The 71493-nt window shown below is 42.5% G+C and overlaps 3 protein-coding genes and 4 pseudogenes across 5 annotated transcripts in view; 4 read left to right on the top strand and 3 right to left on the bottom strand.

The window, feature by feature from the left end:
* LOC147003674 (aurora kinase C-like) overlaps positions 1 to 6849 on the bottom strand; it is a 12163-nt gene extending 5314 nt beyond the window's left edge. Inside the window, exons 1-4 of one of the 2 annotated variants that reach the window (XM_085841064.1) lie at positions 6687 to 6849; positions 1534 to 1567; positions 1125 to 1316; positions 33 to 171 (exon numbers count right to left, since the gene is read on the bottom strand). In XM_085841064.1, the coding sequence (XP_085697190.1) occupies positions 33 to 171; positions 1125 to 1316; positions 1534 to 1556 (354 nt within the window). In that variant the 5' untranslated portion in view covers positions 1557 to 1567; positions 6687 to 6849. Of the gene's footprint in view, positions 1 to 32; positions 172 to 1124; positions 1317 to 1533; positions 1577 to 6686 lie in introns of those variants that run through there. The other variant, XM_085841063.1, reaches the window with a different exon arrangement.
* Positions 6850 to 7040: 191 nt separating this feature from the next.
* Positions 7041 to 11262, bottom strand: LOC147003673 (uncharacterized; annotated as a pseudogene).
* A 3999-nt stretch (positions 11263 to 15261) lies between these two features.
* LOC147003672 (zinc finger and SCAN domain containing protein 4C-like) lies at positions 15262 to 18695 on the top strand. Its single transcript, XM_085841062.1, has 3 exons — positions 15262 to 15636; positions 17469 to 17628; positions 17713 to 18695. The coding sequence occupies exons 1-3, from the start codon at positions 15262 to 15264 to the stop codon at positions 18693 to 18695; spliced, it is 1518 nt and encodes a 505-aa protein (XP_085697188.1).
* A 12210-nt stretch (positions 18696 to 30905) lies between these two features.
* Positions 30906 to 32144, top strand: LOC147003671 (RNA-binding protein EWS pseudogene; annotated as a pseudogene).
* A 3699-nt stretch (positions 32145 to 35843) lies between these two features.
* On the top strand, positions 35844 to 45419 carry LOC147003670 (uncharacterized; annotated as a pseudogene).
* Positions 45420 to 56958: 11539 nt separating this feature from the next.
* Positions 56959 to 62667, bottom strand: LOC147003669 (aurora kinase C-like). The gene is made up of 4 exons (XM_085842483.1): positions 62600 to 62667; positions 59858 to 60049; positions 57327 to 57501; positions 56959 to 57130 (listed from the first exon to the last, which is right to left on the bottom strand). The coding sequence occupies exons 1-4, from the start codon at positions 62665 to 62667 to the stop codon at positions 56960 to 56962; spliced, it is 606 nt and encodes a 201-aa protein (XP_085698609.1). The 3' UTR covers position 56959.
* A 1674-nt stretch (positions 62668 to 64341) lies between these two features.
* Positions 64342 to 65700, top strand: LOC147003668 (vasculin pseudogene; annotated as a pseudogene). The gene is made up of 2 exons (XR_015048023.1): positions 64342 to 64427; positions 64488 to 65700. The product of XR_015048023.1 is annotated as a vasculin pseudogene (transcript).
* The last annotated feature ends 5793 nt before the right edge of the window (positions 65701 to 71493 follow it).

Raw genomic sequence — 71493 nt, 5'->3', positions numbered from 1 at the left:
GCGTGCATCCTTGGTCCCAGAACTCCCCTCACCGTGGCTGTACGCTGCTGGTCCAACTTCTGATTTCTCTGAAGCTCCTTATAGAGCTCACCTCCTGGAGCATACTCCAGAATTAAGTATATCCGAGTGTCATCGTAGAAGTAGTTGTACAGGCGAAGGATGTTCGGGTGTCTGAAGGAGGAAGGAAGGAAGAGTCAAGGCAGGCAAGATGCATAGCAAACAGAGACATTGTTGCCAAGTGTGCTAACCCGAGTACCACTCCCAGAATCTGTATGTGGAAGAGAGGAACTAATTCCTGCAAGTTGTCCTCCACATGTGTCCTGTGACTCACATGTAGCCCATGTGCCACCACTCCCCATAAAACAAAACAAAATAAAATAAAATTGCTGAGTAGTGCAAGACTTAATCTCAGCACTCCAAAGGCAGGTGCAGGCAAATCTCGAGTTCAAGAGCAGCCTACTAGATCTACAGAGCAAATACCAGGACAGCTATGGCTACACAGAGAAACCCTGTCTCCAAGTAACCAAAACCAAAACTAAAATAAACAAACAAATAAGTAGGTATAAGACAAAACCGATTGCTGTGGACAGAGTTTCACTGTGTAACTCTGGTTGACCTGGAACTCACTGGGAACCATCAGGCTGGCCTCACACCCAGTGATCCACATGCCTCTGCTTCTCAGGGGCTCCGGACAAAGGAATACATTTTTTAAAAAGATGTGCATCACCGGGCGTGGTGGTGCACGCCTTTAATCCCAGCCCTCGGGAGGCAAAGGCAGGCGGATTTCTGAGTTCGAGGCCAGCCTGGTCTACAAAGTGAGTTCCAGGACAGTCAAGGCTACACAGAGAAACCCTGTCTCGAAAAACCAAAAAAAAAAAAAAAAAAAAAAAGATGTGTATCACCTGAGGAGTAACACTGGGGGTAGACCTCTGATCTGCACATGTGTGTACACTTGAAACTGGTGTGTCCAATACCAGGAGAGAATTGTCCTAACCGGAATGAGTTACAGAGAAAAGTCTTCAGGTAGAAAACAAAATGCTTATTTGGGAGTCATGAAGACGGAGTTCAGAGGTCGAGGGCAGCAAGAGGGAACCAGCTCTGAGTTCCACATAGATCAGGCTTACTGTAGGTGTGCCTGGATCTCCACTTCCCTGCAAAGTTGGTGCTCCAATCCCTCCTTCTCTATCTCAGACTTGAAGAGGACCTTCAGGGCCACGATGAAATGATTTTCCTTGAGCCGAGCCAAGTACACACGCCCAAATTTCCCCCTGCCCAGAGGACGCCCGATTTCAAAGTCACTGATGGTGAAATGATTCCTGAATAGATGGAAGAGATGACCTCATATCAGAGACTAGGAAGAGTCAGGGGTCCCCAACCGCTCCCCTTCCTCATTCACTGAGCTCACAACCTCAGCAGTGGTCTTCCATAGGGAAAATAGCATTTTAGATCCATGAGCCAATGCTCCTCTTGCCCTGCTTACTAGTCACCTGAGTCCCACTTTCTTTCTTCTAGAAACTTTGGCAAAGCACTCACCTGGTTGAGGTGCTGGGCTCCATCTGGCCAGTAGCTAAGGAAAGAGAGGAAAAATGGGCCTGGTGATGCTCAATAGCAACCCTAGTCTGTGGGAGGTAGACAAGGAGGCAGGAGTTCAAAGTCACCCTCCACTCCATAGCAACTTTGAGGCCCACTTAGTACACAGGAGAATCACCCTATCAGAGACTGGGGGAGGGTGGGAGGGGAAAGGGTATAGGAGAGGGGAAGGGGCATCAAGAAAGTTGTAGGGGAGGGCATGGAAGGGAAAGGAAAAAGGGAGAAGGAGAAAAAGAAGGACTGCAGGAAAAGGAGAGATGGAGAGTGAACCCAGGAAAGGAGGGGGGGGGAGGAAAGAGAGGGAGGAGAGGGAGTGAGGGAGAGGGAGTGAGGGAGAGGAAGGATGACGCAGAGAGAGAAGGCTGAAGCCTTCACTGCCAATGCACACACACACACATAATGCACCCCTGGCTGCGGACCCCAGTGACTTCTAACTGTCCCCATCCTGCTGCCTCGTCCTCCTGCTTGCAGGGATCTTTCACATACGTGCCACCACTTTGGAGTCGGTCCGGGTTCTCCTACCTCTTACTTGTGTGTGAAGCCCAGCCTGAAGGAGGTGACTCTTCCCTGAACTCTAAAGAGGTGAGGGCAAGTTGAAGTCCTGCTAGTTGCTTAGATCCTGGAAAAAGGTAGGCAGGTAACGCTCTGACTCCAGCCTCCCCAACCGCCCGGAATGTCTCACCCACTCTGGGACACACACACTGGTAATCCACTAGCACAGCCGCACTCAAGAGGTTTCCAGATCGCGCTTTGATAGAGTCTAGTAGATCCCAGCTGATAACCATTGGTTATCTTTCTGAAGTCATAAGCATGCCCAATAGGCGCACCTGAGAAGCCAGGCTGCTTGCCCTATAGGATGATGGGGGCGGGTCCAGAATGTGCCTAAAATCACTAGCAAGGAAAGTACCATTTGCGGAGGTCAGCAGGAGGGGCACTAGGTGTTTGTGTAGGTACAGAGGACCTGCAATCAACCTAGAGGACCCCGTAGTAAGAAACAGCAAATATGTGTCTCCTCTGTCAAATGCGATGAAATTTATGTTTATTAGAATAGGGAATTAAAATCTTTACAAATCCTGCACACACCTTTAATCCCAGCACTCAGGAGGCACGGGGCATCTCTGAGTTTGAGAACAGCCTGATCTAAAAGAGCAAGTTCCAGGACAGCCAAAGCTACACAGAGAAATCCTGTCTTGAAAAACAAAGTATTGGGGGCTGAAAATCCAAAACAACCCAAGCAAAGCAAGATACAAAGCAAGATACTGAATTAGGCAGCGAAAACTGACCAGTAGGAGATAGCAACACAGACTTGGGAGCTGACTGCTTCTTGGGACGTTCATCCACAAGTAGATGACAAAAGTCTATTATTGTACTCAGGCTGCTACTGATCAGGCCACAGAACTTGGGAGCTGAAAAGCGACTCCAAGCCAGAATATCACAGAAAAATTTTAAGCCTGAAACCATCAACATCAGCTCCAAGTTACAGTTACATATTCCCACCCATTAGGATTTGCCAGATCCGGCATGACATGCATTGTTCCTGCCTCTGAGACAGGACTAGCAGGCATGGGCCTCCACAAGTGTCAGTAATGCTTGTTTGTTTAACACTGTACTTATTTTTACATTCCTATTTCGAGGAATGTCCTCCTCTTAACGTTAATGACTCCATGATAATCGGAGAGAGCATGAGTCCGGAAGGGGAGGAGAAGGTATAGCTAATGTCTCAGCAAAACGGCAAACTCGTCTGAAGGTGGGGGCAACTGTCTGTCCTGCAGAATGTGTCCCCACCTGCAGGTCTGTTCCCAACCTGTGGTCTGAGAAAAATTAGCCTCTCCCTTCCAAGAGGAGCAAGTGTTCCAAGACCTTCCCAAAGTTCCTGACCTTCTCAGTACCCAGGGAGGTCTTTAGGAATTAAACTTTATTTGACCCCTATTCAAAATGGAAGTTCTACTCAAAAGGCTTCAGTTTGGTTCCTTCTTACAAAACAAATTTTTAAAAAGCCCACCTAATTTGTAAGACTTTTTTGTAAGTATCCTTGTTTGTTTGTCATCCCCTGCCCTCTGCCACCTCCCCACCCCACGGGGTTCCTTTTTTTAGCGCTGGGTATTTTGATAATCCTTATGTAGACCAGGCTGGCCTAGAATTCAAAGGGATCTGTCTGCTTCTGGCTCCAGACAGCTGGGATCAAAGGCCTGTGTTTCCACAACACAAGGCCAATCCAAGTATTATAACCCTCACTATTCAGTAAAGTTTTTGTTTCCACAAAGGCTCACTACTTTCTTTTTTTTTGTTGTTTGTTTGTTTTTGTTTGTTTGTTTTTGGGTGTTTTGTTTTGTTTTTCAGGACAGGGTTTCTCTGTGTATCCCTGTGTAGTTCTGGAACTCACTCTGTTCAAGCCCAGTCTGGCCTTGAACTCAGAAATCTGCCTGCCTCTGCCTCTCAAATGCTTGGATTAAAGGTGTGTGCCACCAGTGCCCAGCTGGCTCACTGCTTTTAAAAGAAATTGACTGCCTGGAGCAATAATGCTTTCCTGTTCTTTTCAGACTAGGCAATGTGAGAAAAATTGTAAAGACCAACTCCAGCTAAGGGGAAAAACAAAACACCACCTAAAAAACAAGCAAACACACTTGTTTCCCATTGTATTCCCTTTGCATAGGCTTGAACTCACAGAGACACACTCCTCCCCTCCCCCCTGCACTCCCAATATGAACACACCTCTGCCTCCCAGGTGCTGGGATTAAAGGCATGCCCTACAGCCAGCCAGCTAAGAGATATATTTTAAGAGTAGTCACTGTGCTAAAGACAAAAATCTGTAGCCTTCCAGTTTTAGATTTTATTGCTTTTGATTTTTCTTTTGTTGTTGTTGCTTGTTTGTTTTTGAGATTGTGTCTCACTGTAGCCCAGGTTGGTCTGGAATTCACTATGAAGCTCATGTCTTGTCATGTACCCAATGGACACCCTGGGCTGTGCAAAGTAGACTGGCCTCAAGCAGTACATCTTTGTGGGATAGTTTTACATAATGTGCATTCAAATGCTGATTTTTGTGCAACAACACCTAATTGCTATTGGATGTTGGCATTGTCATAATTGTTGAAGCATCTCCTGTCTCAATGTTGTGTAAAAATTGTTCTCCATCACCTCTGATTGGCTAACTGTGGAGAGCTTTTGAAGTTGCTTCTAGGAAGGTCAACCTGATAAATCCCTAGACACAGTGATAATGGGACTTTGTTTATTTCCTGTTTGATTACTTTGATTATTGTCTGGTTTGTTCATTATTTAAGCTTTGTTTTTTTCCTTAACTATTTTGTTTATGCCTTAGGACTGACCATATACTTTGTGTGTACCTAGAATGGTATAAAAGCAGACTGGAAAAAAATAAACAGGCCTTCAGCTTCAGAACTGGCTGGGGTTACTTTACAGTGTTGTCTAATTGTGTTTTTCTTATCAATCCTTTCTCCCTTCCTGAAGAACCCATTGACTGACTGAGCTGGCTTGGTCAGTTAATAAAGATCTAAATAGCCAATAGCTGGGCAGGAGAGATAAAATAGGATTTTTCCTTCCCAGTGAGGGGGTCCAAGGTGGAGATAGAGATCAAGAAGGGTGTCATGGAGGGAGTCTCCATGAGATGATGGAGCAGGAGGAGCCAGGGAAAGACTAAGATGGCAGGTAACAAGATATGGGGCTGGAAAATAGGCCAGACATTCATAGTCAGGTCAGAATAGATGAATTTCTGTACAGCTGTAATTCTTTAAGCTTCTGTATAAATATAATCTCTGTCATTATGTGGGAGTACACACAAGAAAGACCATAGTTAAACTTTTACATGACACAGTCCTCCTGCCTGAGCCACTTGTAGGCACACCCCACTACACTTGGTTTCCTTTTCTTCTTTTTCTCTGGAGAAAGGATCTCACTATGTAGGCCTAGCTGAAATCATAGACACACCTGTTTCTGTTCCCTGAGTGTTAGTAAAGGCTTGTACCACCATGCCCAGTCTTACACTTGGTTTCTTTTAGTAAATATTGTGTGTACGTGCATGTGTGTGAATGTTTTGCCTGCATGTTTGTATGTACACTCCCTGCACACCAAGAGCCCAAAGAAGTCAGTTGCAAATGGAGTTATGGATGGCTGTAGGCCACCATGTAGATGCTGGCAACCAGACCCAGTGCTCTGCAAGAGAAACCACTGCTCTTACTACTGTGCTACCTCAGCTAAATGGTTATATAGACAACTCTAGCATTGTCTCAGAAAGGAGAAAAAAAAAAAAAAAGAAAGAAAATGATTTGTAGTAGAACCATATAGCTACACCTGGCAGAGCCATTATTCTCTACTTTAATAGGCTTGGAAAATATTAATTTATTTTTTTAATTGTATCTCTGTGTGTCTGTGCATACAGAAAAATGCCTGTGGCAGTTGGTGGTTAGAAGAGGGTATAGGATCCCATGAAGCTAGAATTACAGGCAATTGTTAACTGCTCGGCATGGGTGCAGGTAACTGAATTCAGGTCTTCTAGAAGGAGTTATACTCTGGACCACTGAGTTATCCCATCCGAGTTTACCACCCCCACTGACTCTGCATTCTAATCTGAGGTGCCTCCTAAAGAAGGAGTCCACCACCCAGCTCCACTACATTTTTTTTAATCTGAGAAAAATTTGAAACAGCTGAAAACACAAGGTTTATCATTTTCACCCTACAAAGACAGGCAAAATTTTCAGCTGTGTAGTATGAAGAAGGGTGTATATTTATATGATTAAAGAGGTGGAGCAATGGCTCAGCAGTGAAGAGAGCTTACACATGCAGAGAGAGAGAGAAAAAAGAGAGAGAGAGACTGCTAAAGGAAAACAGAAAAAGGCTGTTGGAATTTGCAAGAATACAGATACTTAGGAAAAATGTGGATCCTTATTGCCTTACATATGAAGTATTTCATGGCTCAAGTGTCCCTCGTTCATCACAAAGGTTACTGGTCTCAAGAATAGTATCTTAGGAAACAAAGATATGCAATACATGTTTACAGGCTTGGTCTCAGCTAACTCCCCAACACCATGTGAATACACAAGGCACAAGAAAGGGCCAAAGGCTTTGACTAGTAAAACACCCACCTCACTCCAAATAAGCTGAGGGGTCGATATCACAGTGCCATAGGTTTTTCTGGGAGGTCTGAAGAGATCTGTGATTTTATTTTTGTTGGCATCTGCTTTGTAAACAATCCCTGAGATAATACTACGATGTAAATTTGTAGGGAGATGTGGCTGAAGTTTTCCTGGGTGAACTTTAAACAAGATCCCACCCCTACCACAACCCACCCCAAACCCTGGAGTTCTTCCTGGGTGAATTTTCAGAGGGAAATAAGGCTGGGTCTGTGGCTGCTGTTGCTCTTCAGATGACAGCGTGTGCTGTAATAGGAAGGGGTTTGCTTGCTTGCTTGCTTGCTTGCTTGCTTGCTTGTTTTATGGTCAAGACACTTGTGCAGCTTCCCTTTGGTGTAGATGATCAGATCCTGAAGAAGATGTTTCTTGTGACAAAAGTTTCCCCTCACTGGCTCCACTCAAGAAATCTTTCCTCAGAAGAAGTTCACCGAAGATAACTGAGAGCTGTGTGGCTGTGAATGGTCTTCCCTTCTCTGCCACAGTGGTAGGGCTTCTGTCACTGCAGTTTTTGAAGCTGATTGAGGGATGAACTGAGACTGGTGACCTTCCCACGTTCACTGCACTTACATGGCTTCTCCCCACTGTAGATGATGGCATGGTCTTCCCACACCCAATACTTCAATTATGTTCCCCACTATGAACTCGCTGGTGCCTCGTAAGACCTGATAGGTCCGGAAAGGCCTTCCCACATGCCACACACTCATAGGGCTTCTCTCCAGTGTGGATGCTGAAGTGCTGGATGAGATCTTTCCGACTGGTGAAGGTTTTCCCATACTTTATGCACTCAAAGGACTTCTCTCTGGTGTGGACCTTTTTTACACAAGATAAATGTAGAGCAGTGGGTGAAGGCTTTGCCACACTGGAGGTACTCAAAGGGCTTCTCCCCAGTGTGAATGCTCTGGTACCCCTTGAGGTACGACCAGTAGTTGAAGGCTTTGCCACACTGGAGGCACTCAAAGGGCTTCTCCCCAGTGTGGATCACATTCTGGTGGATCAGGGCAGCACTCTCAAGGAAGACCTTCCCAGACTCACTGCACTCATAGGGCTTCTTTCCTGTGTGTGTCTGCTGGTGCCACAGGAGGTATGACCTGTGTTTGAAGATCTGTCCACACTCAAAGCACTTGTATGGGTTCTGCCTGCTGTGGATGATGTAGTGTCTGATGAAACCTGGCCTATCTCAAAAGCTTTCCCACATCCTTTACCAACAAAAAGTTTTTCAAGAGTGTGACTCCTGTTATGTAAGATGAACATAGAGCAGTGGGTGAAAGCTCTGCAGTACTCCTCACATTTATAAGGCTTCTCTCAACTGTGGATCCCCAGGTGCTGGGTAAGGTGGTGTTTGCGGTTGAAGGCCTGCTCATACTCCATGTACTTGTATGGCTTCTCCCCAGTATTGACCATATGGTGTTGAAGAAGGTATGTGATCTTGCTGGAGACCTTCCCTCACTAGGTACACTCATATGGCTTCACTCCAGAATGATTCCTCCTGTGTCAAGCAAAAAGGAACTTCTTGCTGAGCACATTTCCACAACAATCATGGCCAAGGCTGACTTTCCCAGGAAGCACTATTTGAAAGCATCCTTGCTCTGTTCCTGAGGAAGCAATGGGACCAGGAGTTGGCACTGACTGGGAGTCCTCAGAGGCTTCCTTTGTTGACTCAGCCTGGTGTGATATGTTTAGATATGTAGTACATTTTAAATTTGATTAATTGGTTTGTTGGTTATCTAGTTTCCTGAGTTCTTTATATATTTTAGATATCATCCCTCTGTCAGTTGTGTGGTTAGTGAAGATCATTTTTCACTCTGATGGCTGACATTTTGTCCTTTTAATGCAGTTCTATGCCTTACTTAAGATTTTCAGTGTCATACTACAAATGCAGGTAATGCTATGGAACAAAGGAATCATCAGGCTATAATGGTAAATAGTAAAGTACTTCATTCATATTACAAACAAATACAAGAGTAACTCATTAAAATAAAAAAATAGGATTACACTAAAACAGAGATATATGATTTCTGGACATATACCCTGAGAGTGAAACTACCATAGAGAAACTGAACCTGCACATTAAGTTCTCCATAATTTACAACAGCAAAGAAATTATGTTAATTACCAGTTAATAAAAGTATGCTATCAATACACAGCAGACTTTTGTCAATCTGTGAAAGAAAATAAAATAATCAAATTTTCAGGAACCAGATGGACTTTAAAATGATTTGTGTTTGTGTGTGTGTATCAAAATTTTCATTTTGCTCTAATTTTAATTATTTATTTTTTTTACTCATCACTTTTCATCCAGCTCACTGCTCCCTCCCAGTCACCCTCTTCCAAAATCCTTCTCCTATCCCCTGTCCCCTTCCCTTCTGAGAAAGACTCCCTGAAAGTATGCTCCACCCTGGTTATTCACATCTTTGTAAGGCTAGGTGCTTCATGTCCCACTGAGGCCAGACAAAGCAGCCAAGTAAGAAGAAAATTTCCTCAATGTAGGCAACTATTTTGGGGGATAGCCCCTGTTACAGTTGTTTGAGACCCAAATGAAGAACAAGATACACATTTGCTACATAATTGGAAGGCAGCCTAGGTCCAGCCTGTGTATGTTCCTTGATAGGTGTTCAGATTCTGAGAGCCCAGGCATAGTCTTGAAGAACATTCTGTCTCATAAAAGGATGTAAATCACAATGTTCATACATATTTAAACGCAAGAAAAAGTGGGTATGATATATGAAACCAGAGAAGAGGTCAAAAAAGGTAGAATAAAGGTTGTTGAGGAATCAGTGAGAGCTCACTAGGACAAATGTGCCATTAAAGAGAAAGGATAATGAAGCACCTATACACTTGGGAGAGTGTGTCAGGGGAATGGAGACAAAATGTAAGACAAGAGGAAAAAAATAAATTTGTTTGAAAACATCATACGGAACCCTAATACTGTGGGACCATGAAAGGCAGCCTGGTTTCTGGTTGAGCTAGGTTTGAAATCGTGGTGACCCCAAAGGTGACCCCAGCAAGGAATGGTAGACTTTTTGCCATGCTCCTGGACACCAGGCCCCGGACCTGAGTCCTAGGCTCTCCATAGGTTTATGGCCATAAGTCAAGTAAGGGCAGTGCCTCAAGACCCTCCACAAGTAGAAAATGTGACCTCAGATCAAGTACTCTCAAGACTGATCTCCATTTTAATGAGGTACCTGAAGGTCTCAATGGCTTAGCCAATGAACTTCCCTTCCCAGATGTTCCTCCTTGCAAAAGGTGTTTAACTTCAGGCACGCCCTGAAAAAGGGGACTACAGTTTCACTCATCAACACTCTCGTCCATGGCAATAAATGCTTTAAAATTATGGACTGTCTCTTTTCATCTGCATCCAATGTGGGAGGCAAGGAACTTTGTAGGGCTTCATCTAAAGAGTTGAGTCTAGTCTCCAGCAGAAGGCTTCTCAGCATTCTCAGCCATGGCCTCCACCAAGTCTAGCTGCCCATTGGACAAGCCAAGGTTGCTCATTCCAGTGGGACCCATCCTGAGCTCCTGGCCCTTTCCTCTCATCCCAAGGCTAAATCCAGGCCACTGGGGAGGGGCGTTGGTGGGCACTCAGTTCTCAGCTCTTCTGCAGTATTAAGTGGTGTCTCAGGGGCCCAAGAGTCTGAAAATCTGGTATCTCTGGTCTCCATGCAGTTCCAGGGTAGCCTGAGCCAACTTGTGAAATTCCAGGGGAACTCAGACTGCACTTTTCCACACCTGGGACAGGTTCCAAGTGACTTCTCCTAGCCTGATGCCCACCCAAAGCAGGAGCCCTTGAGGGGAAAGCAAAGTCAAGACTATCCAGTGTTCCCAGGGATTTACTCACCAATCAAAGAGTACAGATACAGGGACCAATGGCTCCAGCTTCATAAGTAGCATAGGGTGGCCTTGTTGGGCATCAATGTGAGGGGATGCCCTTGGTCCTGTGAAGGATTAATGAGCTACTGTAGGCAATGCCAAGACCAGAAAGAAGGAGTGAGTGGCATGGTGAACAGGGAGAGTGGGGAGGGGATAAGGGGCTTTTGAGGGGAAACCACGAAAGGTGATAATATTTGAAATAGAAATAAATAATCAAGAAAACCAGAACAACAACAACAACAACAAAACTCCAGCATCCTACCTCACTGAGTAGCCCCAGCCCTGAGAGGACTCGGGATCCCACCATTTAACCTACATAATAATATGTATACTAATTTAAAATTTAAAATACAAACAAAAAATTTTTTAAAGACTATGGTTTTATAGTGAATTTTACTGTATATTCACTGTAGTTCTAATAGTCAGTAAAGCTCACTCTAAATACTTGACATTGTCATCGTTATTCTTCTCTTATCAGTCCTGGAGTTTGAAATCAGAATGTCATACATGAAAAATGAGTACTCTGCCTCTGAACTACATTATTTTATTTTTTTATGAATTACATATCATTTTGACAAATTGGAGGAGAATGATATGTGTAGTGCATATTACCTTGTAACATACATACTGTCCTGCTATTCTGTGCATTGAAACACGTCATGTCTGTGTCATTGATGTTTTACTTGAAGAATATGGCATGTAAGTTCCTTCTTCTTTGCTTTATAGAATATATTTGAAATTGTAATAATTTTCTCTCTAAAAGTAATGTATTTGTTAAGACCTATTATTTTGAAATTAATTTTGTTGGGATTACAAATACTTTCTGAGAGAAGTTCTCATGTTGTACAAACTCTATTCATATAAAATACCTTTTCATACAAAAGAAGAATTGCTGTTTTATCCCCAATTCTAACTCTTGTTGTTTTCTTTGTTTGTTTTGTTTTAGAGTTGTTTATTTGTTTGTTTTTAGACAGGGTTTCTCTGAATAGCCATGGCTGTCCTGGAACTCACTCTGTAGCCCAGGCTGGCCTCGAACTCAGAAATCTGCCTGCCTCTGCCTCCCCAGTGCTAGGATTAAAGGTGTGTGCCACCACACCCGGCCCCAATTCTAACTCTTAGTATAAGTAAAATAATGCAGTGGGTTGCTCTGATTCTGCTTATATTATCATGCTAAATATTGGCTTCTTTTTTTTTTTTTTTTTATTTATTTTTTTTTTTTTTGGTTTTTCGAGACAGGGTTTCTCTGTATAGCCCTGGCTGTCCTGGAACTCACTTTGTAGACCAGGCTGGCCTCGAACTCAGAAATCCACCTGCCTCTGCCTCCCGAGTGCTGGGATTAAAGGCGTGCACCACCACGCCCGGCAATATTGGCTTCTTAATCTGTAGTTGTCCACAAAGTACAGAGCCACACATCCACCAAATGTTGCTATTTGAATATTGTCCAGAAATACAATTGGTCAAAAAAAAAAAAAAAAAAAAAAAAGAAAAGCAACTTGCTATGATTGTCCATTGGAGGGAGAAAGGTGGGATTTGAGGATTGAGTGAAGAGATTGCTGGTAGAGGGGGAGAAAGAAGAAAGAAGACTTAAGTGGAGGACGTTGCCATGGGAAGAAATGAAATATAAACTCTTGGAACAGAGAAACAGCAAGTATAAGGGACTTGATTATTGGGGAATAAGTTAGAATAGCTGTAAATCTGCCCTATTTAGGCTTGAGTTTGTAAATAAAATAGCTAGATTGTGTTTCCTTTATATGGACAAGCTATCATTATGGATCCCTTCCAACAGCAACAACAAAAAATGACTTAAAAGCATGTCTTCTACCTTCCTAGTAGTCGTGGTTCCAGGGCAACCTTACTACTTCTATCTTCTCCTTCTCCTTCTCCTTCTCCTTCTCCTTCTCCTTCTCCTTCTCCTTCTCCTTCTCCTTCTCCTTCTCCTTCTCCTTCTCCTTCTCCTTCTCCTTCTCCTTCTCCTTCTCCTTCTTCTTCTTCTTCTTCTTTTTCTTCTTCTTCTTCATGCTTTTATACTTTCTTTTTATATATACATTCTGTTCATGCAAACCTGGCTATGTTTGAGCTCTATTTGAAATCGAGACTTGCCTCAAACTGATAGAGATGCTCCTGCATCCGTTTTCTGATCTAGGATTAAGTGTGTAGCAGGTATTAAAGCCACTAACCTCCTTCAAGTAGTCTAATTGCTATATTTAATTGTGCCTTTTGAAATTCACATGCAGGAAGAACAGTAAAAAGTTTACTGTTTTCATGAAAAAACACTTTCATCTGAATGTTTCTTCTGGTTGGTATTGCATTAATTCATTAATATACTGAACATCATCAGAAGCAATTAAAACTAATTATACATTTTTACATGGTGAGTCAATCATTGTTGTAACAAATGGCTAATTTATTTGAAGAATTTGTAGTGCTTTTTTTGTCATGTGGCATTTTTTTTTTCCATAAAGGGAAGGGCAGCTTTAGGTTTAAGCATTCAAAATTTTTGATTTTGTGAATGTAAAAGACTTCAGATTTTAGAAGTTGTAAATCACTGATTTTCCAGCCTATTTGGGGGTAAGGGAAAGTAAGTTTCTATGTTTGGACTGAAGTTCAGCACAATCTCAGTGTTTGAAGATAAAACATCAACACGTGAATTTAGGGGTCACAATTGAATCTATCAATTAGCATGATTGGACAAATTAATTCACAAAGGCAACCACCTTTAAATCCACCACTCTGGAATTAATAGCAAGGATGTGTAAATTTCAGGTCAACCTGATACACACAGTAGGGCTATTATATCTAGGCATACATGGGAATAAATTGTCTCAAGATTAAATAAAAGAAAACAGAGACAGAAAAACAAAAAGGATGTGTGAAGTAGTGAGGTCACTCTGAGATGTCAGCACTAAGGAGTTAAAAGTTATATGATTGTATTGCAAAATCATTCTGAAAATCTTAGTGAGATTGTGAGCAGACTAGGATACCATATAGACATTTGTAAAAAACAAACAAAACAACAAACAAACAAACAAACCAAACATGAGAGATGGAAAGATAGAGAAAACAAGACAGAACAAAAAAGACCACCACATTTTGCCACAAATTTTAATCTCTCCCTAGTATACAATCCTCAAATGATGTCCATGTTTTCCCAATAGGCTTTCCTCTCTATCAAGACATAAGTTCCCTTCAGCCTCGATCTCTACTATATTGTGCTACAGACACATTCTGGGTTCTTCCTGCCCTATCTGATTCCACTATCAAGGATTCTACAGAGTTCACTGAAGCACTTAGGATCCAATCTCTCTGGAAACCAGGAAATTTTAACAAGTTTCCATTGACTACTCTGTGAGAACCCAGGCTCAGAGGTCATAGAAGGTAAATGCTAATCTTGGAATTCCTCTTCAGTGTGGTACTATTTCCATTCACTACAGTGACTTACAACACTTGATTAGGAGATGATCTTCTTCCAAAGAAGAGTCAATCATTGCATTGGAGATGCAAAACTAGGGCTGAGTTAGGATTCCTTACGTGATTCAATCAGCAGGAAAAGATGTCTTTCCCTATTTTGTTTGCTTGCTTGTATTTGATGCCCTCTTTTGGCATTATCTGTTCCCCTAGGTCAGACTGACCTTGGAACTCTGGGATTAATAGGCAGTGCTGGGACTAGGAACTCTCCCGATTCAACTTCTATTACTTTGAGTACTATGGATAAAATGGTAATCTGCCCCGCCCAGGGACAGGAGGTATGATAGAATCACCGTGTGAATTTAATCAACATCAGTAACTGACTAACGGAAGCCAGGCGCTATAAAAGGGACACAATCCTAATAGAACCTCAGATGAAGCAGAGCCAAGGCAGGGACACACAGTGACTCTCTGGGCTTCTTGGCATCACTCTTGAAGTCACTGGAGAAAGAGGTGAGTTGGAGGAATAGGTAAACTTCCCTACCTAGTGGTCTTGAATGTGTGAGTATATGTGTATTTATGTGTGTGTGTGTTTATTTGTGGACTTGGGAGAATCTTCATCACAATTATGGGTAGATCTCAGTAGTTCAATATTGCCTTTTGGAAGCTTTAATGATCAAGAGGTTGGTTTTTCTAAACTCTAAAGAAAACTCTGAGTTGGTAACCATCCAGGTATGTGTGTGGATATTTGTTTGCTTCTCTGTGAATTTAATATTCCTGGTTATTCATTTTAAATATTTTCTTATGAAAGTATTATTCTCTGGTACTTTAGAATGAGACAGAAGTGTGAAACTTAAAATTTGAGGAACAGCAAAATAACTCCCATCCTTTCCAAGGGGGGAACAGATGACATTGCTGTGTTCTTAAGATCTTATGTCAGATCTATTCACCCTAATACAGGACTCTCTGGTTATGGAGTCAATCTTTTTTCTACTTCTTTTCAGGTGTTTTGCCCATTTCCAATTCCATGCAAGCAGATTTAAAGGATTATAGTGAAACATTTCCTGTCAGGAACCCATAAAACCATCTGTGACACAAATCTCATTTTGTTTTGTTTGTTAACATTATTATTTGTTTCTTCCTTTTTAAAATTGACAGCTTTTAGAGTACATCCATCAACTGTTAGCATTTTCCTAAAGTCACAAAACAGATACTAAACTGCTATAGTTGAGTCTTTCCGACCATTGTCACCAAAATGGCTTCACAGCAGGCACCAGCAAAATACCTTCAGACCAACAATTTAGAGTTTGCTCCAAATGGTAGTTCTGGTGTGCAGTGGGCAGAAGACATCTCTAACTCACCAAGTGCTCAGCTAAACTTTTCCCCAAGTAACAATGGCTGCTGGGCAAATCAGGAGCTGCAAAGTCTCTGGAAGATGTTCAACTCATGGTTGCAGCCAGAAAAGCAGACTAAAAAGCAGATGATTTCTCAACTAGTCTTGGCGCAGTTTCTTCTCACTGGGCACTGCAAGGACAAGTTTGCTTTGACAGAGAAGTGGAAATCCAGTGGCAAAAACATGGAGAGATTCATGGAGAGTCTGACTGATGAGTGCTTGAAGCCTCCTGTCATGGTGAGTTCCTCGGGGCTTAGGTGGAAGGAAAGGCAGAATCATTTGGGTTTGGGGGAAAGTAGGGTTTTTTTTTTTCATTTTGTTTTGTTTTTCTTTGATTGCTTGTCTATGTTGTATTTTACAAATGAGATTATATTCTGTAAAAAAATATTTATACTGAAGAAATATTATTGCCTCAAATTACCATGAATATAGCAGAAAGGAGCCTATCAATTAGGTTTGATATGCACAACTAAGTCTAGTTTATTTACATATTAGTAGAGAGGATGAAGAATTGTCCTGGGGAGGACTTTAAGGATGTAGAGGAGATAACTTGTGTGAGAGACCCAGCTTGTTCATGGAGATGCTTACTGAGTATTCATGAGGACTATGTTAGATCCTGCCATGAACACTTATAAACAAGGTTCACACTGCTAGCCTGTGATCTGTGGAAGTGTGTGGCAAATTTTGGGATTAAATCCACTAGATGGATTCTCAAACTGGCTATTACATATCATTGATTCTCTGTCTAGAAAACTGAGGTGTCAGAATGTTAAAGTTCTGATATTGAAATGCGGTTGGTGCTGTATACAAAACAGCACCATACCCATAAGAATTTCTGTGATGCATAATGGTGCTTCAGTCTAAACATTCAAATTTGGATAGACCTAATATAGATTTAATTATGTTGGATGTTTCTCAAAGCCGTGATTTGCAAAATTCTCAGTTATTTACAGAAATTGTGAAGCAGTTGAAAATATTCAACCACACCATGCATACATCCCTACATACCAATTAAAAATGCTTCCTATTTCACATATTTTGTTTACATTTTTATTGGTTTAGTTGTATGGTTCATTTCCTGGTTGCTTCTTGCTTGTATTTGTGATTTGCAACAAGGTTTCTTTGTATTTGTTTATTTGTTTGTTTTTTGATACAGTGTTTCTCTGTATAGCCCTGGTTGTCCTGAAACTCACTTTGTAGACCAGGCTGTCCTCGAACTCAGAAATCAGCCTGCCTCTGCCTCCTAAGTGCTAGGATTAATGGCGTGTGCCACCACCGCCCTGCTGCAGCATGGTGTCTTTATGTAGTCCTCCTTGGCCTTGGAATCAGAGGAATTACCCTCCCTCTGCTGCTCACGTGTTAGGTTAAATGGTTTTGGGGTTTTGGGTTTTTTTTTTAGGTATTGTTTTTGTTTGTTTTCTTTTTTTGAGACAGGATTTCTCTCTGTAGCCCTGGCTGTCCTGAAATTCACTCTGTAGATAAATCTGGCCTCAAACTCAGAAATCCTGTTTCTTCATCCTCCCAAAATCTGGGATTAAAGGCACGAGCCACCACTGCCCAGCTAAATTAAATCTGTTGACCACACCTTGCAAGTTAAGAATTATACTGCATATACTCTTTGAGTTTTATTTTAAGTTTAAAATTTCATACTAAGTACACTGCTTCCCTAATATCCAGTCATGTTCTTAAGAGCAGGCCTTGTGCTTCTTTGAGACACTGCATTAAAAAAAAAAATCAGGTAAAGTTAAGACAATCTGAAAACATGGGCTAGCCAGTTTAAGGAAGGCTTATTCTCCTTCAATGTGTTGACCAGTTAAAGAAACTATGATTGGCAGAGCACACAGGAACACATCTTTGTGTGTCTGTGGGGACAATGACTTGACATTTGAAAACACATTATCTATAGTGACTTTAGAAGTCAGAATTTGTGAGTGCCAGGAAAGATCATTAGACTTAAGGCCTAGACAAATGAGCTAATCAATATTCCAGTCTCCCTGTGCTAGCAGGTTGAGGTTAGGTGTCTGCAATCCACATGCTCATGCATAAGAAGAACATGTCTTTCTTTACAGGTCCACGTGTCAATGCAAGGACAAGAAGCCCTCTTTTCTGAAAACATGCCATTAAAAGAAGTCATCAAGCTTTTGAAACAACAGCAATCTGCAACAAGGTCAACACCAGATAATGCTCAGATGCCAGTAGACACCACGCAAGATAGATTCTTGGCCACAGGTTAGTTGGTAACCTGGATTAAAGAGTCATGTTTTGAGGGGGTCCATTTTGGGTACATTTTCATAGATTGTCTTCTTTCCAAAGGACAAGAAAACAGTGAAAATGAAGGCAACACCTCTTGTAATGCTACTGAAGTAAATGTTGGTGAAAGCTGTAGTGGAAATGAAATGGATTCCCTTCTTATTATCCAGAAAGAACAGTACCCTGAGCATGAAGAGGGGAATGTTGTTTGTCAATTCCCTCATGGTGCCAGAAGAGCAAGTCAAGGCAACTCCAGTCATCATGTAGACTTCTCGAGTGCTCCGACTACTACAGATGTCCCCATGGAGGAACAACCAATGGATTTATCTAGAAAAAACATCTCTGAGGACAAGAACAATTGCTATAACACTTCCAGGAATGCTGCTACTCAAGTATATAGCAGTGATAATATTCCCAGGAACAAGACAGACTCCCTTTTCATTAACAAGAGAATATATCATCCTGAGCCTGAGATGAGAGATATTCCTTATGGAGTTCCTCAGGATTCTACAAGAGCAAGTCAAGGAATATCTACATGCCTGCAAGAGTCACTTGGGGAACGTTTTTCTGAAAAAGACCCTAGGGAGGTACCAGGGTTGCAGTCTAGGCAAGAGCAGCCTCTCTCTGAACCTGTCCTTCTTGGTAAGAATCAGGAGTCCAACTTACCATGTGAAAGTTATCCAAAGAGAGTCCATAGAGATGCCAAATTATACAAGTGTGAAGAATGTTCTAGGATGTTCAAACATGCCAGGAGCCTTTCATCCCACCAGAGAACTCACCTGAATAAGAGTGAATTGCTTTGCGTCACCTGTCAGAAAATGTTCAAACGAGTCTCTGACCGCCGAACCCATGAGATCATACACATGCCAGAAAAGCCTTTCAAGTGCAGCACATGTGAAAAGTCCTTCAGCCACAAGACCAACCTGAAGTCTCATGAGATGATTCACACAGGAGAAATGCCTTATGTCTGTTCCCTATGTAGCCGTCGCTTTCGCCAATCATCCACTTACCACCGTCACCTGAGGAATTACCACAGATCTGACTGAACTATCTAACATGCTCAGCAGAGACTGGTAGGGCTTCAGCCTCAGTATGTCATCTTCAAACCGAGAAGAATATTGCTACTAAATTGCACTTACCCAATGAAGATATAACATCCTTGTAGATTGCCACTTTTATATTTTGTTTTGTTTTGGTTTTTATTTTGTGTGTGTGTGTATGTGTGTGTAATTTTTTGTTTGTATTTCCATACTTCCACAGCATAACTTATTAGAATACTTTGCTGTTAATTCTTGAGTTGCTTCTTGCTTTTAGACAGTGTTCTTCTGGTTGGCAGCTTTATACACCTGTCTTTCTGGCACTAGAGTTTCCAAACATTTTCTGATCTCCACTTTTATTCTCTATAGTGGTCCTGACAGAGGCCTGACATTCCCTCTGATATTTTTCTACATTTTGGAGTTTTAATCCCAAGTCTTGGAGTTGCAAGTTAAATGAATTGCATTTTCAGATATCTCCCATCTCATGTCTACTGCTTACAGTTAAAGAATATATCTCTACATTACTAGAACAACCATCAAAGTAGAATAAAAAATAAATAAATAAACAACAATTGCTCAGAGTAGTTCAGAGGATCCTCCCCTACCTGTTCAATTATCATTCTCCCGACATTCTGCATAGCTCTGGTTTCAGAACACCTGTGCACTTGGTTCACGGAGCAGGATTTAAGGATACTTGCCTCACATGATCAAGATTAGCTAACAAAAGCAAGTCTTTTTCCATGAATAATTTTCAAAAAACTAATGTCAAGAATGTGAAGTGGCATAAGAGTCATGTTGAGAAACAGGATTCTGTGCAGATTTGAAGACAACAGGCACAGGCTAATTGAGTTGTTTGGGTCTGTGTGTGTGCGCTTGTGATTCCCATGAGTTAGGTAAGTTCCCATATCAGGTAGAAACATTTGAGGATGCATTATGACTTTGTCCCGATGTTCCTGGCGATACCTTTCAGCAGGCAATCAGAAGACTTCAGTTTTAAAAGTACACAATGGCTTTAGCTGACATGAATACCAACACAAGTTATACATTTCCCCAACTAGGATTTTATTGCTGGCATTGCTTGTTCTGGACCGAGTCACCAGCATTTGGTTCTCTAACCCTTTTGATTTGGCTTGTTCTTTGGCCTTTATTTTTCTAGTGAAGTTGGATAATTTTGTTCCTCATTGTTTCAACATTAACATTTAATGGATTTGAGTTTTTGGTATAGTTTAGCTTTCTATATTTTGAGATTATAGACTTTGCAGGATTTCAGAGTTTTAGATTAGCTTCAGTGCCATATTCAAATAAGGTTGCATCCTAAGGTTAGGAATTAACCCTTGTACAGGTAAGCATCATAGGTAGAATTCAGATGATAATACTGTGCTATCCAGATCTGGAGAATCCCTGCAATCCTTGTACTTGGCATCTGTCAGCAGGAACACTAGAATCCAATCATTCTCTCAAAGACTCAACAACATATTTTCCTAAAAACAAAATAATAAAATATATAAATAAGTAGCCTACCACTATCACCACCACCAAAACCAGGAATAACAAACAAACAAACAACCCAAATACCAAAAAAAAAAAAAAAAAAAAAAAGACACTCAAAACACCATCTCACACAAACCTGAGAAAATGGAGTTACAATACTTTAATTCCACCAGTGTATAAAAGCAGAGGCAGGTACTTAGGCCTGGGCAGGGCAGGTGCCTATGCAGAGGCATAAGCAGGGGCAGTGACATATCTCTGATTTTGTGGCCAACTTTCAATAACAGGTTTCTGAACCTATGTGAGGAAACCTCATTGTGGCTAGATGACATGCTCATAAGGTTAAATGTCATATATTTACATTTCATAAAATTTGCATAATTATAGTTATCAAGTAGCAACAAGAATGTCTTTGTGGTTGGGATCCACCACAGCATGAGGAACTGCATTACAGGGGTACAGAATTTAGAATGTTGAGAACCACTGTTCAAGAAGTTGAGAAAGAAGGATCCAAATGGCTGAAATGTAAATAGCTAAATAAAAAATAAAATAATTTAAAAAAAAAGAATAACAAGTTTTAACCAGAGTGTGGTGACGAATGTCTTTAATCTCAGCAGAGGAGTGTGAGGCAGGACGATCTCTGAGCTGAGGCCAGCATTATATAGAAAATTGCAGGACATGCAGAGCTACACATGGAAAACATGTCTTTCAGGGAAGGTGAAGGTTAAAAATACCAGTTTTTAAATATGAATACTTAATTTTCTCTTTTGGAAAGATCCATGAGAGAAATCTCTTACATCAGACTCATTGAATTTTTTCCTACTATTTACCATGATGTTATCTGAAAGTTTGGTAAAGGGAATGATACACCTATTACATTTGTGATTGAGCATAACATAGTCATTCATTCTCTACAGTTGGCTTCGTTTTATAACCCCTTCACAGCACAAACACATTTTTCTGATCAGTTGTTGGTGTCACCCTTATCTATGGGTATAGATGGAATAAAGAGTGTTATACCACTACTAAGCATATACCCCAAAAAAGATCAAACATAACAAGGGCACATGCTCCACTATGTTCAGAACAGCCTTATTCATAGTAGCCAGAAAGGAAACAACTCATATGTCCCTAAACAGAAGAATAGATACAGAAATTGTGGGACATTTACATACTGGAGTAAGACTCAGCTATCAAAAACAATGGCTTCATGAAATTCAAAGGGAAATAGAATAAATCATCCTGATGCTGTAACCCAGACAGAAAAGAACACACATGTTATATCCTTACTGAGAAATAATCTTTAGCCTAAAAACTCAGAATAATCACATTACAACCCACATACCATATGTAGATTAAGAAGAAAGACTAAAGTGTAGATTCTTCAATCCTACATAGAAATGAGAATACAGTAATCACAGTACTGAGAGGGAAGGAGGGACCTGGGATGGAGAGAGAAGGGAGAGAAAAAAAGGGGACAGGAACAGGTATTAGAAGGAACAGGAGAGAAGTACAGAGGATCAGAAAATTGAATGGAAACATGTAGCAGAGGGGCAAGGGGAACTACAGGTAGCAACTAGAATGTCCTAGACTCCAGGGATACGAGATGCTCCAAGAAGCCAATGGCAATTATTTAGCCAAATACCAAAGAAAGGGGATATACAACCTGTAGATACAACCACCAGTATATAGGCACAAACCCTGTAGAGAGATAGGGCCCTCCAATCATCTAAATTTTTAACCCAGAAATGTTCATGTCCATAGGAAAGACAGGTGCTTTCTCCCTCTGAGGGATCTGACATCATAAAACACCTTGCATGGGAAAAATGCCAATACTCTCTGCTCTAATTTTTGTTATTTTAAGGGAATACCCCTGATGGGTTGTCTTCCCGTTAATTATAGAACTTTTCTTTCTGAACATCCAGATAGATGAGTTCCAGATACAAAGCCCCCACATCTTAGAAAGTTAATGTGGGAGCTTTCTTTCTTTCTTTTAAAAATTACATAAATAATGTATTTGCTTTATTATTCTTTTATGTAATTAATTAATTTATTTTTTACACTCCATAATTTATTGGCACCCTCCACCCTCCTATTCTTCCACATTCCATAGCTACTTCTCATGCCCCTGTATCCACATGGATGTTCCCACTCCCCCCACCCCACCTGACCTCTTAACTTCCTGTGGCCACCAGTCTATTGAGGATTAGTTGCATCATCTCTGAAAGAAAAGAGACCCAGCAGTCCTCTACTGTTTGTGTGTTGGGGTCCTCATATCAACTGGAGTATGCTGCCTATTTGGTGGTCTAGGTTTTGAGAGGTCTCAGGGGTCCACGTCAATAGAGAGGTGCGGTTCTCCTACAGGGTCACCCTTCTCCTCGGACTCTTTGGCCTTCCCTAATTCAACAACGGGGATCACCTGCTTCTGACCGCTCTGGGGGTTAATATCAGCATCTGACCCTTCCAGCTGCTTGTTGCGCTTTTCAGAGGGCAGTAATGATAGATCCCATTTTGTGAGCACTCCACCAGCCTCAGTAATAGTGTCAGGCCTGGGGACCTCCTAGTGACCTGGATCCCACTTTGGACCTTCTTTTCCTCAGCCTCCTCTCCATTTCCATCCCTGTAATCCTGTCAAACAGAAACAATTATAGATCAGAATTGTGACTGTAGGATGGCTCTCCTCTCCCTCATTTGAAGATCTGTCTTCCTACTGGAGGTGGGCTCTATAAGTTCCCTTTCACTGCTGATGACATGTCATCTAAGATCCCTCCCTTTGAGTCCTGAGAGAATGTCACCTCCCAGGTCTCTGGTGCATTTTGGAGGGTTTCCCCTGCCCCACCTCATATCTCCTGAGGTTACCTGTTTCCATTCTTTCTGCTAGCCATCATGGCTTCAGTCTTTTCCCCTGAATCAGTACCAGATCAGGTTCTCCTCTCCTCCGGATTTCCTATCCCCTCCCCCCCCCCACTTTTTCTCTCAGATGCCTTCCTCCCTCCTAACTTGTGATTGCTTTCTTCTCCCTCTAAAGTGGGACTGAAGTGTCCTCATTTGGGCACTTCAGGTTGTTGATCTTTGTGAGGTCTGTGGAATGTACCTTGGGTGCTCTGCTATTTTGTTTGCTTGTTTGTTTTGTTTTGCTTTCTCCTGCTGACATCTACTTATTAGTGAGTACATGCCATGCATGTCCTTTTGGGTCTGAGATACCTCACTCAGGATGATATTTACTAGTTCCATCCATTAACTTTTGAAACTCAGGATGTCTTCATTCTTAGTAGCTGCTGAGTAGTATTCCATTGTATAAATGAACCACATTTTCTTTATCAATTTCTCTGTTGTGGGACATCTAGGTTGTTTCCAGCTTCTAGCTATCACAAATAAGACTGCTATGAACATAGTGGAACACATGCCCCTGTGGCATTGTGGACCATTCTTTGGGTATATTCCCAAAAGTAGTATAGCTTAGACTCCAGGTAGAGAACTTCTCCTGCTGATGAACAACTTCAACAAAGTGGCCAGATATAATATTAACTCAAATACATCAAAAGCCTTTCTTTATACAGTGGATAAACAGGCTGAGAAAGGAATTAGGAAAACAACTCTCTTCACAATTGCCATAAATAATACAAAATATCTAGGGGTAAGTCTAATCAAACAAGTGAAAGACCTGTATGATAATAACTTCAAGTCTCTCAAGAAGAAAATCAATGAATATATCTGAAAATGGAGATATTCCCCATGATCATGGATTGGCAGAATTAGCATAGTAAAATTGGCCTTCTTACCAAAGGTAATCTATAGATTTTATGCAATCCCCATCAAATTCCCAAAAACAATTCTTCAAGACATACAAAGAACTATTCACAAATTCATCTGAAAAAGTGAAACAAAATAACAACAAAAAACCAAAAAAGTAAAACTCCAAAAATATAATTAAATAAAATAAAACCACAAAAAAAAAAAAAAAAACACACACACACCACCAACAATTAAGAACCAGAATAGTGAAAACAATTCTTAACAATAAAAGAATGGCTGCAGGAAACCACCATCTCTGACCTGAAGCTTTAGTACAGAGCAATAGTGATAAAAAAAAAAAAAACCCTGCATGGTATTGGTACAGAAACATATATATTGATCAGTGGAATAGAATTGAAGACTGGGAAATATAACCACACACTTACGGATAGTTGATCTTTGACAAAGAAGCCAAAAAGATACAATGGAAAAAAGAAAGCATCTTCAATAAATGATGCTGGTCTAACTGGCTGTCTGTATCTAGAAGAATGAAAATAGACCCATATTTGTCACCTTGTACAAAGCTCAAGTACAAGTGGATCAAGGACCTCAACATGAAACAAGATACACTGAATCTAATAGAACAGAAAGTGAGAAAGAGCCTGGAACTAATTGGCACAGGGGGAAAATTCCTACAGAGAACTCCAATGGCTCATGCTCTAAGATCAAGAATTGGCAAATGGGACCTCATAAAACTGGAAAACTTCTGTAAGACAAAGAACATAGTCAGTAAGATAAATTGGCAACCGACAGATTGGGAAAAAATGTGGGAGCTTTCAATAATGATGTCAGGGTATTATAATTGTAATGAAAATTTTATAAGGCCAAGAGAGACTATGTTTCCAAAGAATGTCTACAAGAATATCGGGATAATGATAAATTGTAGGTATCCTTGCTTCAAGATGAAAGTTCAAGATGGCTTAATTATGGATCTAGTTCTTGGGATTCAGTCCAAGATGCTTGGAAAACCTAATAAGTTATTTATAACTATTCTATAAGCTCACCATTTTATGATTATATAAAATATTTAAGCCAGGCAGTGGTTGATGCATATGTTTAATCCCAGCACTTGGGAGGTAGAGACAGGCAGATTTCCGAATTCCAGGACAGCCTGGTGTACAGAGTAAGTTCCAGGATAGCCAGGGCTGCATAGAGAAACCTCAGTCTTGAAAAAACAACAAAACACAGCAAAACAAAACAAAACAAAACACAAACACAAACAAAATACCAAAACAAAAACAAATAAAAAAACAAACAAACAAAAAAACCCCACAAATAGGAAAACCAAAACCATTTAATCAATGAGTTACGGCTTTTTCATTGATATAGGCCCCATACATTTTCAAATGAGTCTGTAAATAGACGGTTTGCTGCAGGATAGGTGGAATCTGTTTATGTCAGTCACTCTCCTTTACATAATATTACTAATATTCTTCCAGTATTCTTTAGACATTTTGCTGCAACTAACATGGTCATTCCAAAAAGCCTAAGGAAGCTAAGAGCATTCCTTTGGCAATTAGATCTTACCTAAGCATTTGGTATAATAGCTAGACAATCCTCAGATTTAAAAACTACTAAGGTAGAAGGATCTTATCAGGTAAGATGTTCCAAATGTATTTTAATTAATTGTGTTGATCCTATATCAATTAAAAATTATTCAGTTATTTCGTTATTACAAATACCTACTTATATTATTCTTCTTGTAGATTTAAAAGATGATGTTTGGTTTGATAAAGTACCTTACAAATGTTTAAAAGAGTTAATGCACTAATTAGACCAACGCATTTTGTTCTGGCTCTGATTTTAGGCATTAGTGCTTTAATAGCCATCCTTACTTCACTTACAGTCTCAACGGTTACCTTAGTCTCAGATATGAAGTCTGCACATTGTGTTAATGATGTAAATAAAAATGTATCTTTAACACTTGCAAGGCAATGAGTTAGAGTTAAAATATTAGAAGTAAAAAGTGGTGCTGTAGAGGATGTAATTTTAACACTAGGACAAGAAGTGGAAAATATTAAAGTTAGCTTTTTACCAAGTGCCATGCCAGCTTTAAGTAATGTGTGCAGCGCCATTACCTTATAATGAAAGTCATAATTAGAATTTTACTAAAAATTTGTTGAGAATTTGGAAAGACAATGATATTACTCATGACATGGCTCAATTACAAGCCCAGATCTCTGCTGTAAGCAAAGCACATGTTGAATCTATTAGCGTAGAGGATTTGACTCAGTCTATTAGCTCTGGTTCATGGTCATTAATCCCTGTTAGTTGGTTACATTGAATTATACTTGTCATAGGAATAAGTATTATTATTATTATTATTATTATTATTTATCCAGTCATCTTCTGTCTACAGCTCTACAGTCAAAAGAGATAGTTATGAGTTCCACAGACTGAGAATAAAACTTCAACAGAAGGATGCCTTCTAGAACGTATTGTGGAACTCTTGCACAGAACAACATACTGAGCCATAGTTCTCATGGCGATGTATCTGTTTTGTTTCCTTTTATTCTTTCTCTTATTTATGACATGCTCCTGGTAGCCTAGTCCAAGATTTTAAGGGAGAATGATAGGTAAGAAACCATCTCTTGAGATGGGGTCACTAAAATGACCTTATCCCCAGGAAATCCAACACTTTTCTTTATAAATCATTTACAAAACATATAATTGTACTATGATAGATAAATCTTTCCCAACAATAAAATTTCATATGGCTACACATTTATCATCAGAAGTGGGTTTTGGTATATGAATAAGAAAGACTAAAATAAAAAGAATTAAAATAATTTAAATTTATACGTTGAAGATTTATAAAAAAAAAAAAAGGGTCAGGCACTAGATGTTAAAAAAATAATTGACCAAAAGACATATTAATCTGCTCTTGGAAATATGCCACTAGCCTTGGATGACTGAATCCATGCTTTCAGAGTTGTAACACTTGGATGATTTCTATAAATAATAATACTGTCTGTTCTATTTGTGATTCACAGAATACATCTTTTCAGAGTTGTAATGTTTGCTTGATTTTTGTGCTTTATTGTGCCAAATGATAATGATGGTATTTGAGATTGCTTCACTGAACATGTCTTCTAAGAGTTGTAATATATATATATTTTTAATGTATAAAAACCCTAGCTTGAGAGCTGCAAAATAGACTCAGATTCAAACTGTCTCTATGTTTGTTTCTGTTTACCCACCTAGCCTTCAAGGACCCACATTCCAGGGACCCCACACTTGATCTGGGTGATCCATGTCAGAGAGGGCCAAAAATTAACACAGAGACTGAAGGAAAGGCCATTTCGAGACGACCCCACATTGGGACCTTTTCCCACCTGCAGACAACAAACATCCATACTATTCCTGATGCCAAGAAGTGCTTAATGAAAGGAGCCTGATATAGCTGTCTCCTGAGAGGTTCTACCAGCACCTGACCAATACAGATGCAGACACAGCCAACCATCAGAATGAGCCTGAAAATACTAATGGAAGAGTTAGGGGAAGGACTGAAGGAGCTTGCAGCCCCATAAGAAGAACAATATCAACTACCTAGACCACCCAGAGCTCCCAGGGATTAAACCACCAAAGGAAGAGTACACAGGAAGGAGCCAGGACTCCATATACATATGAAGCAGAGGATGGCCTTATTTGACATCATTGGGAAGGGAGGGACACTTGATGCACCAGAGTGATGAGGTGGGAGTGGTTGAATGGGTGAAGATGTAACCTCATAGAGGCAAGGTGAGGTGACTGAGGGGGGATAGGATGGGCATTTCTGGAGGGGTAAACTGGAAGGGGGATATCATTTGAAATGTAAATGAATAAAATGGTTTTTTAATAAAAGTACATTCCTGCTATGATCATTTAGAAAAATATTAAGGCCTTTATTATTGATGGGGACTTTGAGAAACACTGTCATTGATTCCTGGCCTGAACTGTAGGGAAAGGCTTCCTGTAAAGCAATGCTTCTCAAACAGTGTGTCATAACAACTGTAGAACACATATTTCCTCTGGTCTTATAATTTGCAACCATTGGGGAACATGAGAGGGAGACCAACTTTGAGAGAACAGGGAAGAAGGAGAGAAAATGGATTACATAGATTACAGTGCCTAAAGCTAACCTGCAAACCAACAAGGCTACAGGGCCTACCCAGCTCAGCCAACTCAAAGATATGCACAGACCACCAAGGCATATGGGCACAAAGCCAGGGAACCTAAAGACAGCCTACTGATATCTGCTATACCCACTGCCACCTAAGGGCAGATTGCATAGGGAACTTATTATGGACAGCTGCCTACTGGTTATATCACTCCAACTTCTCCCAGGCATTTGGTCAGCCTGCACAAGGATATGGCACTGATGCTTATGACACCAACAATTCTACACTCATCAAAACACAGGCCTTTTACACAGCTCAGTCTACATATGTCACCCAGGCTGCCTGCTGAGCTTATGATGAGCAGCTAGTAGCCAGCACCCAGAATCCATGCCACCTAAAAGACCACAGAATGGTACCAAGCACTCTTAGACTAATCAAACTCAATCTAGCACAGGGTTATTATAACCAGCCTAGCCTCGGATACAGATGACCATTATCGCCAAGCACTCAGGAGATATACTAGGCAGTCAGTTATAACACCTCCATCATATCTTACCTTGTATATGGTCACCTTTATAAGACTTGCCTTGGTCAGTCATAGTGTCTGTTCACAGCAGTACAAGTTTAACTAAGACAGAAGTTGGCACCAGGAGTGGGATATTGCTAATATAGGCCTGACCTTATTTATTTATTTATCTATTTATTTATTGGAAGAATGTGGATATGGGGACTTTGGATTTGGAATGCAGTGGAATGCTTTAAATAGGGCAAAAGGAACTAAAATATTAAGAAAATGGAATAATTTGTTACTGAGAAATAGTTTGAAATATGCAGACCTGGTCCAAGAGGTTTCAGGGGAGATTTTCAATATGTGTCCTAAAGAGTGCTTTTGTGAAATTTTGGGGACAAATGTGGTCCAATTTTGCTCTTGTTTTAAGAGCCTGTGTTAGGCTAAAGTGAAGAAAGTCAGATTAATTAAATTGAGAAAGAAATCTCAGAAATGCCCATCATAGATTTTTTCCTCTGGTTAAGTTTCAAAAAAAGCATTTTAAAGAACCATGGTAAGCTGAGAAAGGAAAAATCGAAAATATATAATTTGAGTATTAAAGGGGCACCCGGAAGTGAAATGGAGCTGAATTCTGTGTTCATGATATTAAATTGGACTAAGGGAGTAGTGCCCTTGTGGCAAGAACCTACCCAACTAAATTTAGATCCAAGCATGTTGGTACACATACGTAATCCCAGCAGACAAACCGAACAGATCCCTGAAGGACACCCTGAGACAGAGCATGTTCTAGGTGGAGAAAAAAAAAAAAAACAACCTTAATTCCAGGGGAGGTGGCACACAGTTTTAATCCCAGGAGTCAGGCATTCTGATATTTAAATTCAAGGTCAATATACAGAGCATGTTACAGGACAGAAAAGCTTAGGCAGTGAAGAAGTTAGAAAAGAGGAAGCTGGTGATAATGTAATAGAACAGGAGGACCATGTTCCAGCTTTTGCAATCAGCAGACCATAGTGGTTTGGGACATGTTTCTCAAAATTTATAGTCAAGAGAAGAGGAGACTGCTGCTGGTTAGCTGAACCTAAGGAATTAGTGGTGACCAGCATCACTGGGGTGAAAAATTCTGGGATGTGTTTACAGAGAGTACAAAATCATGGTCCAGAGATAGCCAAGGTGGTTTGTCATGCTGCAGCTATACTTGGTGTGTAAGAGTCACACAGATTGTACTGGTTTTGAATGCATGAAAGGGCCATGAATATCAGCTGAGGCTTAGCACTGTGAGAAGGCATAGAAGGCCACCAGTGAAGTTTTAGCTGAAGTTGCAGCTGATATCTTGGGACTGATGGGGTCATGCAAAGAATTTGAAGCTTGACATCATTAAGAGAGCCTATAAGAGGTTATTGGTGAAGCCTAGTTGCAGCTAAATACCCCAGCATACTGGAGAATCCACTCCCATGGGATGCTCACCAAGAACAAAAGCAGCAGTCGAGTGGATGTACCTGAGCTTGGAGTGATACAGATAACAGAGCTAGAGACCTGACATCTGCCCTTAGGAGGAGCCCAGAAGATCACGTATGGATCCTGGTTTCAAAGAAGCTGTAACATCCAAGTTGCCTCAGAGACCCAAAATTTTCAAGGTACCAGAGCCAATGGATATCTCCTCAGTAATGCTGGTAACACAGAATGGAACCAGCTCAGGAAAAGAAGTTTGTTGCCATCAACAAAGATGCAAAAGGTGTTGCAGAACTGACAACTGCTTTGACATCAGACATGAAAATACAAAGTTTAGTTTGCATAGCTGGTTCCTGTCTTGATTTGGAGACTAAAGATAAGTGATTGGCTGGGTCTCAGTAGAGACCTTGAACCTTGGAATTTTAAAATTGATACTGCTGTACACTATGTGGACTTTAAAAGTTGGACTAAATGTACCTTTTTATTTTATATGACTAGCTATGGCCTCCATAGACTCGTAGTTGAATAAGCCTATTGGAGTCACATTGTGGAATGTCATGGTTTGAGTATGCTTGGTCCATGGAATAGCACTTTTTGGATTCCTATCCATGTTGGAATATGTGTGTTGCTGTTGCCATGGACTTCAAGAACCTCATTCTAATTGCCTGGAAGTCAGTCTTTCACTAGAAGCCTTCAGGTGAAGAACTCTCTGTTCTGCCTGTACCATGCCTGCCTAGAAGCTATCATGCTGCTACCTTGATGATAATGGACTCATCCTCTAAACCTGTGAGCCAACCCAAATTAAATGTTGTTTTTTGTAAGACGTGCCATTGTCAGGGTGTTGGTTCACAGCAGTAAAACACAAAATAAGACAGTTACTCCCCTCAGACAAGAACCTATAGCCAGGCTAAAAATCAATATAGCCAACAGAGTAGCAGCTATGGGCACCAGAGTTCTTTTCAAAAGAACCACTCCAGTGGCATGGGTATTTATGGGTAGAAATATGGAGAATTTTCCTGACAAGGGGATAACCAGAGCTTAAGTGACCCTGATAACTGTGGCAGGAGAAGAGGGAGGTTTGATTCTAGAAGCATTAGCAAAAGTGGGCAGGGAGGAGTGCAATGGGTACTGTGGAAATCAAGGTGTCTTCAATAAGACTTCTGGACCCATGGATGAAGGACCAGATCTTGATCAAGACTTTCCTATAGACCTCGATGAAGACTCTGACAACAGTGAAATTTATGTGCAAGGATTAAGTGACAATGTGACTTTGGATGATCTGAAAGGCTTCTTTAAGCAGTGTGGGACTGTCAAGATGAACAAAAGAACTGGACAAGCCATGATCAATATCTGCATGGATAAGGAAACAGGAAAAACTAAATGTGATGCCACAATGTCCTACAAAGCCACACCATCTACCAACAGTGCCATGGAATGGAGATGGAAAAGATGTTCAATGAAGCAAACATAAAGATTCTCTAGCCTGAAAGAAGCATCTAATGAACAGGGTGCAGGGTGGCATGCAATCAGGTGAGGGCAGAGGGATACCACCACCACTTCGTGGAAGTTCTGGCTCCCAGGTGGTCCTGGAGGAACCTTGGTTTATATGCCAGGACATGGAGGAAGTAGCAGTAGCTCCTCCACAAAAGGGTCTCTGAGGCTCAAGAGGGAATCCCTTTGGATGGCAAAATGTCCAGCAGCAAGTAGTGTCTGGCAGTGTCTCAATCTGGGCTGTGGAAACCAAATTTCACCTGGAGAACAGAATGCAACCAGTATAAGGCCCCTAATGCTGAGGGTTCCTCCCTCCAGCATTTCCACCTCAGGGCGGTAATCATAGCTGAGGTAGCCCTGGAGGCATGTAAGGAGGAATAGTTGGACTGTGGGACTGACTGCAATTATCATAGCTGAATATTCAGAGGTGGTAGAGGTGGAGACAGATAAGACTTCTGAGGAGGCCTCAGCATGGACTAGGTTGGTTTTGGTACAGGAAGACAAGGTAGTCCTAGGGGCTCTCCTGGACCTTTATTGGATCAGACTGAAGGAACAGGCAGACTTGGAGGTCCTGGGAAATTGGATAAACGTGAGCACCATCAGCAACACAGAGACTGACCCTACTAGAGACATGCAGAGCTGCATTGATGACCAGATTTAGTTTTTAAAATAGAAAATATTTTAAATGTATAATTCCATGTTTATAATGTTAGTGAGAATATTATGTTTATTCTTTGCTTGTACTTTTTATTTTTATCATTTGTGAAGAAACATTAAAATAAGCTAAATAGTGAAAAAATCCACAGCCATATGTATTTTTAATTGTTACAGTGGTAGTTTTGCTACTGAGTAGAGTCTAAGTGTTTGATACCACCAGAAATCTATGTATTCCATTACTCATAAACCATGGATTAAGAATCATCACTATAGAGCAAGTCACAAATCCAACCAGGAAAATACTGTGTACCCCAATAAGAGTTATGCTAACAATGTGGCAAGGGTAGTGTTACTAAAATGGATATTGGTGAAGTTCACAGTGTAAAAAGCTTGATAAATTTATTCCTCCAACATCTTGAATGCACTCAGGAGCTATAAAAAGTAACCCAACAGTTCTGAATTGTCTGAGTCAATATGACCTTGATTTCTCATGTCCCATCTCCAAAGTTTGTGATACATTCAGCAAGAAGGACTTGCTATTACATTCTGGTTGGTAGTCAGGTTCAACGACAATTGTGTGAATTATTTTGGGTGTCCCCACATACTCAGAACAAATACATAAAAGAAGGTATTCTACTTACAACTTCTTTGTCAGCGACTTATGGTTTCTGAGATGAATGTAACACTGTTCAGGATAAGCCCAAAGAAAGACTCACACAGACAAGCATACAAATACTGTCCATTTTCACTTTTGATCATCCTAAGTGTTGTTCCCTTCTTTCCACCCTCATCTCTTTTCCCAGTTTGTATAACGGGAAGTAGTCTTCTGAGATGATTAAAATATACCATGAGCATAAATATTTGAGAGACTGCATATACATATATGTACATATCCATATATGTAGGTATGCATCGGTGTGTGTCTGGATGTACTTATGAGTATTATATATATATATATATATATATATATATATATATATATATATATATATATGTATATATATATATTATATAATGTATTATGTGTTGGGAATTTTACATTAATATTGGTATATATGAATTTATCTCCTCATAATAATATTCATTTTGCATTAGAATCCTGAGCCATTTTGAACTTAAAATATATACTTTCATTGAAAAATTTATTTTTAAATCTTTTTTTATTACTTTTATATTTTTATAGTCCAGTCAGTGCCCTCTCATTCCCTTACCCCATTCCTCCTCCATTGTCTACAAGAGGATTTCTCCATCACCTCCTGCAATGCCTTCTAACTCCCTGGGGCCTCAAATCTCTCAAGGGGTAGGCTCCTCTTCTCCTACTGAGACCGACCAGTCAGTCCTCTGATGTATATGTGTCCAGAGCCTCAGAACAGCTCGTGTATAAGCTGCCTGTTTGGTGTCTCAGTGTCTGAGAGATTACAGGGGTTAGTTGAGACTGCTGGTCTTTCTATGGGGTTGCCCTTGTCCTCAGCTTCTTCCAATCCTTCCCTAATTTAACAACAAGAATCCCTGACTTAAGCCCAGTGATTGAATGTAATTACCTGCATCTGTGTTAGTTAGCTGCTTGTTGGGCCCCTCAGAGGACAACAATGCTAGGATCCTGTCTGTAAGCACACCATAGCATCAGTAATATTGTCAGGCTGTGGAGCCACCCCTTGAGATGGATCCCATATTGGGCAGGCCACTGGACCATCTTCCCTCAGGCTTTTCTCCATTTTTGTTCCTGTGGCACTTTTAGACTGGAACAATCCTAGGTCAGAGTTTTTGACTGTGGATCGCAACCTCATCCCTCCACTCAATGCCCTGTCTTTCTAATGGAGGTAGACTCTACAAGTTCCCTCTCCCCACTGTTGGGCATTTGATCTAAAGTTCCTCCCTTTGAGTCCTGAGAGAATCTCACTTCCCAGCTATCTGGTACCTTCTAGAGGGTCCACCCACATTTATCACCCCTAAGTTTGCATACTTCTATTTGTTTTTTCAGGGCTTCTACTCGGTATCCCCCTGCCCCATACCTGATCATGTGCCCTTTTCCACTCTAACTTCTTCTGTGTCCAGGGATTTCATTCTTCTCCCTCCCAAGTCCAACTAAAACATCCTCCCTTGCACCCTTCTGCTTTTTAACCTTAATGACTTCTGTGGATTATATCCTATGTATTCTGTAATTCTTTGGCTAGTATCTACTTCTTAAGAAGGACATAACATGCATTTCCTTTTGGATTTGAGTTAGCTCCCTCAGGAGGATATTTTCTAGTTCCATCCATTTGCCTGCAAAACTTATGATGAAAAAGGTTCCAAAAGGATCTGACCCATAGGTTGAGAACACCTTTGAGCTAGAACTTTTGTACTGAAGGGAATCTTAACTGAGAAAATGCCTCCGTAAGACTGGGCTGAAGGCAGACAAGCTTATAGTGCATTTTCCTAATTAATGACTGATGGATGATTAGTGATTGTGGGTGGTGTCAACCCTGGTCCTGATTCTATAAGAAATAGGTCGAGCAAGCCAAGAGGAGCAAACCAGCAAGCCGCAGCCCTCATGGCCTCAGCTCCTGCCTCTAGTTTCCTGCCCTGTTTGAGTTCCTGTCCTGACAGATTTCGATGATGAACCATGATCTGGAAATGCATGTCAAATAAACCCTTTCTTCCCTATGTTGCTTAGGTCATGGTGTTCCATCATAGCAATAGAAGCCATAACTAGGACACCTGGTATCAGCGAGGCTGAGGCAAATAAGCTGCACTGCCACAAGTCTAAGGCCAAGGTGGGTTACACCATAAGTTCAAAGCTAGCCTGGGCTATAATGTTAGACCTTGTGTTTACAAACAAACAAAGAAACAAACAAACAGCACAATAACAAAGCATACTTGGTGTAGTGGAATACTCCTTTAATTCCAGAACTCAGGAAGAGAGGAAAGTGGACCTTTGAGTTCAAGGACATCCTAGTAAATACTGTGGCCCTATTTCAAAACAAACAATAACATATTACCCCCCCCCCCAAAAAAAAAGCAGGGCAGGCTGACAGACACTTGCCTCCATGCCAGACTTGGATCCCCAGGATAAGTGGTAGGGAGAAGTGACTCCTGCAAGCTGTCGTCTGAGCTCTATGCAGCCCAGCACAAGTGTGCACACTCACACACAAGCATGTTATAGGGCTGGTGAGATGGCTCAATGGGTAGGACCACTGACTCAGTTCAAATCCCAGCAACCACATGATGGCTCACAACCACCCATAATGAAATCTGATGCCCTCTTCTGGTCTATCTGAAGTTAGCTACGGTGTACTTATGTATAATAATAAAGAAATCTTTGGGCCAGAGCAGTCAGGGACTGAGCAAGTGGGGCCAACCAAAGCAAGCAGTATTGACCAGAGGGAGCAGGACTTCCTAAAAATTCAATTCCCAACAACCACATGAAGGCTCACAAACATCTATTCAGCTACAGTGTACTCACATACATAAAATAAATAAATGTATCTTTAAAAAACACATACATTACAATCCTAGCACTTGGGAGATGGGGGCAAGGTAATAAAGAATTCAAGGTTACTCTCAACTGTTCAAGGACGGCCATTAGATAGAAAATCAAGTCTTGAGTCGGTAGTAGGGTGAAAAGCTACTACAATGCTGAGCAGAGGAGGTAGGAACCTGATTTCCAGAAGCAGCTTGGTAGGCTCCATGTCCGGGAGCACCACCATCAAGGCAGTAAAGCTCAAGATCCAGGTTCTGCAGCAGCAGGCTGCTGATGCTGAGGAGAGGGTCGAGTGCCAATGAAAGAGGAAAATTACTGACCACCTGAACTCTTCACCCCAGAGTCCTACCCCCTCCTATCTGGAGATTCTTCCCGGAACACTCCTGAACTCTTCACCCCAGAGTACATTCCTGAACTCTTCAACTCAGAGTTCGATCCCCTCCCAACTGAGGACTGTTCCAAGAACATTTTTGAGATAAGGGTTTCCTGGAACAGCCTCAAGAACATATTTGAGATAAGAACAACCTCAGAATGTTCCAATAGATCGGGTACATTGCCAAAATATAGGACACGACCTCTTGGTTACGGAAAGTCCCTTGGAAAAACCCTTGGCAGAACCCCTTAGTGACGCAGATTTGTACTTTCCCCACCCTGCTCCCCCCTTGGCTTTTTTTCTATATAAGCCTGTGAAAAATTTGGGCCGGGTGTCGAATCTCCTCTACACCATGCTCGGTGTATGAGTTTCGACCCCAGAGCTCTGGTTCATGTGCTTGCTTGTTGCTGCTGTATTAAATCTTCCTTCCTATATTCTGAGTTCAGTCTCAGTGTCTTCTTGGATTCGCGGCTGTCCCGAGACTTGAGTGAGGGTCTCCCTTCGGGGGTCTTTCATTTGGGGGCTCGTCCGGGATTTGCGCGACCACCCAGAAGTCCTAGACCCCCTTAAAGGTAAGATTTTCTGTTTTGACTTGGTCTGGTGTCTGTGTTCTGTTTTTGGAGGCCAGGTAGGCCTGGTGTCTGTGTTCTGTTTCCGGAGGCCAGGTAGGCCATTCTGTATCTGGTGCGATCGCAGTTTCGGTTTTGTGGTACGCTCAGTGCTCGGTAAGAGCACCTGAGACCATGCTCCGGGAGGGAGTGCAGGGTGGATAGGGATAGATGTGTCCGGTGTCCACCGTCCGCGTGCCCTGTGAGACGTCCCAGGAGGAACAGGGGAGGACCGGGGATGCCTGGTGGACCCCTCAGAGGGCCAAGAGACCATCATTCTGGTGGAAGGTCTCAATCGGCCGGCCTTAGAGGGGCCATCTGATTCTGTAAGCTGCCTGTGGTCGACGCGAAGTTGCCGCCGTTTTTGGTTTCTTTTTTGTCTCAGTCTCGTGTCCGCTCTTGTTGTGTCTGCTATTATTCTAGAAATGGGACAGTCTGCCTCCTCTCCCCTGTCTCTAACTCTGGAGCATTGGGGAGAGGTGAGGGTCAGAGCTCACAACCAGTCAGTAGAGTTTAGAAAAGGTCCTTGGCAGAATTTCTGCGCCTCCGAGTGGCCGACATTTGGAGTGGGCTGGCCACCGGAGGGTGCTTTTGACTTGTCACTAATCGCCGCCGTCAGGCAAATTGTCTTTCAGGAAGAAGGAGGTCACCCTGATCAGATCCCCTACATTGTGACTTGGCAGAATCTTGTTCAGTTCCCACCTCCGTGGGTCAAGCCTTGGATTCCAAATCCTTCGAAACTGACGGTCGCGGTTGTCCAGTCCGATGCAGCCGAAAAACCCAGTCCCTCAGCACCCCCCAAGATTTATCCAGAGGTTGACGACCTCCTCTGGATGGACTCCCAACCTCCCCCTTACCCCCTGCCCCAGCAGCCGCCTGCGGCCGCCCTGCCACAGGGACCAATAGCGAGAGGGGCTCAGGGACCGGCGGGGGGGACTAGGAGCCGACGAGGCCGAAGCCCTGGGGAGGAGGGGGGGCCGGATTCAACAGTCGCCTTGCCACTTAGAGCACATGTGGGAGGGCCAGCGCCGGGACCTAATGATCTCATTCCTTTACAGTACTGGCCTTTTTCCTCTTCTGATTTATATAATTGGAAAACTAACCACTCTCCTTTCTCAGAAAACCCTTCTGGGCTTATTGGGCTCCTTGAGTCACTTATGTTCTCCCATCAACCCACTTGGGATGATTGCCAGCAACTTTTGCAGGTCCTCTTCACCACGGAGGAGACAGAAAGGATCCTGCTAGAAGCCAGGAAGAATGTCCTGGGACAAGATGGGACCCCCACTAATCTCCCCAATCTTATAAATGAATCCTTCCCCTTGACTCGTCCTAATTGGGACTACAACACTGCGGAAGGTAGGGAGCGTCTCACGGTCTACCGCCGGACTCTAGTGGCGGGGCTCAAAGGGGCCGCACGGCGACCTACTAATTTGGCCAAGGTAAGAGAGGTCCTTCAGGGTCCAGTGGAGCCGCCCTCTGTTTTCTTAGAACGACTAATGGAGGCTTACAGGAGGTATACACCGTTTGATCCCTCTTCAGAGGGTCAAAAAGCAGCCGTGGCTATGGCTTTCATTGGTCAGTCTGCCTCTGATATCAAGAAAAGGTTACAGAGACTAGAAGGGCTCCAAGATTATACTTTACAGGATCTAGTGAAGGAAGCTGAAAAAGTGTATCACAAGAGGGAGACAGAGGAAGAGAAGCGAGAGAGAGAAAAGAAAGAGATCGAAGAGAGAGAGAATCGGCGTGATCGCCACCAGGAGAGAAACTTAACTAGAATTTTGGCCACAGTAGTAGGAGAAAGAAGGTCAGAAAAAGGACAGCCAGGGTACCTGGGCAACAGGGCAAGAAGACCTCCAGGAGAACAGAAACCTCCACTTGAAAAAGACCAGTGTGCATGCTGTAAAGAGAAAGGACATTGGGCCAGAAATTGCCCCAAAAGAAAGCCAAAAGAACCCAAGGTGTTGACTATGAAAGAAGACTAGGGGAGTCGGGGCTCGGACCCCCTCCCTGAGCCTAGGGTAACACTTTCTGTGGAGGGGACTCCTGTTAATTTTTTAATAGACACAGGAGCAGAACATTCAGTCTTGACTAAACCGTTAGGACAATTAGAAAGTAAAAAGACTATGGTAATAGGAGCTACTGGCAGTAAATTTTACCCCTGGACTACTAAGAGAGTTTTGGAAATAGGAAAAAATCAAGTAACCCACTCTTTTCTTGTGATTCCTGAGTGCCTTGCGCCCCTTCTGGGACGAAACTTGTTGACCAAACTTAAAGCTCAAGTTCAGTTCACCTCAAAGGGACCAGAAGTTACCTGGGGAGAGACCCCTATAGCGTGTTTGGTTTTAAATTTAGAAGAAGAGTATCGCCTTCATGAGCAGGGTCCCAAACAATTGCTAGGTCCTGAATGGCTATCCGCTTTTTCTGGAGTTTGGGCTGAGCAGGCAGGGATGGGATTAGCTAAACAAGTACCTCCGGTCGTGGTAGAGTTAAAAGCCGATGCCTCCCCCGTCTCGGTCAGACAATACCCTATGAGTAAGGAAGCTAAAGAAGGCATCCGGCCACATATTCAGAGACTGATAGAGCAAGGAATTCTAGTGCCTTGCCAATCCCCTTGGAACACACCTCTCCTGCCAGTACGAAAACCTGGGACTAATGATTATCGACCAGTGCAAGATTTGAGAGAAGTTAACAAGAGGGTGCAGGACATTCACCCTACCGTTCCAAATCCTTACAACCTACTAAGTTCCCTCCCGCCAGAGCGGACTTGGTACACTGTCCTAGACTTAAATGATGCCTTTTTCTGCCTTCAATTACACCCTAATAGCCAGCCACTATTCGCTTTTGAGTGGAGGGACCCAGAAGGAGGATATACGGGCCAGCTAACCTGGACAAGGTTGCCCCAAGGATTCAAGAACTCCCCTACTCTTTTTGATGAAGCACTCCACCGTGACCTTGCGCCTTTCAGAGTGAAAAACCCTCAGATTTCTCTCTTACAGTGTGTAGATGACTTACTGGTTGCAGCCTCAACTCAGGAACTGTGCCTTGAAGGAACCAAGAGGCTCCTGAATGAACTGGGTGAGTTGGGGTACCGGGTATCGGCTAAGAAAGCCCAGCCATGTCGCACCGAGGTGACCTACCTAGGGTACACCCTCCGGGAAGGAAAGCGGTGGCTCACCGAGGCCAGAAAACAGACTGTGATGCTGATCCCAACCCCTACCACCCCGCGCCAAGTACGTGAGTTTCTGGGGACGGCGGGCTTCTGCAGACTCTGGATACCAGGGTTCGCGACACTGGCAGCCCCTCTATATCCACTTACTAAAGAAAAAGTCCCATTCACTTGGACTGAGGAACACCAAAAAGCCTTTGACAGCATAAAGACAGCCCTGCTTGCAGCCCCCGCCCTGGCCTTGCCAGATTTGACTAAGCCCTTTACCCTATATGTTGATGAGCGGGCCGGAATAGCCCGTGGGGTCTTGACTCAGACTCTGGGACCTTGGAAGCGGCCAGTGGCCTACCTATCTAAAAAGCTTGACCCAGTTGCCAGTGGCTGGCCCTCCTGTTTGAAAGCCATTGCCGCAGTAGCCCTGCTTGTTAAAGACGCTGACAAGCTTACTCTGGGTCAGCATGTGACTGTAATCGCCCCCCATGCTTTGGAGAGTATTGTACGTCAGCCCCCTGACCGGTGGATGACTAATGCCCGGATGACCCACTACCAGAGTTTGTTGCTAAATGATCGAGTAACTTTTGCTCCACCTGCTATCCTCAATCCTGCTACCCTCCTCCCCTTGGCGGACGACTCCACTCCTGTACATCAATGTGCTGATGTCCTGGCTGAGGAAACTGGAACGAGGAGAGATCTAACTGATCAGCCTTGGCCGGGTGTGCCTGCCTGGTACACAGATGGCAGCAGCTTTGTGGTGGAGGGAAAAAGGAAAGCAGGAGCAGCGGTAGTAGATGAAAAACAGGTAATTTGGGCGAGTGGTCTTCCAGAAGGAACTTCGGCTCAGAAGGCTGAACTTATGGCACTAACCCAAGCCCTGCGGTTGGCTGAAGGTAAGGCGATTAACATTTACACTGACAGCCGCTATGCTTTCGCTACAGCCCATATTCATGGGGCCATCTACCAACAGAGGGGGCTACTTACCTCGGCAGGTAAAGACATTAAAAACAAAGAAGAAATTCTAGCCCTCCTAGAGGCTATACATATGCCAAAGAAAGTGGCTATTATCCATTGTCCGGGCCACCAAAAAGGACAAGATCCTGTGGCCCGAGGAAACCAGATGGCTGATGTAGCAGCAAAGCAGGCAGCCCAGGGGGTAACAATCATGGCAGAAAAAGGCAGGCCCCTGCCAGAGCCCTCACCGGCAACCAGTCCTAACTATACTTACTCTGATGAAGATTTTAAACTATTAGATTCCATGGTTTGTCGCAAACAGGCGCAGGAATTCAATTTTAGGGGGCTAGCGCGGACTGTAGATCGGCGCATTATTTTACCTACAAAAGAAGGAAGAGACTATGTCCAAAAATTACATCAACTGACTCATCTGGGATCTGATAAACTCCTACAGCTGATCAAGGGTTCTGATTATTATATTTTAAAACTCAATTCAGTGGTACAGCAGGTAATTGACTCCTGCAAGGCTTGTGCTCTCACCAATGCTGCTCGACCTTACAAAGAACAAGGAAAGAGACAACGAGGGGATCGCCCCGGAGTTTACTGGGAAGTGGATTTCACTGAAATTAAACCAGGAATGTATGGTAACAAGTACCTGCTGGTATTTATAGACACCTTTTCAGGATGGGTAGAGGCCTTTCCCACTAAGTCTGAAACTGCTCAGGTAGTAACCAAGAAGATCCTTGAAGAAATCCTACCCCGGTTTGGGATCCCTAAGGTAATTGGCTCAGACAACGGGCCCGCATTTGTTGCCCAGGTAAGTCAGGGATTGGCCACACAATTGGGGACTGATTGGAAGTTACACTGTGCTTATAGACCCTAAAGCTCAGGACAGGTAGAAAGAATGAATAGGACTCTAAAAGAGACCCTAACTAAATTAGCTATTGAGACCGTCGGTAAGGACTGGGTGACCCTCCTTCCCTTTGCGCTTCTTAGGGTCCGAAACACACCTGGACGTTTCGGTCTTACTCCTTATGAAATTCTACATGGGGGACCGCCCCCCTTGACTGAGTCTGGAGGGATATTGGATCCCTGTGTTGACTCTTCCTCACCCTCTGCTCTGTTTACCCATTTAAAGGCTTTAGAAGCTGTCAGAACGCAGATCTGGGACCAGATCAAAGAAGCTTATGCACCGGGGACTACAGCAGTGCCCCACGGGTTCCAGGTCGGAGATTCGGTCCTTGTCAGATGACATCGCGCTGGCACTCTTGAGCCTCGGTGGAAAGGACCATATCTGGTGCTGTTAACAACTCCCACGGCAGTAAAAGTAGACGGAATCGCCGCCTGGATCCACGCCTCCCATGTCAAGAAGGCTCCTAGCCGGGGAAGAGGCAACCATGAAGACAACTGGATGGTGGCAACTACTGACAATCCTCTTAAACTTCGCTTGTGTCGCGGGTGCCACCCTAAGCCTAGGGAACCACAACCCTCATGCTCCAGTTCAACAGTCTTGGGAAGTGCTTAATGAGGAGGGGAACATTGTATGGGCAATCACTGCAGTTCATCCCCCTTGGACTTGGTGGCCTGATCTCACACCTGACATCTGTAGGTTAGCAGCAGGATCTCCCAATTGGGACCTCCCCGATCATACTGATCTTGTTAACCCACCCCCTGAACAGCGGTGTGTTCCGAATGGGATAGGGAACACGATGGGATGTTCGGGACAATTCTACCGAGCTAATCTTAGAGCTGCACAATTTTATGTTTGCCCCGGTCAGGGTCGGAGCGGAAGGCTTAAACAGGAATGTGGAGGGGCATCAGATTACTTTTGTGGTAAATGGACATGTGAAACGACAGGGGATGCCTACTGGAAGCCTTCCTCTGACTGGGACCTAATCATGGTAAAACGGGGCAGTGGTTATGACAAGACAAACGAAGGAGAAAGAAACCCCTATAAATATCCAGAGAGTGGGTGTGCTCTTAAAAACAGTCCCCCAGGACCATGCAAAGGTAAATACTGCAACCCCCTACTTATAAAATTCACTGAAAAAGGGAAACAACATCGTTTGAGTTGGGTAAAAGGAAATAAGTGGGGTTGGCGAGTATATATTACACCAAGAGACCCTGGGTTCATTTTTACAATCAGGCTGACAGTAAAAGAATTGGCGGTAACACCCATAGGGCCCAACAAGGTCCTTATAGAACAGGAACCCCCAGTCGCACAGGCTCCCCCAAAAGTCCCAGCCGTACCAGTTCCACCAACTCCACAGCCCAACGCAGTGGGACCCTCCCTAGGGACTAATACTCCCCTCATGAAGCCAACCTTAGTTTCCCCACCGCCCCTAGACACAGAAAGCCGTCTGATCAGTCTAATCCAAGGAGCTTTTTTAGTTTTAAATAGGACTAATCCTAATATGACTCAATCCTGTTGGTTATGCTATGCCTCTAGGCCCCCTTATTATGAAGGAATTGCTCAGATTAGGACTTATAATACTACTTCAGATCATTCTCAATGCCTTTGGGGAGAAAACAGAAAGTTGACTCTGGCAGTGGTTTCAGGGAGTGGGCTTTGTTTGGGCCAGGCACCTCAGGATAAACGGCACCTCTGCAATCAGACTCAGAACGTCCAGTCTAACCAAGGTGGTCAGTATCTAGTGCCCCCCATAGACACAGTATGGGCTTGCAATACCGGTCTCACTCCTTGTGTATCTATGTCTGTTTTTAATAGCTCCAAAGATTTCTGTATTTTAGTTCAACTTATTCCTAGACTCCTGTATCATGATGATAGCTCCTTTTTAGACAAATTTGATCACCGGGTCCGTTGGAAAAGAGAACCCATTACTTTAACTTTGGCAGTACTTTTAGGATTGGGAGTAGCGGCTGGAGTAGGTACAGTAACTGCTGCCTTAATTAAGGCCCCCCAATATTATGAGGAGCTACGTGCGGCTATGGATGTTGATCTTAGAACTATAGAACAGTCTATAACCAAATTAGAAGAATCTTTAACTTCCCTGTCTGAAGTGGTGCTGCAAAATAGGAGAGGATTAGACTTATTATTCCTTAAAGAAGGGGGACTCTGTGCTGCCCTAAAAGAAGAATGTTGTTTTTATATTGACCATTCAGGAGTAATCAAAGATTCTATGGCCAAACTTAGAGAACGCCTAGATATACGTAAAAGAGAAAGAGAAAGCCAACAAGGATGGTTTGAAAGCTGGTTTAATAAGTCCCCTTGGCTCACCACTCTCCTCTCCACCATAGCAGGACCCTTAATTACACTTATGCTTTTGCTTACTTTTGGCCCCTGCATCCTTAATAAGTTAGTAGCTTTTATTAGAGAATGAATAACTGTAGTGCAAGTTATGGTACTAAGGCAACAATATCGGGTCCTCCAGGAGGCCGAACACTCGCTCTAGGATTAGAGCTATTTACAAAGAGGAGTGGGGAATGAAAGAGGAAAATTACTGACCACCTGAACTCTTCACCCCAGAGTCCTACCCCCTCCCATCTGGAGATTGTTCCCGGAACACTCCTGAACTCTTCACCCCAGAGTACATTCCTGAACTCTTCAACTCAGAGTTCGATCCCCTCCCAACTGAGGACTGTTCCAAGAACATTTTTGAGATAAGGGTTTCCTGGAACAGCCTCAAGAATATATTTGAGATAAGAACAACCTCAGAATGTTCCAATAGATCGGGTACATTGCCAAAATATAGGACACGATCTCTTGGTTACGGAAAGTCCCTTGGAAAAACCCTTGGCAGAACCCCTTAGTGACGCAGATTTGTACTTTCCCCACCCTGCTCCCCCCTTGGCTTTTTTTCTATATAAGCCTGTGAAAAATTTGGGCCGGTGTCGAATCTCCTCTACACCATGCTCGGTGTATGAGTTTCGACCCCAGAGCTCTGGTTCATGTGCTTGCTTGTTGCTGCTGTATTAAATCTTCCTTCCTATATTCTGAGTTCGGTCTCAGTGTCTTCTTGGGTTCGCGGCTGTCCCGAGACTTGAGTGAGGGTCTCCCTTCGGGGGTCTTTCACCTCCAGCAGGAAGTGGAGGGAGAAAGGCAGGCCTGGGAGCAGGCTGATGCTGAGGTGGCCTCTTTGAACTGCAGGATCCAGCTGGTGGAAGAGGAGCGGGACCTTGTCCAGGAGCGTCTTACCACTGCTTTGCAGAAGCTGGAGGAAGTGGAGAAGGCTGCATATGAGAGTGAGAAAGGTATGAAGGTGATTAAAAATAAGGGGTCTAAAAGATGAAGAAAAGATGGAACTCCAGGAAATCCAGCTAAAGGAAGCAATGCACATTGTAGAAGAGGCAGATAGGAAGTATGAAGAGGTGGCTCATAAGTTGGTGATTATTGAAGGAGACTGGAAAAACAAGGAGGAACGTGCTGAGCTGGCAGAGGCCCGTTGCTGAGAAATGGAAGAGCAGATCAGACTGATGGACCAGAACCTGAAGTGTCTGAGTGCTGATGAAGAAAAGTACTCTCAAAAAGAAGATAAGTATGAAGAAGAAATAAAGATTCATACTGATAAACTCCAGTAGGCAGAGACCCGTGCTGAGTTTGCTGAAAGTTCAGGAACCAAACTCGAGAAGACCATTGATGACTTGGAAGATAAACTGAAGTTCCCCAAAGAGGAGCATCTCTGTACACAAAGGATGCTGGACCCTGCTGGACCTAAAGGAGATGTAGACCTTCCCCATCCCTGCCCCGCGGCCACTCCTCCCTCTGACCTTGACTCTGCCAGAGCACAGTCTCCCTGAAGCTGACTTTGAAACTGAGGGCTGATCTTTTTAACTGAAGACTGCTTTCCCTCCTGCCACCTCCTCTACTCCTCTTGTCTTCTGCACAAAACTGTGTCAGCCTCTTCCCAGAGTTCCAGCGGGAGGGGCTGAACACCTTTTAGAACAATATTTAAGGGAATATGAGCACAACACAGTGTCTTCAATGCAGTTGTGATATGAACATTGTGATTACTTTCTGTCTTAGCAACCATTTTTAACATTCCAAGCACTTCTGCCACTTGGAGCATCACATTTTAGCCTAATGGATACTGTTGCACCATGGAGGAGAAACCCAGGATGGGGCCTGCCTTGCTGAGAGCCAGCAGAGCCCAGGCAGGCTTCACTGTGGGAGAGCTCAGTGCTCTGCACCAATTCATAGCCAAACAACAGGGAGATTCTAGGAAGTTAGCCAAAAACAAAAAAACTGTTCCTGGCTGTGAAGGTTTTCAGATTTCATTTCTTTGAACAACTTTACACTTATTTTTATTTTGTACTTTTTCCATTAGATGTGACCAAATAAGACAGTGAGGCGTTGAGACAGCCCCACCTCCCATGGCCTCATGAATGTTATTCAAACTTGCTACCTTAAAGCCCCAGGCCTGAGCCCAAACTGGTCGCAGCTCTACCCCTTTCCTTACATCTTAAAGATCGATCTTGCTGCCCCTTAGTGTTGTTGTGACCTCTTAGAGGTCACCTGCCCCCAAGGGAGACAGAGAAAGGAAAATTATGTTTGTGCCACTGATTTAGCCACATGAACATCATCTCATAGCTCTTTCCTGAAGCTGAGGTCTCTAAAGTGTCATCTCATTGTGCTTTGTATCAGTCAGTGCTAGAAAAAATCTTGAATAGCTTATGTGAAAAAAAAAAACTTTTTAAATTTTACATTATTTTGAATGTTTTTGTTTTGGGGGGTTGGGTTAGCTTGGCCAAGCCATTGGCACTGAGAATTCTTTGCAGTCTGTGGGCTAGTGGTGTGCTCATCTTTAAAGTGTCCCCACCTGTACTGGGTATTCCTGGTTGTCAACTTGACTCTATTTGCAATGAACTACAATCCAGAATTGGAAGGCTCACCAGTGACCCTTATCTAGAGGCTTGGAGATAGAAGTTTCTGATCTGGATCTTGGTATGGAGATCTTGAGCATAGTGGCTATGGACTCCAGAAGATTAAATCTCTGAGTTCAAGGTCATCCAGGATTAACGGTGTGGTAGACCGCACCTTTAACCTGTGCTATACCTTTCATCTGGGATTAAAGGTGTGGTGGAACACGCCTTTAATCTTGACTACACCTTCTGCTGGAGACAATATAAGGACATTGGATGAAGGGAGTCCTGCTCTTGCTCCTTCGCCTGCTTGCTGTGTAACTGCTAGATCCTTTGACTTCCATTCACAGCTACTACTGAATCTATTGTCATGGTATTCCACACAGTATTGCTTCTGACCAAGGAACTCATTTCACAGCCAGAGAAGTGCGACAGTGGGCCCACGATCATGGAACTCATGGGTCTTACCATGTTCCCCATCATCCTGAAGCAGCTGGTCTGATAGAAAGATGGAATGGCCTTTTGAAGATGCAGTTACAGTGCCAATTAGGTGGTAACAGCATGGAAAGGCTGGGGCAGAGTTTTTCAGAAGGCAGTATATGCTTTGAATCCGCGTTTGCTATATGGTACAGTTTCCCCCATAGCCAGGATCCATGGGTCTAGGAATCATGGGTGGAAAAGTGAATAGTTCCACTTATTATCACTCCTCGTGAAGCAATAGGAAAATTTTTGCTTCCTGTCCCCATAACTCTAGGTTCTGCTGGCCTAGAAGTTTTGGCTCCAGAGGGGGGAGTGCTCCTACCAGGAGCTACAACAAACATTCCATTGAACTGGAAGCTCAGACTTCCCCTGGTCATTTTGGGCTTCTAATGCCCTTAAACCAACAGGCTAAAAAAGGAATAACAGTGTTAGGAGGGGTGATAGATCCAGATTACCAGGGGGAATTTGGATTGCCTCTTCACAATGGAGGTAAGCAAGATTATGTCTGGAATGTAGGAGATCCCTTAGGGCGTCTCTTAGTACTACCATGTCCTGTGATTAAAATCAATGGGAAACTACAACAGCCTAATCCAAGAAGGATGACAAAGGACACAGACCCAGGAATGAAGGTATGGGTCAATCCTCCAGAAAAAGAGCCAAGACTTGCTGAGGTGCTTGCTGAAGGTGAAGGAAATACAGAATGGGTAGTACAGGAACATCCCTCCATGGCCTCTGCATCAACTCCTGCTTCATGACCTGCTTGAGTTCCAGTCCTGACTTCCTTTGGTTACACTCATTATGAGTTACAGTCCTGATTTCCTTTAGTCATACAGAAGTATGGAAGTGTAAGCTGAATAAACCCTTTCCTCCCCAACTTGCTTCTTGGTTATGATGTTTGTGCAGGAATAGAAACTCTGACTAAGACACCACCCAATTGCCATGTTCAGCTGGTTTCTTCTCAGCCTGTTAGGTGGGCACCCTGCAGATTCCTGGCTAGTTTGTATTCTCCTCTGACCAGAGAAAGAGAACTCCGTTGTGCTACTGTTTTAATACTGAATATTGACAAGTGACAATTTGAAAATAAGAACCAGTCCCTTCAAAAAAAAAAAAAAAAAAAAAAAAGAGAGAGAGAGAAAAAAGGAAAATCAAGTCTTTGCAAAAAATAGAAATCAAGTCTATTAAGCACACTTCTGAAACAAGGCTTTCCTGAACTCACTCCCTTATACTAACCACACACCACATACACACACACACACACACACACACACTTTCCTTTCCTCTGTTCCCACTCTCTTCCTTAATTTACTAGGATGGCCTCAAGGTTATAGACAGGTGTGAATCAGCACACTCATTCAGTACTTATTTTCTGTAACCCACTGTAACTAAGGCCATGCTAGAACTATGCTGTTGAGTACTTTAACCCCTGGAAAGGACAGCACTTTGAATAACTTTGTTCTCTTCTTCCACATACACATGGGTCCTACCTAGAGTTAGCACTCAGGTTACTATTAATTTGTAAAGCTCTATAATTATTAAAAAGATTTATTATTTTATTTTATTTATATATTTATTTTATTTTATTTTATGTATATGGCTGTTTTGCCTGCATGTATGTCTGTGCCCCTTTTGTGTGCCTGTTGCCCTCAGAGGCTACAAGAGGACATCAGATCCCAGGGAACTAGAGCGACAGATGGTTGTTAGCTTCCATGTTAGTATTTGGATTTGGATCTGGGTCTTCTGGAAGAACACCAATGCTTATAACAATTAAGCCATCTCCCCAGCCTCCTAGTAAAATGGTAAGCAAGTCGGCCAGCCCTAAGCCTTCAATACCACTCTGCTGAGGAATAAGTTTCCAACACACAACCACTATCCAAATCAGAGGACCATGCATTTTCATTGGCCCAAGTGTTTGTTTAGATCCTAAGCAAAGCTTATCAGTGTCCTTGCAAGTCACAGTCTAAATGTGGATTCTATTCAGAATGTTCTCACAGCATTCCCAGGTCACCTCCCCACAAGCATAGAGCATAGAGTGTGAAAACATAGAGTTCGAAGGAAGAAGGCCTTAGCACATAGACCCAAGCTACCTAACCCTGACTGTGGATTTCTCAGCATCTAGACCTGTGAGAAGTAACTACCTGTTAAAATTATTAGAAAAACTAGAAAACAAACTTCAGAGAAGCCAGGCTCATAGATGGCATTTGCTGCTCAAAGTTCCCCAGAGGGCCAGCAAGATGGTTCAGCAAGTAGATAGACTGGCTCTACACGGTAGGCAGAGAAAACAGACTCATATACACATGCCATAGCACAAATGACAACCTCCTTGGCATAAAATATAAATATAATCATGTTTTTCCAAAAACAGTTTAAAAAGGAGAGAAAAACTCCACATAAGACTCTTTAGAAAAACAAAAACTTGCAAAAAAGCAGAGACCACTGACAGTAAGGACTGAACTAATTTTCACTACTATAAATATGATAAATACAGAAAACAAACAAAATAAGATCTCTCTTAACTGAAACTGGCCTTCCACTCACAATCCTCCTCCCTTAGCCTCTCAAGGACTAACACAAAAGTATCATTACATCTGGACAAAAATAAATGTGGGGGGTGGAGAAGAGTGGGGGCTTAGTAGGTAAAAGTGCTACTCACTACAGGGGAGGTGGCTCTGTGGTGAAGAGTATGGACTGCTCTTCCAAAGGACCTGAGTTTGATCCCTAGCACCATGTCAGGAGGCTCACAACTTCCAGCAATTTCAACTGCAGGGGATGTGGCACATCTGGCCTTCTCCATCACCTGTACTCACACACATACTGATGCACAGACACACACACAGATGTAGGAGATGGGAGATCCTCATGATCACAGGTAAGCCTTCAAGGAAACCAGGATTGTTAACCATGCAGGGTTAACTCTTCCGAGGAAGGGTTCCAGAACCTATTTTCTACCCAGAAGGTAGGAAGTGCAGCTGGTTAACAGGCAGGTGCCATTTGTATGGTCACACCTGTCTCCCCAGACTCTGAGCATTTATCTCCCTCTATAGTGCCACCCTTGCCCAGACCCAATTAATCTATAGAACTTATCTTTATAGAAGAGGTCACATGTACTTTACAGAGAGTTTCGATGGAGTCATGCCTTAGGCTTTATTGTGCATACAGAATTAAGTATCACCAAAAAATTTTGTCTGAACTCTTCGAGCCATCGAATTTGCACATAGCCCTGCACACATAGACATGACTAAAAGAATAAAAATATATTGGGGGCAGGGTTGGGCAGAGGGGAAGACTAGCTAAAGAATCTGGAAATCTTAACTCTGGGTTCTACAAAACACCCTTCTTCCATGGTCCTCTTCTTTACATTATCCTGGGAGCCAAAAGATGAATAACACAGGAAGAGATGAGTCTAGAAAGTGCTTGAAGCAGTGGGAAGAAAAGAAGATTAGCTCAGAGGACCTCTTAAGCATCAAGGCCTGGAGTCAGAGGGTGAAATGAGAGCAGCCAATGACCCTGAACTGGGGAGCTATCAAGACTACCCAGAGAGACCAGAAGCCCAAGGGTTTCCAGTATCACCTCCCTGTACAGGGTCCCCTGAGCTAGAGCAGGCTGCCTGGACTCCTCTTGGGTAAAAGCCACATCCTCAAAGGTGAAAAACACCTGAAAAGTCATTAAACATATTAGCACTGGCTTCAGGTTTTCCCTAAAAATACAGAGATTAATGCCCAAACTGCACAGCACATCCTGAAGGCTATGCTGTTTCATGGGCCACAAGGGATGAGACAGGCTGTTTGGAGCATTAATGGCTAGTTTTAATTGACAACTTGACACAATCTAGAATCACCTAGGAAGATAGTCCCGGTGAGGGACTTCCTAGAACAGGTTGACCTGTGGGCACATCAGTGAGATTATGTTGATAATCTTGATTCTGTTAAGTAGGAAGACCCAACCTAAAAGTAGTTGACACCATTCCTAGGTTTGAGTATCAGAATGTATAAAAAGGGAAAAGTGGAGTCACTGAGTTGGCTCAGAGGGCAAAGGCACTTGAGATCAAGCTTTACAACTTGATCTCTACTCAGGGACTTTACCAAGGAAAAGGCAAGAACTCAACTCCCAAAGTTGTCTTCGGGCCTCCAAATGCAAACCCATACTTGCACTCACTAATAAGAATGCATGTAGGGGCTGGTGAGATGACTCAGTGGGTAAGAGCACCCGACTGCTCTTCCGAAGGTCCATTGTTCAAATCCCAGCAACCACATAGTGGCTCACAACCATCCGTAACGAGATCTGGCGCCCTCTTCTGGAGTGTCTGAAGACAGCTACAGTGTACTTACATATAATAAATAAATAAATCTTAAAAAAAAAAAAAAAAAAAGAAGGCTGGAGAGATGGCTCAGAGGTTAAGAGCACTGACTGCTCTTCCAGAGGAGAGGTTCTGAGTTCAAATCCCAGCAACCACATGGTGGCTTACAACCATCCATAATGAGAACTGATGCCCTCTTCTGGGGTGTCTGAAGACAGAAAAAAAAAAAAAAAAAAAAAAGAATGCATGTAACCTTAGAATGAATGAAAGTCCTGGGTGTGGCAGCTTGCACCTTTAACCCCAGCATTTCCAAAAGCAGAGCTAGATAGGTCTCTGGGTTTCAGGCCTGAGAGGGCTACTTGGTGAGACCCTGCCTGAAACCAAACAAGCAAACAGAAAACTAGGGGAGCATAAGCATGCACGCATGCAATTATTGTTCTTGGTGGTTCTGACCCCAAACATGCTGTAACCAGCTCTCATAGGCTCCTGCCACAATGACTTCCCTGCTGTGATGGATCTGGATTTGTGAGCCAAGCAAACCCCTTTTTTCCTCAATGCTTCTGTCAGGGAATCTTATCACATAGGAAACAAATCTAAGGCAGGGCATAATATATAAGTGTGAAGGGCAGATGCCTCCTAAACAGGAGCTCTTAGAAAGTAACTAACAGCAAAGTTAAACCGTGGGCTGTGAGAGAGGGTCTGTTGTGGATGTCACAGGCATGACAAAATAATGATGATGGGACCAAAACCAACAACCTTACAAACATCATTTCTTGAGCTTCACTGATCCAGCTAGTTTCCTGCCCTTGCTGAATGCTGCCAAACGCCTCAATTCTGAAGTCGATAAACCTAGAGTTTCAATCTAAGCTCCTGGAACTACTACTCAACAGCTGTGTAACATTAGGTACCTCACTTCATCTCAGAGCCTCTATTTCCAGAGAAACACAGTAATTCTCATGTCATGGGCAACAGCTATGAGGAAGGAAAATAAAACAAAACAAAACAAACAGAAAAAGGTACCATGGGTATAAAAATACCCATGGAATAGAGATGAGCTTTCTGAAAGATAAATCATATCACATTTAACTTGTCTAGCTTCTGTTAATTAATACAGTCTATGGTAAATATGGCTGGTACCTATGTACAGGTCAGTGACTTGATGCTAAAAGATGTCCGCAAGTTGCTTATTTTTGTTAAGGTCATAAGTAGTCCAAGCTGGTCTCAAACTTGCTAAGTAGCCAGGGCTGACCTTGAACTCCTGATCTTCCTGCCTCTGCCTCTCCAGTACTGGGATTACAGAAATAAATAAAAGGAGTGCTACTTGGGCAAGTGAGATGGTTCAGAGAGTAAAAGAACTTCCCTCAAGCCAGACCACCTGAGTTTGATCCCCAAAACCCATATGAAAGTAGGAGAGGGGCTGGTGAGATGGCTGAGTGGGTAAGACACTCTTCCAAAGGTCCTGAGTTCAAATCCCAGCAATCACATGGTGGCTCACAACCATCCGTAACGAGAACTGATGCCCTCTTCAGGTGTATCTAAAGACAGCTACAGTCTACTTACATATAATAATAAATCTTTAACAAACAAACAAAAAAAAGTAGGACAGGACCAATTCCTGAAAGCTGTCCCACAACTTCCACACTTGAGCCGTTGCTTGCATGTGAGTAGACCCACAAACACTTGACATACATAAATTGTTAAGTTTTTAATATTTTAAATGCTTTCATTTTATGTGCATTGGTGTGTTGTCTGCATATGTGTCTTTGTGAGGGTGTCAGATCTCTTGAAACTGGAGTTCCAGTTATCAGCTGTCCTATGGGTGTTGGGAATTGAAACTTGGGTCCTCTGAAAGAGCACCCAGTGCTTCTGACCACTGAGCCATCTCTCCAGCCCAAACTTTAAAAAAGCTTTCTAAAAGTGGCATCTGAGTGGAAATGTGACATAGAATGGTCTTGCAGAGATCTGAAGACTGAGGCGGAGTAAACCTCAAAGATAAAAGCTGGAAAAGCAAAGGAAATGTTGGGTCAGATTGGTACACCTGAGTAGCAGTGAGTCAGACAGGGAATCAAGATCCTAAGAAGTCAGCCAGGAAGAATTCGATACTTAACAGATTGTGTCTGATATGAAGTGATGAAAGTCCTTAGCCTGGAGCTTCATTTCAGTCTTCAACCTCTTAAATACCTACCAGAGGCCTGACTTTCTGGCATGAGGAAGCTGTAGGAGGGCTAACTAGCAGAGCTGCAATGCTGGAAAGTGAGGGCTATGTGAGTCCTTCATTAGAAGAAGAAATGGCAACAAACAGGACCCAGTTATTAAACCAAACCCTAGACCACTGTTGCCCATTGTCACAGAAGTTATCTTTGGGCTTCTAGATTATTACTAGGAAAGAGTCATCTGGGTTCCTTTAGATCGACTTAGAGCAGGCACAATTCCAAAATGTTAGTTATAGAAAAGGAGGCAGGTTGGCACATATTAGGGAGTGAGCTCCTACTTTCTTAGGTATGGCCTCCAGTGCATAAACGACCTTCTCAGGTACAACGTGAAGGGGGAAAGTAAGAAATAAAGGGAAAGGACATGACTGCTTGTAGGTATGGTGGAAGAGAAAGTTTACCATAGATAAGTGGGAGAGCACAGCTAGAGACAGAAACACCTGGGAGAGTCCAGATTGGACATGACCCTGAGCCATATGAGAAGAGGAGCCAGCAGGAGAGAGAGAGAGGAGGGGGGAGGGGAAAGGTGCAGCAGCCAAGAGGCCCAAAAGAGCAGGGATAACCAAACTGGTTAGATTGTAAAGGGAAGGGCAGCTGGGGACAGAGCAACCCAGCTCCAGAGCTTGGGGAGTTTAAGGGAGGGGGGGAGGGGGCTAACTATGCCAGCCAAGAACTCTTGGTGACCTGTAAGGATAAAGTTGCTTAAACACCCCAGCGGCGGGGCGGGTGTGCTTTGTTCTGTTTAGTAGACATTAAGCTTTTTGTCCCAGCTTTGAAACCTAAGCCTAAAACTAGGGATGAGCAGGGCGTGGTGGTGCACACCTTTAATCCCTGCACTCGGGAGGCAGAGGCAGTTGGATTTCTGAGTTCGAGGCCAGCCTGGTCTACAAAGTGAGTTCCGGGACAGCCAGGGCTACACAGAGAAACCCTATCTCGAAAAACAAAACAAACAAACAAACAAAAAAAAAAAGACTAGGGATGAACTGGGTGGCCATGCGGATCCACTTTTCCTAAGCAAACACAATTATAAAGACTATCCTAGAGGCTCTCTTGATTGACAGGCTCTCCAAAACTTAAGGAAGCATCAAACGTCTCCGAAAACCCACAAGCCCGGTGCCCACTAGCGCGGACGCCATCCTGCTACCATGCAGGCAGCAGAGCCGGGAATCCCGTGAGCTCCATAGAAACCTGTATCTCCTTACCCGGGGCAGGTGACTTTGGCTGCTGGCTGTCAGGCCCAGGTCACAGAGCACAGCTGGGTTCACTGCAGTGTTTAGGTTTTCCTCCTTACTACAGGCTAAACAGGAATGCAGCTAAGATTCCCACACAGGATGTGAACTGAAGAGTAGCGCAAGGATGACGTCATGGCATGGAGCCAGTAGAGCCGCAGGCATTAGCATTTTATTTGCAGAGCAAGCCACAAGACTCTTGTGCTCTATACCTTCTGGGAAACATAGTTCTTTCCCTGCTTACAAACAGATCACTCCCTCCCCAAAGAGAAGAGGTTTTCTTACTCTTTATCTAAAATAAGGTCCCAGACCTAGCATCATGGCTTAGACATACCTATTACTATTTATTATTATTGTAGTTGTTATTTCTTTTTTCTTTTGTTTTATTGGATATTTTATTTACATTTCAAATGTTATCCCCTTTCTTTGTTTCCCCTCTGAAAACCATCTATCCTCTTCCCCCTCCCCCTGCTCACCAACCCACCCACTCCCACTTCCTGGCCCTGGCATTCCCCTACACTGGGGCATAGAGCCTTCCTAGGATCAAGAACCTCTCCTCCCACTGATGACCTACAAAGCCAGCCTCTGCTACATATGCAGCTGGAGCCATGAGTCCCACCAAATGTACTCTTTGATTGGTGGTTTACACCCTGGGAGCTCTGGGGGTACTGGTTAGTTCATATTGTTGTTGTCCAATGGGGCTGCAGACCCCTTCAGCTCCTTGGGTCCTTTCTCTAGCTCCTCCATTGGGTACCCTGTGCACAGTCCAATGGTTGGCTGTGAGCCTCCACCTCTGTAGTTGTCAAGCACTGGTAGAGTCTCTCAGGAGACAGCTATAACAGGCTTCTGTCAGCAAGCACTTGTTGGCATCCACAATAGTGGCGGGGTTTATGGATCCCCAGGTGGGGCAGTCTCTAGTTGGCCATTCCTTCAGTCTCTGCTCCACACTTTGTAACTCCTCCCATGGGTATTTTGTTCCCCCTTCTAAGAAGGATGGAAGTATCCACACTTTGGTCTTCTTTTTTGAGTTTCATGTGGTTTGTGAATTGTACCTTAGGTATTCTGAGCTTCTGGGCTAATATCCACATATCAGTGAGTACATACCATGTGTGTTCTTTTCTGATTGGGTTACCTCACACAGGATCCTTTCTAGTTTTATCCATTTGCCTAAAATTCTCACAAAGTCATCATTTTTAATAGCTGAGTAGTACTGTAGTATGTACATGTACCACATTTTCTATATCCATGCTTCCATTGAGGGACATCTAGGTTCTTTCCAGCTTCAGGCTATTATAAATAAGGCTGCTATGAACAGTGTAGCATGTGTCATTATATGTTGGAGCATCTTCTGGGTATATGCCCAGGAGTGGTGTTATTATTACTTAAAATTGTTTTAATTTAAGACAATCTCGCTAAATTGTCCGGGTTGGCCTTGAACTGAACTTCTGCTTGAGCCTCCTGAATACTTAAGATTGTAGGCATGGGTCACCAGGCCTGGCTTCAGATCCATCAAGTAACAATGCACACAGCGCAGGAGGATTCTGGGCCTGGGTGAGACTGACATTCTTTCTGTATAGAATGTAGATTGGAGTGTTGTATGCCTGGAACATTTGCCCAAAATCAGGGCAAATGTAAAGCTGATAAACTGAGTGCTCTAGAGAGAACCCCAAGTTCTACACATACATCATCTCTCCTTATACACCAACTTCCTTTCACTTAGTTGTTATTTTATGTGTGTGTAAGCATGGGTGTGCCTCTGTCCATGTGCAGAAGCACAGGGACTGAGTTTGATCCCCAGCACCCTGGTACAAGCTGGGCATACTTTAGTGCTTCTGTGATCTTGGCACTAGGGAGCTGGACATAGAAGGATCACTGTGTTTTATTTACCAGCCAGTCAAGCCAACTTGGTGATTTCATGTTCAGTTCAGAGATTTATCCTCTCAGAATATGAGATGGAGAGAAATAGAGGGAGCCACCTGGTGTGGGCTTCTGGCCTCCACCTCTATCACTCATGTAAGACAAACTTTTCAATTCAATCTACACACTAACTCACTCAAGCAAGAAGATTGATGCGAAAATAAACAGTTTTAATTAACATCATTTCATAAAATAGAAAACAAGCAAACCACACACACTAACAAAAGAGCCTGGAGAGCTTCCTGAAGAAATACATAGGGATAGAGATGGGCAGGACTCAGGAAGACATCTGAACACAGGGAGGCAGCACCCTTCGAGAGTGTTCCCTGACCCAGGGGTGCTTCAGGACCTGGGCCAGGCTCAGCCGCTCTGAAGGATGGTACCTAAGAAGCTTGGAGATCAAGTCCTGGGCTCCTGCAGGCACTGATGAAGGAAACTTAAAATCTACCTAATGAGCCAGGGGAAGAAGAATAGAATCTAGTTATTCTCATTTCGTAATCTCCCTGTGCTATAAGTCTCCTCATGGCACCCTTTTGGCTATTAGCAGATAATCTTTTGTATACACTCAGTCCCCAAAGGCCCACCCAGGACCCATCACTGTCTGGCTTCCTGGTGAATGTCATGTGTGCGTGCGCTGGCCATACCTTGCGGATGCGTCTATATGTCTCACTGGAGGTGCTGCTCTCAAAGGGTGGCTTCCCCACCAGCAGCTCATAGCAGAGCACGCCAATGCACCACAGATCAACCATCTCATTGTACGGTTTCTGCTCTATCATTTCCGGGGGCAAGTAGTCCAGAGTCCCACACATTGTCTTTCTCCTAGAACAAGACACAGAAGATTGGGCTGTGCGTAGGCTCAGAAGAAGGGAAAACACCAAAAAACAAAAACAAAAACAAAACCGGGCAGTGGTGGCGCACAACTTTAATCCCCGCACTTGGGAGGCAGAGGCAGGCGGATTTCTGAGTTTGAGGCCAGCCTGGTCTACAAAGTGAGTTCCAGGACAGCCAGAGCTACTCAGAGAAACCCTGTCTCGATAAAGCAAAAACAAAAAACAGAAGAAGGGAAATCTTCCCTGTTCAGCTTCCAAGGAAATGGGAGACACAGGGACATCCTAAAGGGTCCACTCCTGTGCATGCCTGAAGCAAGGAGAACTGTTCATAAACACCAACTGTTAATATGGATCAAGATTCAGAGGGGCTATAGGAGGTGAGTCAGGGGGCAAAGCACTTGCAAGGGGAATTCCTGAGGACCTGAGTTCTATCCCCCAGAACCCACATAAAGCCGGGTCCATGACTATTGTCCTAGAACTTCTATAGTGAGATGGGAGGCAGAGGAGAATCATAGAAAGTCTGTAGACCAGCTAGGCAACTATGAAAGAGCAAACAAAAGACCTTGTCTCAAATAAGGTGGAAGGTGAGGGACTATCTTGAAGGTGTCCTCTTACACGCCCACCCTCCTCCCAGACACAACATGGCACATGTGTGCCTACATGCACATATGAGAATAAACACAGGTTTCTTTTTGTTTAACGTTCAGGGAAAGCAGATGCATATAGTAATAGCTCACATCTCTTAATTCTGGCATTTGGGAAGGTTGCAACAGGAAGAGCATTGTGTTTGAAGCTAGAATGAATCCACAACCAGTCAGACAAGGCAGGGCTGGAGAGATGACTCAGTGGTTAAGAGCACTGGCTGCTCTTCTAAAAGACCCTGGACAGATTTTGCAGCATCCATGTGGCTGCTTAAAAACAACTGATGCCCTCTTCTGGCTTCCAAGAGAACAGGCATGAAAAACGGTGCACAAGTCCTAGATGCAGGCAAAACATCCATACTTAGAAGATAACAATTAAAAAAACTAAACCAACTCAGAAAAAGTAAATACTATAAGGGAAGAAACACTAATCTCATGTTTTAAAACATGGTGCAGCATATCACCTGTAGCATAACATCACAGGATTGCTGTAAGTCTGAGGCCAGCCTGGTGGTCAGAGTCAGTGACTGAGGAAGATTTTTTTTATATTTATTTTTTTTAATTAGGTATTTTCTTCATTTACATCTCAAATGCTATCCCAAAAGTCCCCCATACCCCCCCTACTCCCCTTCCCACCCCCTCCCACTTCTTGGCCCTGGTGTTCCCCTGTACTGGGGTATATAAAGTTTGCAAGACCAAGGGGCCTCTCTTCCCAATGATGGCAGACTAGGCCATCTTCTAATACATATGCAGCTAGAGACACGAGCTCTGGGGGTACTGGTTAGTCATATTGTTGTTCCACCTATAGGGTTGCAGACCCCTTCAGCTCTTGGGTACTTTCTCTAGCTCCTCCATTGGGGCCTTGTATTCCATCCTATAGCTGACTGTGAGCATCCACTTCTATGTTTACCAGGCCTCAGCATAGTGTCACAAGAGACAGCTATATCAGGGTCCTTTCAGCAAAATCTTGCTGGTGTATGCAATGGTGTCAGCATTTGGAGGCTGATTATGGGGTGGATCCTTGGGTATGGCAATCTCCAGATGGTCCATCCTTTCGTCTGAGGAAGATTTATGATGTACATAATGATGGTGTATGTCTCAAGAGGAACCAAGGAAATGTAGCTCATCGACATGGAGAAATTCCTTCCTGGGATGCTTGCTAATTTTACATGGAATCTTACTGGCAAAGGCAAACACTGATAAAGACTAGGAAAGCAAAGCTCTATTTGTGGTGTGTGTGTGTGTGTGTGTGTGTGTGTACATGCCTACAGACACACACTAACAAAGACAGAGGACGACATTCAGTGTCTTTATTAAGCTCCCCACTGTATTCCTTTAACGCAAGGTCTCTCATTGGACCTAACCCAGTCATTTCTGCCAGTGGCTAGCCAGCTTATAGGATCTGCCTGCCTCCATCACTCAAGGCAGGGGTTAAAGTAATCCATAGCCACAGCCAGGTATTTACAGGTTCTTTTCATTTAAAGTCAGGTTTCCTGATCACAAAGGAACTGTTCTTATCTACTGAGTCCATCACCCCACCCACCTATTCTTTCAATTTGCAAATGCATTTTAAAAGTGTGTATTTGGAAAAGGTGCTTGTTAACCACAAGGCCCAGTTTGTATCTGGGCCTTCCATGTGAGATGAATTCACTTGGGAAATGCCTCACTAGTGTGAGTGTCCCACCCCCATCCCATCCAACCTACCTGAGGGAGGGGGTATGCACAGACCACCCAAAGTCTGAGATCTTCACCTCACCATTGAGGCCCAGCAGGAGATTCTCTGGTTTGATGTCCCTGTGAATCACCTTCTTCTCATGGCAGTAGGTCAGGGCATCTGACAACTCGTGTATTATCTGTGTGAACAAAAGCAGTCTGGTGGGGGGAAGACTTTCTCGGCTTCCATGTGAGGTAGAACAGACATTACATTACATTACATTAGCTGGAAAGAACCCAGATGCCCCTCAACAGAGGAATGGATACAGAAATTATGGTACATTTACACAATGGAGTACTACTCAGCTATTAAAAAGAATGAATTTATGAAATTCCTAGCCAAATGGATGGACCTGGAGGGCATCATGTTGAGTGAGGTAACACAATCACAAAGGAACTCACACAATATGTATTCACTGATAAGTGGATATTAGCCCAAAACTTAGGATACCCAAGATATAAGATACAATTTGCTAAACGCATGAAACTCAAGAAGAATGAAGACCAAAGTGTGGACACTATGCTCCTTCTTAGAATTGGGAACAAAACACCCATGGAAGGAGTTACGGAGACAAAGTTTGGAGCTGTGATGAAAGGATGGACCATCTAGAGACTGCCATATCCAGGGATCCATCCCATAAACAGCTTCCAAATGCTGACACCATTGCATACACTAGCAAGATTTTGCTGAAAGGACCCAAATATAGCTGTCTCTTGTAGACTATGCCGGGGCCTAACAAACACAGGAGTGGATGCTCACAGTCAGCTATTGGATGTATCACAGGGCTCCCAATGGAGAATCTAGAGAAAGTACCCAAGGAGCTAAAGGTATCTGCAATCCTATAGTTGTAACAACATGATGAACTAACCAGTACCCCGGAGCTCTTGTCTCTTGCTGCATATGTATCAAAAGATGGCCTAGTCGGCCATCACTGGAAAGAGAGGCCCATTGGACTTGCAAACTTTATATGACCCAATATAGGGGAATGCCAGGGCCAAAAGAATGGGAATGGGTGGGTAGGGAAGTGGGGGGGGTATGGGGGACTTTTGGGATAGCATTGGAAATGTAATTGAGGAAAATATGTAATAAAAAATATTAAAAATTTTTAAAAAAGAGAAGGACACATGCTCCACTATGTTCATAGCAGCCTTATTTATAATAGCCAGAAGCTGGAAAGAACCCAGATGCCCCTCAACAGAGGAATGGATACAGAAAATGTGGTACATTTACACAATGGACTACTACTCAGCTATTAAAAAGAATGAATTTATGAAATTCCTAGGCAAATGGATGAACCTGGAGGGCATCATCCTGAGTGAGGTAACCCAATAACAAAGGAACACACACAATATGTACTCACTGATAAGTGGATATTAGCCCAGAAACTTAGGATACCCAAGATATAAGATACAATTTGCTAAATGCATGAAACTCAAGAAGAATGAAGACCAAAGTGTGGACACTTTGCCCCTTCTTAGAAATGGGAACAAAACACCCATGGAAGGAGTTACAAAGCCAAAATTTGTAGCTGTGATGAAAGGATGGACCATCTAGTGATTCCCTATCCAGGGATCCATCCCATAATCAGCTTCCAAACGCTGACACCATTGCATACACTAGCAAGATTTTGCTGAAAGGACCCAGATATAGCTGTCTCTTGTGAGACTATCCCGGGGCCTAGCAAACACAGAAGTGGATACTCACAGTCAACTATTAGATGGTTCACACGGCACTCAATGGAGGAGCTAGAGAAAGTACCCAAGGAGCTAAAGGGAACTGCAACCCTATAGGTGGAACAACAATATGAACTAACCAGTACCCCGGAGCTCTTGTCTCTAGCTACATATGTATCAAAAGCTGGCCTAGTCGGCCATCACTGCAAAGAGAGGCCCATTGGACTGCAAACTTTATATGCCCCAGTACAGGGGAACACAAGGCCAAAGAGGGTGAGTGGGTGGATAGGGGAGTGGGGGGTGGGTATGGGGGACTTTTGGGATAGTATTGGAAATGTAAATGCAGAAAATACCTAATTAAAAAAAATTAGTGAAGAGGCAATAAAGGAGAGTTTATGTCACAATGGAAGAGAATATGCACTACATGCTTACATGCAAATGTCCCTTAGTAACAGCCATGTACAATGTTTGTACACAATGAAAATATCAAGGAATATAAATGAGTAAGTAATCAAATGTAAAGAAAGGAATTTTAGTAATAAGTAAAATAAAAAGTGAGGAATTTGGATCCATCAGTAGAGTGTTTGCCCAGTATGCATGAGAGGTCCTCAGTTCAAAACCAAAGGGTTGCATAATCCAGGGTGGTGGTATACATCACCTGCAATCCCAGGGTTGGTAGTGTGTACCTATAATCTCAGCCCTTAATGAAAGGAAGGGAATCAGGTGTTCAAAGTCATCTTCAGCTTTGCAGAGAGCTCAAGACAAACCTTAGCCACATGAGAAACTTTCTTTAAACAAAATTTAAGAAAGTAATACAGAAAACGAACAACATAAACTCAAAATATTTTAAAAGATCAATGTTATAAATCTAGCTAAACTGAAATGAAAGGAAAATATGGAAATGGATGGTAAAAAGTAAAGAAATGAAGATAGAGATTATGTGGATTCTGGGGCATCAACAAGGGAGAATGGCTAGAAATTGTATATACATCAAAGAATCAGGGGGCTAGAGAGATGGGACAGTAGTTAAGAGCACTGGCTACTCTTGAAATTCCTTACACAGAGCAGCTCACAACTGGCTGCAACTCTATTTCTGGGTGACCCAATGCTTTCACACAGACATACATGTAAGCACAACACCAATGCACATAAAACAAATACAAATGAATCATTTTTAAAATGTAAGATTAGAAAGTTAAAGGATAGAGTTAAATTTCTATTGAAGACACAGTGTCACACCTCTAAAGCCATGCATGATCCCTTTGGACAGTGTCATTTGTGGATTTCAAATTTTTACTTTCAATTTTTTACTCACTAAAACTAAGGGGAAATATGAAAAAAATATTGCAATACTCAAAGTCAATATCATCCATTTTAAGAATTCTGATCTTGGGGACTGAGACTGGTTGTGGGGGAGGGAAAAGCTGCAAAAGGGGATTATTCAAAGTACCGAAAACCTCCTCCCGGGATCGAGCGCAGTGGCACCCCCAGGCCAGGGGCACCTCTGATGGGGCAGAAGGTGATTGAATTTGGTGTATGAAGATCATCATCTAGGTTTTGTTTAAAAGGCCCCGGATATTTCAAGTGGCCATTTTGGAATTACAGTTTTGTTTTTGTTTTGGGCAATTTTGCTCCAGAAGTTAATTAAAATTGACAAGAATCATCTCTGAAGTGAATTGATAGTAGTGAACAAATTCAACGAGCTACTAAAAGATCCAGCCATTTCTTCAGTATTTTGGTTCAAACGGATTATATAAGTGGTTAAAGCATTTCATCTGGTGTTATTTTTGTCTCTTTCCCCTCTCCTGTTGGTGTTCTTCAGCCAAAACTGTAAGATATGTTTGATTTGTGTACCAAGTAGTTTCAGCAGTTTCAAATTACTGTTTAAATATTGCTGAAGTTTTGTGGCAGTTCTTTTTACCTTTATTAAAAGTTTTAGTAATTTTTGACTTCAGCTTTTTTCATATTACAATGGGACAGCTTTTCTAAATGAAGACATTGAAAGAATACAGCGTTTTTTTCTTTTTATCTTTTATTTACTTGGGAATGTAAGATGTCCATTTTCACACCAGCATGGTAGTATTGAGATAGCTGTCTGTCTGTCTATATACGCTGATGTTTAGAAGTAATCTTCAGATGTGAAAGTTTTCTTTTTGTTTCTGCTTTTTGGCACATACATTGGATATTTCTTCTGGAGTGGATAAGTACAACAGTGACAAGTACATGGAATACTAAAGAAGACCTTGCTCTTAAATACAAGGAACCTGGCTAATTCTGGATCTAGCCATATGAAAACTTCAAAATAAATATGGGTAGCTGACTTCAAGTAACTCTATGTCAAATAGTCACAGGTTAAGTATCTTCAAAGAACTTGGATATTTCAGAGGATACAAAATAAAAAAACAAACTGGAAAACATAAAGCTTATAGAGAAGAAATCAACACCTTCTTGTGCAGTCCTTTTGGAATTTTCATCATTGAATTTTGAGAAGCACTCTGGAAATTTTTCATGGACAGAAAATCGTTATGATGTGAGTCGTCGACGACACAATTCTTCAGATGGCTTTGATTCTGGTATTGGACGCCCTAATGGAGGTAATTTTGGGAGGAAAGAGAAAAATGGATGGCATACGCATGGCAGAAATGGTACAGAAAACATAAATCATCGTGGGGGATACCATGATGGAAATTCCCGTTCTCATAGCAGTATTTTCCATTCTGGAAAAAGCCAAGGACTACATGAAAACAACATCCCTGACAATGAAACTGGGAGGAAAGAAGACAAAAGAGAACGCAGACAGTTTGAGGCTGAGGATTTTCCATCTTTAAATCCTGAATATGAGAGAGAACCAAATCAGAATAAATCTTTAGCTGCGGGTGTTTGGGGCCTACACGCCCAGACACACACATACCCAACCAAAAAAATCTCCCAAGCTCCTCTCTTAGACTATCCCCCGAATCCTAAATCTAGAACTCCAAGAATGCTGGTCATTAAGAAAGGTAATACAAAAGACTTACAGCTATCTGGATTCCCCTTAGCAGGAAACCTCCAGTCACAGCCAGTTAAGAATGGAACTGGTCCGAGTGTTTATAAAGGCTTAGTCCCCAAACCTGCTGTTCCACCTACAAAACCTACACAATGGAAAAGCCAAACTAAAGAGAACAAAGTCGGGACTTCTTTTTCTCATGAATCTACATATGGCATTGGCAACTTTAATGCTTTTAAGTCAGCGGCCAAGAGTATTAGTCCATCAACAAACTCAGTGAAAGAGTGTAATCGTTCGAATTCTTCTTCGCCTGTTGACAAACTTAATCAGCAGCCTCGTTTAACTAAACTGACACGAATGCGCAGTGATAAAAAGAGTGAATTTTTGAAAGCATTGAAAAGGGACAGAGTAGAGGAGGAACATGAAGATGAAAGTCATGCTGGCTCAGAGAAGGATGAAGACTCATTTAATTTGCATAACAGCAATACTACTCACCAAGAAAGAGACATAAACAGAAACTTTGATGAAAATGAAATTCCACAGGAGAACGGCAATGCCTCGGTGATGTCTCAGCAGATCATTCGTTCTTCCACTTTTCCACAAACCGATGTTCTTTCCAGTTCACTAGAGGCAGAACACAGATTATTAAAAGAAATGGGCTGGCAGGAAGACAGTGAAAATGATGAAACATGTGCTCCCTTAACTGAGGATGAAATGAGAGAATTCCAAGTTATTAGTGAACAGTTACAGAAGAATGGTCTGAGAAAAAATGGTATTTTGAAAAATGGCCTGATCTGTGACTTCAAGTTTGGACCCTGGAAAAACAGCACTTTCAAACCCACAATTGAGAATGATGACACAGAGACAAGTAGCAGTGACACCTCGGATGATGACGATGTGTGAAGGAGAGCCTCACAGCTTTAGAAATTTTAGTGTGATACATCTCTCATGCAGTTTGGGGTGAATTGTAAAAATGAAGAACTATAATTTATGTAGTGAACCTACCCCATTAGAAGATGATTTTTTTGGGGACTTCAATATGAAGAAAACCAAGAATGTTGTGTTGGGCTGTGTTGAACATTATTTCTTTGTAAATGAATGTTGTAGAAATGAGGACTTTGGTTGATCCAACATTGACTTTCTTCATCACTGCAGCATTTCTCTTGACTAGCAATGTGACAATGTAACAAATGAGATTTTCTCATTTAATAATAAAAAATTGTGTGATGTTTAAAAAAAAAAAGAATTCTGATCTTTTGTATCTTTTGATGTCATGCCATTTTACTAAATGACTTTCAAGATTTTCCCCTTTCCTTTTGTACTCTATTGGCCCATATATGAAGGTGTTATTTTCATTTTTTTCCTACTCAGGGTTTCCAGTTTGTAAATCCTTTGGATGAAATTTTCATAATATCAGAAAGTTTTCAGAATGTATTTCTTTAATTAGTTAAATTCCTCTGAATTCCTTTATAAAGTATTAAATGTGTGTGTGTGTGTGTGTGTGAGTGTGCCTGCATGCTTCGGTGTATGTATGTATTTGTGTGGGTATGAGGTGTTTTAAGTGCACAATTTTATAATGGATCACATTCACAGCTATTCCTAGATGCAAGTGATCTTCAGAACACAGGCTGGACACACCTCTAAGGTCACAGTAAACCTTCACAGAGAACATAATAAAAATGAACACTGTCATACCTTTCTGAACAAGACAGAGCACTGCAGAAATCTTGCTCATTGCAGGTTTTCATAGCATTTCCTGATTGAAAAATGGTCTGCACCAGTTGATAGTATCAGACCTCCTGGGGCATCAGGCAAGAAACTCAAAGCAACAGATCTGGAGGGCACAGAAGACAAGGAACTTCTCCACATACAATCTCAATTTCATATATCTAAAGATGCTAAAAATTATTTTGGGGAATAAGCGATGTCATCACATACCAAGGTTCCATGTAAATCTGAGAGATGTCACAAATGCTCGTAGAGGGGCCAGGAGGATGGCATTAAGAATGTTAAGAACCACTGGTCTAGATTCTTAACACAGGATTCAGTAGGCTAGAATTACCTGGGCATCTTTAACTGTCACTGAGGATCTGTTTCCACCTGCAGCTGTCTGCTAAAATTAACCATTTGTCCTATGTATCATGGGTGACTGTGAGTCCACCCATCATACAAACAAAGGAAAAATGTTGGTTCTTTCAATAGAATTCAAAGAGGAACATACGAAAGATATAACAAGCCAGGTATGGTGGCACACGCTTTTAATCCCAGTACTGGGGAGGCAGAGGTAGGCGGATTTCTGAGTTCGAGGCCAGTCTGGTCTACAGAGTGAGTTCCAGGACAGCCAGGACTACACAGAGAAACCCTGTCTCAACCCCCCCCAAACAAACAAACAAACAAACACAACAACAACAACAACAACAACAACAACAAAAGATATAACATCTCTTTATACACCCAGGGCTTAGTAAATTGAAAAATAACCCAATAAAGAGGTTCAAAACAAAATCACCAAAAACCTGAAAGAAAGACATAAAAGATCATATAAGATAACAACTTTTTAAAGTGTGTGTGTGTGTGTGTGTGTGTGCATGTCTATGTGGGCAGTAGAGAGCACAACTCAGGGGAGTCAGTTCTTTCCTTACACAAAATGAGTCTACTATATCAAACTCAGGTTCTCAGACTTTGAAGTACTTTTTTTCTTAGGAGTGGAGGTAGCACTACATTGACAGTACTGGACACACAGGAGAGGGAACACGATGGAGTTCTTGTTCAGTGGTAGAACACTTGCCTGATGTTCTCAAAGACCATACTTGTGTTCCATACCTAGCCAGTCATTATTTAAACGAAAAAAGATATAAGGCAGGTTTGATCAATACAAAGTCAATAGAAAAACCTGCCCATTATATGTGTGTGTGTGTGTGTGTGTGTGTGTTCATTGAAAGCTGTGCAGAGGATTGTGAGACTAAGATAGGATGGAACCCCATATATTTTTTCGATATATATATACTTACAGAAGTTTAATCTATATGTTTGGCATAACAAATTACTAATAATAACTAACAATAATAAAATAGAGCAACATTAATTACACATGGTAAATGCCATTTAACACTAATGAGTTCTTTATTTCTAGGATTTATTACTTAACCTTTTAAATGTTTAGTACAGTTATTTATCCATCTATAAATTGTGTATATGTGACAAAATTTGCAGACTCACTGCCCCAGGACTTCCAAGTTAGTCCTTAATACCTGACAGCTGCAACTCAGTAGAAAAAGTCTATGGTACCATGTGATTGGTCAATGGGTCACTCCTTCTCATTGGTGGTGGAGGGGAAAGGGGTTGGCAAATGGAAGATGGATATGATGTTGAAAGTTTGGTGTGGCCTGGTATTATACAGATTGTGAATATTGCACTGAATCTGGTTATTGCAAAAGTAAATTTCTCGTTCCGTCATCAGCTCAGGTCTTCAAGGCTTGATATCAAGTACAACCAGCTGAGCCTTCCCACTGCTGGATCCTCCCCCACTTAGGATTGTCAAACTGCAGTTGACGTCCAGAGAAAGGAAGAACATTAGTAATCATAGTTAGAACATGAAATTTAGTCACAAGTAGTGTACACACCTGTAGTCCTAGCACTCGAGATTCTGAGACAGGAGGAGTCCGATTTCCATCCCAACTGGGATTATGCAGGGAAAGTGGGGGTGTTGGATCTGAGAACAGGAAGACTGCCTACCTTCATTTATCTGCTTCTTTTGAAGCTAGGTAGTGATGGCACACATAAAATAACAAGTCATAAAGAGGATGAAGGGATCCATCTGTTCAGTCAGAAGAAGCCTTGGAGATTATTTATCTGGAGTTCATACAGAAGTCTACATAACCAGATTCAGTGCAATATTCACAATCTGTATAATACCAGGCCACACCAAACTTTCAACATCATATCCATCTTCCATTTGTCAACCCCTTTCCCCTCCACCACCAATGAGAAGGAGTGACCCACTGACCAATCACATGGTACCATAGACTTTTTCTACTGAGTTGCAGCTGTCAGGTATTAAGGACTAACTTGGAAGTCCTGGGGCAGTGAGTCCGCAAATTTTGTCTTCAGCTTCTTTTTCCTTATATGCTTTTATTTGCTTTGTTATTTGAGGAGTGTGTGTATATGCATCATTTTTCATCTCTTTTTCCTCCCTCATGTGTAGACAAACCAGAAAAAAAATTGTGTCTGTTGTCATAGTTATTTGGACTTGCTTTAGCAGGGAAGTCAAGATATTTTGTGGTACTGTGGTACTTTAACTATTTAACTTTTTCTTTAAAAATAGGTATACAAAAATCATTATTTGTCTGAATTCTCCAACAATTGCTCCAGCTGGATCCAAAGACAAGTCTGCAGACTTTATCTGGCTTTTTCCGACTTTGAAGTAAGTATAGATACCCCAAAAGATTGTTGGCTAGGCTGGGGACCTTGGCGAAGAGTGTGCTCTTTAGGCATCCCAGATACAAAGAGAAAATATACAATGTGTAGGCATCATGAGGGTTGGACACCTGAAAATGAAGAGGATAGAGATATATTTATTTATATTAATGAGTGTTAAACCAAACCGAGAATCAGGAGAACCCACAGGGAAGCAGGCAGGTATGGACACACCCAGTATTTGTGTCTAAGCCCTTCATCTGAGTTTACCCTTTAAAAATTTACTTCCCCCACCCCCATTTGGCTATTAGGAAAATACATGGGCAAAGACTGGTTACATATCAATAAAAACAGGTCTTTACCTGTTGGCTGCAGTGTTGAGTTATTCCTCCTGTGCAAAACAAATATGTTAAAGCCCTGACCTCTTATACCTCAAATAATTGTAAAAAAGATATTGCTGTAGATTTAATTTGCTGTTGAAGAGTAACCATGTGGAGACTGGAACACAGGAAAATGTAATGTGGTAATCAAGGCAGATACTGGATTTAAGTGGCTGCAAAGAAAGGAGAGACCAAAGATTTTCAGCAAAATACGGGTTCAGAAGTTGCAGCAGGCCAGGGGTTCCCCGAGGGAGAGAATATGAAGCTGCTGACCCCTGCACATAAATAGTAAGACAACTTAATTCTTAGTGATTTTGGTGTTGTTGGAACTTGTTGGTTTTTTGAAACAGAATTTGAAGGACAGTGGGATAGCCGAAAATTCATTGTGAAGGCAAGGATGACCTTGAACTTCTAATCCACCTGTTTTCACCTCCCAGGTTCTGCTATTGCAGGTATGCACCATCACACCAGGTGTTCTTTGTGTTGCTAGGGCTGTAATCCAGGGCTTTGTGCATTCTAGGCAAGCATGCTACCAAACAACCTACATTTCTAACTGAATTTCTATAGTTTTTAACCACATAGTTTGTCGTTTTGTAGCAGAGATCTCTGAAAATTTATCACTAATGTTTACCACAAATAACTCAGGAATTGTGTTCTGAAAATAAAAGTGTTGTTGTTTAGTACAACAGTTTATCAAAGTCAGGAAATTACCAGCAGTAGAATACTGCTGGCCAACGTAAAACCTTATTTAGCCTGGCATGATGGCTCATGCCCCTGATCCCAGCCACAAAACCAGATAAAATAATAATGAAAGAAAGAGAGTAGAGTAAAAATAAATGCCATTAGATTCTGTGAAAGGCCCCCAAAAGTCTAATAAAAAAGAAGTATAAAAAAGGAATAAATATATAAAAAAGTAGTCATACTGTCACACAATGTACCCAATCCCACCAGAGGGCAGGCTCCTTGAATTTGAGACCAGCCTGATCTACACAGCACATTCTGTATTGTTTTTAAATAGATGGCTGTGTTTTCATATTAAATATCTATTACCATTTCTAGCATGAAGACTGTGCCTTAAATACATGGGTTCTGGCACTCCTCTGTGTGCTTGTGCATCCTCTAAACCTTCCACTCCTGTGAGAGCTCGCTCTCTCTCTCTCTCTCTCTCTCTCCTTCTCTCTCTCTCTCTCTCCAACTATTATTTTCTTCTGATCTGGATTTCTCTTTTTATTTCTCACTTAAAGTATGAACTCCATCATGAAATTTCAAGATATGTGTAATCTAGTACTATGTGTGCACAGCTGTGGGGTCACTTGAACACTGGCAGCTACCAGGGGGGTTCCCTTCTCATGGAAGAATGGTTCTCCTCCTCAGTAGCTATCAAGTGCCTTTTCTCCTCATTTAGGAGTGAGTCCTTGACACCCCCTCTTTTATCCATGCCAGAATGTTGATAGGCTAGATATTGCTCAGGCAACCCCATCCACTGTGAGTTTGTGAGAGCAACAGCTGCATCATGTCCCACTTTTTTATAGTTCTCCTTTCCATATTCTGGAATTTAAATGCTTTCTCAAATTCCTTTCATCAGGAAACTTCAGGAAGCAAAGCATCACCTATTCATCTCATCAATATTCATTGTTGAGACTTCCCCCTTCTCTATTTGCAGCTTCAGTCTCAAGGGAGACTGTAAATTTGCAATTCTGCAAACTGTCAGCCACTTGTTAGAGGCCTAGGGATTCCTGGTTTCAATATGTGATTCTTTGATCTCTAAGTTCAGAGAACACTGAAAATGGAACACAGCAATTTATTTCTTACAGTGAGCATGAGAGAGGAGGGGCTGCTGTAGGTATGATGGCCTGAGCAGAAGTCTGGTCTGGAATCTTATACTTTTCTTATTCCTACAGGGTCTGATCTAGTTGGGTTGTCAGTAATGATAGGAATACAGCCCCACACCACACTAGTAGCTGACTGGGAAATTCTTTTCAAACCCTCCACCTCCCCGCAACCCCCTGACCCATCCCCCTCTACCACACACACACAGAGGAAAATCTAGGATTTGTTGCTTCAACAAAGAAATTAATTTCAGAGCAAGCCAGATGTGAGACCAAGTTGGATTTATTAAAGAAAAATAGAAAAGTGCTCCATTGGGGGTGAGAGAGAGAGAGAGAAAAGAA

The sequence above is a fragment of the Mus caroli genome, unplaced genomic scaffold (genome assembly GCF_978045245.1).
Source record: "Mus caroli unplaced genomic scaffold, Mus_caroli_1 scaffold_8, whole genome shotgun sequence".
NCBI lineage: Eukaryota > Metazoa > Chordata > Mammalia > Rodentia > Muridae > Mus > Mus caroli.
This window is presented reverse-complemented; position numbering and strand designations above follow the sequence as displayed.

Excerpts from the sequence above, each read along its gene's own strand:
- LOC147003672 (XM_085841062.1), top strand. The coding sequence starts at position 15,262 with ATGGCTTCACAGCAGGCACCAGCAAAATACCTTCAGACCAACAATTTA. Across the intron at positions 15,637-17,468 it reads GCTTGAAGCCTCCTGTCATG|GTCCACGTGTCAATGCAAGG; the intron begins GTGAGTTCCTCG and ends CTTTCTTTACAG. Across the intron at positions 17,629-17,712 it reads AGATAGATTCTTGGCCACAG|GACAAGAAAACAGTGAAAAT; the intron begins GTTAGTTGGTAA and ends TTCTTTCCAAAG.
- LOC147003669 (XM_085842483.1), bottom strand. The coding sequence starts at position 62,667 with ATGTATGTCTGTGTGAAAGCATTGGGTCACCCAGAAATAGAGTTGCAG. Across the intron at positions 60,050-62,599 it reads CCAGTTGTGAGCTGCTCTGT|CCGAGAAAGTCTTCCCCCCA; the intron begins GTAAGGAATTTC and ends CTCACATGGAAG. Across the intron at positions 57,131-57,326 it reads CATATAGACGCATCCGCAAG|GTAGATTTTAAGTTTCCTTC; the intron begins GTATGGCCAGCG and ends CTGGCTCATTAG.